This window comes from Cornus florida, unplaced genomic scaffold (assembly GCF_030987335.1).
Source record: "Cornus florida cultivar Cherokee Brave unplaced genomic scaffold, ASM3098733v1 CherokeeBrave_3.0.0_Hap2_Chr05, whole genome shotgun sequence".
NCBI classification, from domain to species: Eukaryota; Viridiplantae; Streptophyta; class Magnoliopsida; order Cornales; family Cornaceae; genus Cornus; species Cornus florida.
In genome coordinates this window covers 96114686-96186774 of record NW_026775575.1, presented here as the reverse complement: position 1 = coordinate 96186774, position 72089 = coordinate 96114686, and the positions used below count along the sequence as shown (strand labels likewise).

Genomic DNA, 72089 nt, shown 5'->3' with positions numbered 1-72089 from the left:
CAAGGGAAGAAAGAAAAAAAAAAGGGGAAATGGAGCTCTCAAAATGATAATTTTCAGGGTGTGTTAGAAGAGGGACAAGCAATAGCTGTGAAGACGCTTTCAAAGAATTCAAGACAAGGACTCGATGAGTTCAAGAATGAAGTTCTATGCATTTCCAAACTTCAGCACCGAAACCTCGAGAAGCTTCTAGGCTGTTGCATTCAAAATGACGAAAGAATGATGATCTATGAATTCTTGCCCAACAAAAGCATGGATTGCTTCATTTTCAGTTTGTGTCACTCAGCCTTGACTTATTTAGCCTTTTGTAATTTTTGATAGTCTTAATGTTTTAAACTTAGTCCTCTCAAGTTACTTTGATTATGCATGCTCCAAATTCCCCACTTCCAGAGAGAGATGTTTAGGAGGATGCTTTTATCAAAAACCGTGGGAGAAAGGTCAAGTGCCACATCCATCCCAGTTGAAGATGGGAAATTGGATATTCTTGACTTCATTGTAACAAGTGCACCTGCTTGATCTTGCTCCCAAGGATTATACATGGTTGTGAATTTATAAAAGTAGTTTTCGTTTAGCTTCATGAATCCAACTAAACAGCAATATGGATTAAATGGATTGAAAAACTGGGCAGATAAAAAAAACAAAGCATGTTACTGGATTGGCCTAAGTGCTAGAAGATGTTTCATGTCAATATTTTGGTCCTCAACACCTGGGGAAAAAAAATAAAAAATTGTGCAAGGCTCATTTTCAACAAAGGAAAATGCAATTATTGCTGATGCAGAATAATTGGCTGAGGCATATTTTGAGAAAATTGATTGTCTGTCGTCCAAGGAGAAGCCTCCAGTAACTTGCAGCATTGCGAGAAAGATGAGTCATGTAATATTTGATAATCTGGTGGCCAGTTCCATTATTTGTTGTCTTTATTTGAATTGTTTTTATTTTATTTCATTTGTAATCGATAAGTTTACTAGAAACCTAATAACTTGGTAATGTAATACCCTATGGCCTCATAAGTTACTTCTTTAAATTTTTTTAATTATTTTTTGAGTATTTTATTATTTTTTACTTGGCAAAAAAAGACATTTACACATTCACGTCACCTTTATAAAGACTTGCACCCTTTACTAAATAAATTAGAAAGTGAGAAAATACCACTATATTATGGCCCAATTTTTATTTCCATGCTATTCTAAAATATAAGAAACCCCCATCCGCAGAAGACTGAAAAATTGGCCTCATACTTTAACATAATAAAATAAAGGAGATGGAATAGGACATATTGTGGGACTAATTCACTTATTAGATAATCAAGTAATGTGAGTCAACGATTCTCAAAATAGGACCAATTTACTTATTAGATAATTAAGTAATGTGAGTCACGATTCTCAAAACAGGATGTAAACTTATTTTAGAACATATTTTAGAATAGAAGGAATAACAAGTTAAATAAAGCTTACAAATTTTTCACACTAAAAAAATAAAATAAAATAAAATTAGGCAGGTAAGCTGGGTGTTTTGCAATTTTACTTTATCTGACCTATTTTTCCTTCACACGAACGGAACTTGCAATCAATTTGTTGCGATTGGGTCACGACCCAGACACCTCTCGACCGAGTGTTTGGTGAGCCAGGCCCCTTATTACGGGCCATTTACTCTCCTCCTTGCGCGATAGGTGGTGGTTGTTACTCTCGTGGCTTGTGCTTTGGTCCAACATTGTTTCCGGTGATCTTCCTTTCAGGACACTTGACGGTAAATGTCTCTGTTATTGACTTTGCCATCTATCTATTGTGCAAAGCATACTCAAGTAATTCAACAGCTGCTTCTTCAGAGCCGAAGATCAAATCCCCTACTGCCTCCTCCATCCAAGCGATCCAAAACCCTAAACCCATTGCCTCTTCCAACCCAACCTCCGATTCCCACTGAGGAGGCCCCGGATGACATGGGCCAGGTCCGACTCGCAAAACACAACATTCAGTCCGAACAGCTGGGTCAGCCCATAGAAAGACACTGCCATATGGGCCGAACGGGAGTAAGCCCATCAAAGGTGACCAGGGCTTACAGAGGAATAGGCCCAGATCCAGCAATCAGTAAATATCTTGTAAATATCTTGTAAATATCTATAAATAGAAGTTGGAATGAAGAGGAGAGGGATCTTTTTGGATTGAGGTGTAAGAATTCTAGAGAGAGAAAAAATAGAAGGAGTTTCTTGCATCTTCAATTGGCGCCGTCTGTGGGAAACGCATGGAAGTTTGGTTGATCAATGAGGAATATCGAATGGATTCAAACCAATTCGGTTGATCGAGACTCGATCTTTGGGATTTGAATCCAGATCTGAGCGATTGTGACCTACTCTGGAGGAATTACAATTCTTGAAGCTTTGGCAGGAGTGACTTCAGATCTACGCAACCACGAGTTGTTCGATTGTGGCAGGATCTGACGGATTTAGAGTTCAGACAATTCAGATCTCGTAAACATTGAGCATAATTCGGAGAATTAGAAGCCAGATCTAAAAATTCCTACTCACGAAGCTCGGATCTACTCGCGAACTTGAGATTAATGCCTTTACTCCGCTCGGGAATAATGATAGGTGAAAGCTCCAATCCGATGGAGGCTGTCCAGCAAACAAAGCTTGAGGAGTTGATGAACTTGATCGAAGCTCTCCAAAAAGAGAATGCCGAATTGAAAGCTGGACTGCAACATCGGCAAATACCTGCGGTTTCGCATCCACTTCCAGTCGGAGAAGGAGGTGTTCAATCTAATATCGCGCATCAAGGCGAACAGGACGAGAACAATCAGTCTGCTCACCACCGTGATGAAAGGATGATGGACAATTTGCCGCCAAATGTTCGTCGAGTTGAGGATCACGAAGGATCGACTCACGTTGATCCGCAGCGGGAAAGGTTCGACCGAGAGGAAGTGTTGGAGGCTGATCGCCGTCGAATAGCGTCGCCTTGGCAAAGAGAGTTCATAGAGGAACGGTCGTTCGATCCGTCTTACCGGCCCTCCATGGTTACTATCACTCATCACGGTTCGGAGGGCAGAACCGTAACTCACAGAGCTACTGCTGGAATCCAGAGAGAGAATGAAGCTCTTCGATCCGCAGCTCGGACGGTGGATTCACCATTCACCGACGAGATCTTGAATGCCCCGCATCCAAGGAAGTTTGCTATGCCAGTCTTTATTCTGTTCGACGGAACGACCGACCCGATCGATCATGTGTATCATATCCAGTTGAAAATGGCCCTAAATACGGAAAACGACTCTTTAATGTGCAAATGTTTCCCTACAAGCCTGGCCGGACCGGCGCTCAGCTGGTTCAAAAACTTGCCTAGGAGCTCCATTGGTAGTTTCAGAGACCTGTGCGATCGATTCATAAGCCAGTACTATGGGAACAAACGCCCGCCGAAGGACATCTCGAGCCTATTCACGATGAAGCAGCACAAGGATGAACGTCTCCAGGCCTTTCTTACCAGGTTCAATCTCACTAAGAGCATGGTGATCGAATGCCACCCTTCTACGGCAGTTCAAGCCTTCAAGTTAGCCATGACACGAGGAACTCCGTTTCACACCAGTCTGGTAGTGAACACGCCGACTACTATGGATGAACTCAATGAGAGAGCCGATGGCTTTGTGCGCCTAGAAGAAGAGGAGGCAGCTAATGCTCGGACAACGTCGCTTGTGTCGACCGAGGAAAAGTCCAAGGCAAAGATCAGGCAGAAGCAAGCTCAGCCGCAACGTCAGACCTCTTGGAAGGCAGAAAAAAGGTCAAGGGAGGAAGAGTTGATTACTCCGCTGAAGGTCACTCTGGCGAGGCTGTATCAGGAGAACAAAGACAAGTTTCATCCACCACTGCCAATTAGGCAACCCCTCGAACAGAGGGATCAAACTAAACATTGTGCTTTTCATTCTGATTTCGGTCATCAGACTAACGAATGCAGGAACCTGAGGAGGCAAGTGGAGATGTTGATAGCTAGAGGGGAGTTCGCGAGTTATGTTCAAGGCTCGGCGATGGAGCAGAATCGACCGGTGGAACAAATAAAAAGGAGTCATAAACAAAGCTCCCACAATTCGCAACCAGTTCGTATAATCAATGCTATCCATGGTCGACCCGAGCCTAGTGAAGAGTCAGATGAGCTGCTCCGGGTGCGCCTGCGGCAGGCGCAGATGAAGAAAAGGGTCGGCAATGTGACTACTCTACACCAGCAGAGCCCGTCAATGCAGATAAAGTTCGACTGGACAGACCTGCAGCGTGTTCAACTGCCTCATGACGACCCGTTGGTAGTCAGTTCGACAGTGGCAGATTGCCTGGTGCGCAGAGTTCTGATCGACCCTGGGAGTAGTGCGAACGTCATGCCGAGGGACACATTTGACAGGCTCGACATTAAACCAGAGAGGCTCAAGCCCACCGGAAATCCCTTATTAGGGTTCGATGGGAAGAGGGTGGAACCCGTCGGGATGGTGGAAGTGGAGGTTCAAGCTGCAGAACGAGCTCTTATGGAAACTTTTGTGGTTGTGGAAATTCACCCCTCGTATAATCTCCTGATGGGAAGAGGATGGATTCACAGAGTCCAAGGTGTACCCTCAACTCTGCATCAGGTCATGAGGTGCCTCGGGCCCGATGGAGATAAAGTAATAGACATTCGGGGGGATCAGGTCGCAGCCAAAGAGTGTTATTCCGTCACACTAAAGCATGCTGGGAAAGGAAAGGCGCCCGTCCGTTCGGCAAGCCCCAGATAGCAATTACAGGAACCCCCGCTCGAGCAGAATAGGGTGGAGGAGTCAGTTGACTTGACCGAGGAGCCCCTTCTGGATGTGCAGATCGATCAGTCCAGGCCAGAACGAACTACCAGAGTAGGTATAAGACTGACCAGAGAAGAGCAGCAAGAGCTAGTGGATTTCTTGTCCCACAATGCCGACGTATTTGCATGGAGTCACCTAGACATGCCTGGAATTAGTCCCTCCGTATCCTGTCATTCCCTGAATGTCAATCCCAATTTCAAACCAGTGAAACAGAAGCAGCGAAGATTTGCTCTAGAGCGTAATCAGATCATAGCGGAAGAAGTCGATAGGCTGCTTGACGCGGGATTTATCAGAGAGGTGCACTACCCTGAGTGGTTGTCCAACGTCGTTGTGGTGCAGAAGAAAAATGGGAAATGGCGAGTATGCATTGATTTCACCAATTTGAACAAAGCCTGTCCAAAGGACAGCTTCCCGTTGCCTAAGATTGATCAAATGGTGGATGCCACCACTGGGTATGAGCGTTTAACCTTTCTGGACGCATATTCAGGTTATAATCAGATTCCTATGGACCCCGCATATGAAGAAAAAACTTCTTTTGTCACCGAGCGAGGAACATACTGCTACAAAGTTATGCCTTTCGGGCTAAAGAATGCGGGAGCAACTTATCAACAACTTGTTAGCAAAGTTTTTAAGAATCAAATGGGTAAGACTGTCGAAGCCTATATTGATGATATGGTGGTAAAGAGTAGGAAAAAGGATGATCATCTGAAGCATCTGCAAGAGGTATTTGATGTACTAAAGCGATATGGGATGAGGCTCAATCCGACCAAGTGCTCGTTCGGTGTGAGTTCCGGACAGTTTCTGGGACACGTGGTCAACCGCAGGGGCATCGAAGTTAGCCCCGCTCAAGCAGAGGCTTTGATTAAGAATGCCGAGCCAAAGACGATCAGAGAGGTGCAAGCCCTAACAGGACAAATAGCTGCATTAAGTCGATTTATTTCAAAATTGTCAGATCACTGCAAACCATTCTTTGACACGATTCGGAGCCATGGAAGGCAGGTCTGGGGGGATGAGCAACGACAAGCATTGACTCATTTGAAGCAATATATGCAGAATCCACCAGTCCTGTCAGCCCCAGAACCGGAAGAAAAGTTATTTCTATATCTTGGAGTATCTGGTGTCGCGACAAGTGCCGTTCTGATTCGTTGCAAGGAAGGGGTGCAATACCCGGTATTTTATGTAAGCAAAACGCTGATGGAGGCAGAAAAAAGATACTCAAAGGCCGAACGGGTGGTACTTGCACTTGTAAATGCAAAAAGAAAGTTGAGGCATTATTTCGAATCCCACCCCATAGCTGTTCTAACAACTTTCCCAATCAGAACGCTTATGCACAAGCCAGAGCTCTCGGGCAGAATGACAAAGTGGGCCATAGAGTTGAGTTCATTTGACATAACGTATGAGCCGAGAACAGCTGTTAAAGGGCAAGCGGTAGCCGATTTCCTACTAGAATGTGACGCCGAAGATACGGAAGAGGACCTTAGAAGCAGCTCTTGGAAACTTTTTGTGGATGGCTCCTCTAACCAGATGGGGGCTGGGATTGGGATCAAACTGCAAACCCCAGAGGGTACTTCCTTGTGCCAAGCACTCAGACTTGAGTTCCGAGCCACCAATAATGAAGCGGAATACGAGGCGTTGCTAAATGGGTTAAAGTTGGCCAGAGAGCTACAGATTAAAAGTTTGACAGTGTATAGTGACTCGCAGCTGATTGTTCGGCAGGTAAATGGTGAGTACGCGACCAAGGATGACACGATGGAGGCATATCGTTCTGCCGTTCTGCATAGAGCCAAGGACTTTGCAAAGATTGAATTCATACAGCTGCCAAGGGAACAGAATGCAGATGCAGATCGTTTAGCATGCACTGCTTCGAGTTGCGGTGAAACATTGGCGAGGGTGATTCCAGTAGGGATAGTGACCCAGCCATCTATTTTCGAAGAACCGTTGGACTCTGACCCTTGGCAAGTCAACGTCATACCGTATGAACCGAGTTGGATTGACCCAATCATTGCCTATATTCGAGATGGCGTTTTGCCTATGCAAAGGGATGAAGCTAGGAGACTCAAAAAGAATGCTGCCAAGTACGCCATCGTGCGGAACCAGCTGTACAGAAGGTCCTATTCTGGCCCATACTTGAAATGTGTCACCCCCGCGGAGTCGCAGCAGGTATTGCGTGCTATTCATGAGGGAGTGTGTGGCAATCACTCTGGCGGGCGATCGTTAGCGCATAAAGCAATGACACAAGGGTATTTCTGGCCAAACATGTCAAGAGATGCGGAGGAGTTCTCTCGAAGGTACGATAAATGCCAACGATATGGACCATTGATCCACCAACCACCTGAGGAATTACACGTAATGGCCTCGCCGTGGCCTTTCGCGCAATGGGGGATGGATGTGGTCGGTCCTCTGCCAACTGCAAGAGCTCAGAACAAGTATGTGTTACTGGCCACGGATTACTTCACTAAATGGGTGGAGGCAGAACCGTATCCTAGCGTGACTCAGACTCAGGTGAGACGATTTATTTGGAACAACATTATCTGCCGTTTCGGTGTTCCCAGATCGATAGTCATGGACAATGGCACAAACCTCGACAGCAGGCAAGTAAGAAAGCTGCTGGAGGAGTATGGAATCAACCAGAAGTTGGCTGCAGTAAGTCATCCTCAGGCCAACGGACAAGCAGAAATCACAAACAGAACCATTTTCGCCTGCATTAAGAAGAAGCTGGAAGATCATAAGGGGAAGTGGTTGGATGAACTCCCGAACGTTCTATGGGCTTACAGAACCACCCCAAGGCGGCCGACTGGGGAGAGCCCGTTCGCAATGGCGTATGGTACCGAAGCAGTTATACCGGTTGAGCATTTAGTCCCCACTATCAGAAGCTTAGCATGGAGTCGAGATCAGAACGACAAGATGTTAAGATTGAACCTCGACATGATAGACGAAAGGAGGGACGCAGCGGCTATAAGGCTAGCATCGTATCAGCAAGTGCTGGCGAATAGTCACAACAAGAGAGTAAAACACAGGGATTTTGCCCCTGGCGATCTGGTTCTGAAAAGAAAGGTAGGGATGGTCAAAAAAATGATGCCACCCTGGGAAGGCCCATACAGAATTGCAGAAATCATTGGCAAGGGGGCATATATGTTGGAAACCATGGCGGGAAGGTTGGTCAGCAAGCCCTGGAACGCCACGTCTCTGAAGAGGTACTACCAATAAAAGCTAAGTTCTGGCTTTAATTGGATGTTGTTTGTTGTCAATCAAATACGTATGAATGAGCAAGTTACTGAAATTTACAAAAAAGAATTTTCTTTTCCAACGGTCTACTAATAAAACTTAAAGCCAAGTGGCAAGTGGCATTCTAGCCGAGCGCCAGGCACTTAAGCAAGATAAGTGGCAGCTGGCACTATAAGCCGAACGCCAGACACTTGCTAAAAACTTAAAGCCAAGTGGCAAGTGGCATTCTAGCCGAGCGCCAGGCACTTAAGCAAGATAAGTGGCAGCTGGCACTATAAGCCGAACGCCAGACACTTGCTAAAAACTTAAAGCCAAGTGGCAAGTGGCATTCTAGCCGAGCGCCAGGCACTTAAGCAAGATAAGTGGCAGCTGGCACTATAAGCCGAACGCCAGACACTTGCTAAAAACTTAAAGCCAAGTGGCAAGTGGCATTCTAGCCGAGCGCCAGGCACTTAAGCAAGATAAGTGGCAGCTGGCACTATAAGCCGAACGCCAGACACTTGCTAAAAACTTAAAGCCAAGTGGCAAGTGGCATTCTAGCCGAGCGCCAGGCACTTAAGCAAGATAAGTGGCAGCTGGCACTATAAGCCGAACGCCAGACACTTGCTAAAAACTTAAAGACAAGTGGCAAGTGGCATCCTAGCCGAGCGCCAGGCACTTGCCGTAAATAAACACACGGCAAAGCTAATATAAAAGAAAAAGAGAGAAAAGATATGTATGTACTGAAGATGAGTTGAATAGAGCACAACATATAGGGAAAAAGAGTTCTGTCGTTTCATTAATATTGAACATTGAGTTTACAAAAGAGAGATGTCCATCATTACAAGAAGATATGAAATGGAAGAATTCGAAGGAGCCCTAGCCAGACGCCTCAGTGCCAACAGCATCCTGGTCGTGCCGACTCGCCTCCTCGGCCCCATCAGCCGCCTCACCTTCATGAGGTGGGGAATCAAGGTGAATGACTGAATCGTTCGGCTGGGGTTCAGCGTCAGCAGTGGCTATGGAAGGAACCACGGTTGACGATTGAGGAGCGGTCAGTGGCAAAGCGGTAGGAGGAGCTGTGATGATCCTAGAGGATGCGATGTCCTGGCACTCATCAAATATACGCTCCGCTTCGGTGGGTTCTGGGTCGACATAGACCCCCAGAGGTTCGATCCCCAGATCCTTGTCTACCTCATCCGGAGTGGAGCTGGTCTGTCCCTCATCCGGAACCCGGTCGGCGAAACCTTCCCGGAATCCTTGAGCATACCTAAGAGCACCGACCCTTGAGAACCGAGCGTGAAGGGCCAGCATCCCACCACCCACTCTGCTGATCGCGTCGATCAGAGCGGTACGCTCGTCCAGAGTTCTTTTTTCAAAGGCCATCCGAGCAGACTGTTCATCAGCTAGAAGGCGCTGGAGTTCTGCCTTCTCTTCTCGAATTGATTCCCGCTCGGTCTGCCAGACGCTCTTCTCAAGCTGGAGGGCGTCCTTCTCATCCTGAAGGGAATCATTCTCCTTCTTCAGGACATCTCTCTCTTGCTCGATTTTGTCAAGCCGAACCAGCACCTCGGTATTCTTCATGGCAAGGAGGTCGTTTTCTTTATTAGCCACCTCCAGGCTGTCAGAATACTTACGGGCCCTGGCGTTCCCCATCTCCACCTGCTTCTGCATGGCCATCATCCCGAACAATGTCTGCATAGGTGCACATTAAAAACGGTTAAACCAATAGTCAGGACGGGCGAAGGCAAGACCAAATAATATGAGAGAATTCATGAGTTAGAAAATAAAAGTCACCTCCATAGCAGATTGGGGAAAGCGGCTGAACACATCCTTCTGGGAAAGGCCCTTTGCCGCCTCAAGGTCCTTCGGAGTCCACATGCTCCTGTAGTAGGCCATAGCGGTCTGGCCATCCTTCAGCATGGTCTCGTTCGGTTTCACGAACGTCCCATCCGTTCGGGTGTACCGAGGGGCCCATGGCGGTAAGGTGGGGATAGAAGGGGGGCCTGAAGCAGAAGCAGAGCCACCAGCTGCAGCAGGCCCAGAGGCAGCAGGAGGTCTGATCGCTCGGTGCAAGAGAGTACCCGGCCCAGAGACCCGGGTCCTTCTAATGAGAGGCTCCTCCTCAGGATCGATTTCACTGTCAGGATGAGGCCTTTTGCCTCGTTCTTTGTCCCGATCGCCCCCCGCAGCAGCAGGAGCTATGGTAGCTGGGGGGGGACGCGTTCTGGTTGGCAGCAGGGGCGCTGGCAACAGGATTAATAGCCACTGCGCTCGGGACAGTGTCCGATATGGTGGCTGAGGAGGAAGCTGACGCCGGAGAGGAGGTCACCCTAGCAGCAGGAGTGGCTGGGGGAGTATTCTTCTTCCTGCCAAAAGAAGGAATCTGAAGTCTGCTCATGTTGTAGCCGAGTGATGAGAGCGCTAAGAGGTTGTCTGAAGTGAGGAGGTCTGAGCAGGAAGGAATATCGTTCAGAACGTATCTCTTCAAGTAGTTACTCCTATCCCTGCAAACACTATAGCTCAAGTCATCACAAGGTATTCCCAAGGAACGGCATAAGAAAGTGCAAAAACGAGGAACGCATGTTTCGCAGGGGCAGTCATGCTTATGGGATTTGAATTTTTTATAGGAGGAGACAGAGCAGACACCAAAGGCGCTCGGGATTGGGTAATCCTCTGCAACCGGCGAAGACCAAGCCCCACTAATGCCCACTATGCTATCCCTCCAACCCTTTTCAGATTTTATTGTGTCAGTACATATGGACATCTTCTCGAACGGGTAGAGGTGGTAGAAGGGCTCGTTAGTACGGATCTTACTGACCTTATAGCACAGAAGGAGGTCTATGAGGTCGAGGTCCAGATTTCTGTCACGCATCAACAAGAGCATAACAGATATGATTCTAAAGAAGTTGGGGTTGACCTGCAGAGGGGATATCCCCAATCTATTGAAGACATAACTAAAGAAAGGGTGCAGAGGGAACCTAACAACATTCAATTGAAGGTTCGTGAATAAGACTTCACCGGGCAGGAGGCCGGCGCCGGTCGTAATATTAACATCTTGGGGGCAAACCCTAACTTCGATGTTGTCAGGAAGTCTAAGTCTCATACGAAGAACATCCAGATCTACAACCATGGTGGAAGTGCTAGAAGAATCTAAAAGAGGGTAAATGGAAGCCTGCCGAAAGTAAAAAGAACGAAACTAACCTCGGAGGACTGCAAGATCGCTGGAAGAATGACTCTTGAAGGATTTCACCAGAAAAAGCTTAGCACTGTTCTAGAAAGAGAGAGACTTGGCTGATGATGGAGACGGTAAAGGGAAGTGAAGTGGAATTCTAGAGCATTATAAAGGCGAGGGGGCCCGAGGGCCGAAGCGTCGGGAAGGCGAGAAATCCCTCGAGCCCCGGAACATTGATTCTGGATCTGACCGTCCGCTCCCCCACGTGGTTATCTCGAGCCGTCAACATCATGATGAGACGCCATCAATAATTACCCCTTATTAAATAAGGGGCAATTATGGGGGCAGTTGAGGAGGCCCCGGATGACATGGGCCAGGTCCGACTCGCAAAACACAACATTCAGTCCGAACAGCTGGGTCAGCCCATAGAAAGACACTGCCATATGGGCCGAACGGGAGTAAGCCCATCAAAGGTGACCAGGGCTTACAGAGGAATAGGCCCAGATCCAGCAATCAGTAAATATCTTGTAAATATCTTATAAATATCTATAAATAGAAGTTGGAATGAAGAGGAGAGGGATCTTTTTGGGTTGAGGTGTAAGAATTCTAGAGAGAGAAAGAATAGAAGGAGTTTCTTGCATCTTCACCCACCCTAAGAGAGAGCGAGCTGTAACTTCTCGCTGCAACACTTCCTCACCCCAACCCACCACCTTCTTCTACTGCCAATCATGCATCATCGCCTGCTTCTTTTCCTTCTCTCATTTTTCAATTGATTGATGCCATTTTATTTTAGGATGCTATAAAATTAAATTAAATTTTGGAATTATATGTTTATGGTTAATGAGATTGAGTTGATTTATTAATAAAGTAGGTAACAAATTAAACGTGGGTTTGGAGATTTTTTCTTTTTCTTCGTGCTCAGAAATATATATATATATATATGTGTGTGTGTGTGTGAATGTGCTATGTAAACTACAATTGGAAATGTTAGCGAATGCAATTTCTTACTTTTTTTTTTTTTTATTTTAATTAATCCGGTGTGTACGGATGGCATGAACGCTTTTAGGGTCCCTCAACAACCCGATTAATTTTCGAGAACTCAGAAGGACGCCTTTTCATCCAGGTCGAATAAGTCACGGGACAGCAAAAACTAGCCACAAAGAACACTTAGCGGGAAACGAACTCCACACCTTGGACTTGTTAAACTCCAAAATTTAGCAAATAAATCGCTGAGCCATATCCGAAGTTACAATTTCTTACATTTTGTTTCTATAAAATATTTCAAAACAAAATGATACAGGACATTGACGACAGTGCTCTCAAGCGTTCATATTTGAGTATCTTTTTCTTAGTTTGTTACAACAGCCCAACTTGGGTTGGGCAACCCAAACCCAACCCAAGTTTGCTCAATTTTTCGTGGGTTTGGATAATTACTTTTACAAATAAGATTGGATCTGGGTTGAAAATTTTCAATTCGAATTTAATTAAGGTTGAACTTGGGTTGAGGTATTAGCAACTCGAGCAGATCCAAACCCAAACCCGAATTCTAATATTATTTATATTTATATTTTTAATTTTAAATACATTATATATAATATTTAAACTACCATTAACTTTTTTTTCTTTTCACCTTCATTTTTTTAATCTTTTCTTTTCAACTTCATTTTTTAAATTTCAACTTATTATATGATAACATTTAAGATAATTAATTTTATAAGAATATGTTTGTAATTTATTCAAAAATTATAAAATGTCTTTAAATATTTTCTTTTATTTAAAAAAAGTAATTTAATCTAAAATTAATTTGAGATCATATTAAATTTTTGATGTGAAGATTAACCATATGAGTAATTCGAATTCACTCTAATTTTTAACATTGAATCTAAGCCCGAGTTGAAAATCCGAATTTAAAAATAGAATGATAGACTAAACTCAAATTGAGTAATTAGGGTTGAAAATAAGTTTAAGTTGGATTTGGGTTTATCATTTCATATGATTGGTTGGACTCAAATTATATCTCACACTTATCTGTCCGAATTGTAATCATGATAAAATAAAAAATAATAATAATAATTTTAAAAGGAAAAAAGAAAAAAGAAAAAAGACAAAAGATAATGTCACCAGCCTTATAGTAGTTAGTGAGTCATATACGCCTTCTAAATGCAGCTCTCCATTGTTGACTATGTCAAAGAATGCGTGCATTGAACAAGTTTTTTTTTTTTTTTTTTTTTTTTTTTTTTTTTAACAACAATGAACAATTTGATAGATGGTTTATGTGGACACCCTTGGCCTTTCAACTGCGTGCGAAACACTCCTTTTCCACTGCTGTGGAAAGGATTAGCCACAGAGTATGCATATCCGTACGTAGTGGATGCTTTTAATTTGTGACTTATGCCATCTGAATAAGCTTTCACGCTCATAAATTTTGGAAAAATCCTCCAATTCGTCAATTTGGTGAGGCACCACGGTGCCACTGATACCTTTATGTTTGTGTATACATATATATATATATACAAACTCTCTTGTCTTATAAAAAAAAAATGTTATGTAAAAAATGTTATGTTTGAAAAATTGTGACCCAGATAGAGAGAGTATTTTTTTTGTAGACAATAAATCCATAATTCCATTTGTCCCAGTGGGAACTTAAACTCTCACAGTGCATATTGATTGGATTGGATTGGACCTAAAATCAAAACCAATCCAATTCTAAAGGACCTGCAATCCGTTCAACTCGTGTATATATTGTCCGTTTTGTACACCCTCATGATGTTCATGATTTTGCTCAAAATTATTCTATGTGTTTACATGATGTCCACACATATAAATGCCCAAACTTTTTCCCCATGTGATGTGAGACGTCACAATCATCTCTTCTGGGGACAAGTGTACTTTGGTCAACCCTAATGGACATGGGGCGTATGCAAATTATGCTGTGAGCAGTTGGTCGACGGGTTAGACTAATCGTGACAAATAGTATCAGAACTAATCCCACCAGAAAATGGGAAAACGTGCATCAGCTCGCAAAGGTCATGCCAATGAGAACACTGGTCCCAAGAGGGGGGTGATTATGACCTCTCACATTGCTTGGGGGGGAGAATTCCTAACATTTTATATTTGTGGACACTTATTAATCATGTAAATGCATTTTGAACAAATGTGCAAAATCATTAACATCGAGAGGAAAGTGTGCAAAATGAACAATATTTATACAGGTTGGGGTGGGTAGTGACAAATGGTATAAGAGTCAATCTTCAGTCAAAAATGTGGGGAGTGTACACAAGCCCAGGAGGGTCACGCCAGCGAGGACGCTGGGTCCCAAGAGGGGATGCTTGTGACATCCCACATCTTTTGGACGAAGAAGTTTGATGATACTTATATGTGTTGACATCACTTAACTGTATAGACGCGTTTTGAACAAAATCGTAAGCATTGAGATTTGAGATGAGAGAATGCAAAAAAAACGCCTTGTCAAGTCACGCTGACATACAAAGTTGTGGGATGTCCACGTATATAAGTATTATCAAACATTTCACTGCAGTACATGTGAGACGTCATAATCACCTCCTCTTGGAATCTAATGTCCTCGTTGACCTAACTCACATAAATTAAGTTTAGGACTCTACTAGCACTTCTTAATCTTTCAAAATAGAAAGGTTAAGGGCATAAGTTCTCACCTCACGTGGGATGTTTTATATCTACTAATAAAGAATGGTAGAAAGTGGGAACGAAGACTTTGAGGACTTTCTTATTTCGCTTTTAGGTTTTTTTTTTCCTCGTTTGCCGTCTGCCAACCCAAAAACTGTCCTATGGGAGCATGAGCAAATCACCAACGAATTATGGCTTTACCATACTTCTTTTCTTGTATTCTATTTTTTTTCATGTTAACAATAACCTCGGATGCTGTAGAATTAGACACCATAACTACAACTCAATCCCTTCCAGATGGGCAAACCATGGTCTCTTCAGACAGAACATTCGAACTGGGATTTTTCACCCCCTCAGCCTCAGGTAGTAGTCCTCGGAGGAATCGATACTTGGGAATATGGTACAAGAAAATATCTAATAGGACTGTGGTATGGGTTGCCAACAGAGATACTCCACTTACTGATACCTCGGGAGGAGGTGTCTTAAAGCTCACTGATGGAGGAATTCTCATGCTTGTCAATAGTACAAGCAGCATCTTCTGGTCTTCTTCAAATTCATCATCAAATAACAACACAGTGAACCCAATTGCACAGCTTTTGGATTCGGGTAATCTTGTTGTCAAAGATGCAAATGATGAGAATTTCCTATGGCAGAGTTTTGATTATCCGAGTGACACTCTGTTGCCGGGCATGAAGCTTGGAAAGAACCTAGTAACTGGAATTGATAGGCGTCTATGGTCATGGAAGTCCAGTGATGACCCTTCTAAAGGTGACTATTCATTTGGAATTGATCTTCATGGATTCCAACAATTTTTCCTCTTGAAAGGTTCAGTTGAGCAATACCGTTCTGGACCATGGAATGGTCTCCACTTTAGTGGCGCGGTTGCTTTAACACAAAACAGCATCTTCACATACTATTTTGTTTTTGATCAGCAGGAGGTGTATTATGGATTTGAGCTTCTTAATGGCTCAGTTTTCTCACAGCGGGTTTTGAGCCAGAACGGAATTGTACAGCGCTTGACGTGGAATTATAAAACACAGGATTGGATAGTTTCTGTTAATACTCCTGTGGATCGCTGTGATTTTTATGGGCTCTGTCATGCCTATGGTAGCTGCAATATTGATAACTCCTCAATCTGTGGGTGTCTCGATAAATTTTTGCCAAGATACCCAAAAGATTGGAACACGGCGGATTGGTCAGGTGGGTGTGTTCGAAGAACGCCCTTGGATTGCCACAGTGGATCAGATGGATTTCTCAAGTATTCCCGTCTTAAATTGCCTGACGCGCGGTATTCCTGATTTAATAGGAGCATGTCCTTCAAGGAATGTGAGACGGTATGCTTAAAAAACTGTTCTTGCATGGCTTTTGCAAATATAGACATAAGAGGAGGAGGAAGTGGCTGCCTGCTCTGGTTTGATGATCTGATTGATATTAGGGAACTCCCTGAAAGCGGGCAAGATATTTACATAAGAATGGCCTCCTCTGAGTTGAGTATGTGTGATATATATCCCCTAACATGTAGATGAGTGAGTAGCTTTTACATTCTGGTGTGGAAATAAAAAAGAAGTTGCCATCCTTTCAACAACTTTGCAAGCAGAGTTGTAGACAGGAGGCATAAATCGAGAGGCATAGAAAAGCTCTCACAAATTTTTCTTACACTTCATACAGTACTTAGGTATGGATTATCTTATTAGATCTGTATCTGATAATTGCAGCCTCAAAATTAGGTATGAACGTGCTCCTTAGCAAACTAGATTATTGAAATACATGAGTAATGGATTTAGTTTTTATGTTTATACCTTTTCTTCAGATTTGCCTTCAGTTATTTCAGTTAACAATAGAAAAGTGCTTTCTTTTACTGCTGTGTTAGTGCATAGTTTTCCTGCCTTAAATTGTAGTTACTTTAAACTAATGGTAAATTTTGACTGTGCAGAGACACATGTCTTGTCAGCATCAAATGTCAAGATTTTCAAACTTATTTCATTTGCCACTTTATCTTGGTCTCATTCTGTACCTCTTCAGTTTAATTGAGCCACTTTTGCTTTACAAAAAGGGCAGGTTGCTATAATCTGATGACTCATGTAAAGTGAGTGTACCAAAATCAAACTTTCTGAATGCTATTAACTATTTGATAAAATCATCCAACCAATTTTTTTTTTTTTTTTTTTCTACTAAAATGGACCTATCAGATTTTGGGTCTTAATCATAATCCTTTCTCTTAGCTTTCATCACTTTTTTCAGGATGAGGATAGAGATAAGCATTGTGTGTCATGAAGGTTGTGTAGTTGTCTGCCTTGAGAATATGTGTTGATCACCATCTACTCTGAATTAAAGCTTGAGCTTTTAGAGAGAGTATAACTTGAATATTTAAATATTTAACACAATTGCTCACGTATTTGAACACATGACTTTGCCTGCTTTGATACCATGTAAGAGAAATTTGGAGAAGAAAAATAATCTTCACTCATTGAAACAATCCTTTGTACAAGACGTGCATATATACAATTGCTCTCCAAATAGAAAAGGAAATTAAATCTCCTACAATCTGTTATAGTAATATATGCAGCAATACCGCTATAGATGATATTTTTATTGAAGCAGGCAAATGATTAAAGAAACAAATAAATGCTGCTAAAACTGCATCTAGGGTGTCATTACTTAAGTTTGAGATTATTTCACTTTCTTTTCTGTTGATATAGCAAAGGAAAACAGCTGGACATCTCAATTCTTGTTCTACCCACTGATGTTGCTTACCAGTTTCTTTTTTTCTTCTTAAACAAATGATTATCATGATGCCACAAGAGTATCATGCCATACCATTTTAGAAAAAGAGTCGGGGTGGATTCGTTAGTAGAAATAATTTTATGTTGCGCTTGGGAGTATTGAATTAGTGCCTTGGATTTGGAATTGAAGCAAATTTAATTTAAAGTTTAGACTGGATTTCCTCAAATTCCAAATCTAAAGCATAGATTCAGTGCTCCCAAACATAGCATTAGTGACTTTAATTTGAGATCTTATTGAATAATTTATCTAACTTCTGGATCCATGCCGTATTGCCATACATGTTAATTCAAGGAATTTGTACAACTTGTTTTATTCATATGAAGTTTATTTTTGCTCTACAGAAATAGTTAAACTCAATCAAGGTTTAGAGTTGCCATTATTCGACTTTGAGACAATAGCTAACGCCACAAATAACTTTTCGATCGACAATAAGCTTAGAGAGGGCGGCTTTGGACCTGTCTACAAGGTAATGATCATATTTATATAAAGCTATGCAGCATCTAGGCAAAAATAGTTTTCTATACACCAAACCAGTAATTCCATAAACGCTTTCAGTCACTAGTTTTCCAAGAAAATTTCTCAACTTTAAACTCTTCATTCTAAATGCTTAGCAATGTTAGTCAGTGCTATTCTTTTCAAAGGAATTCAATCTTAATCTATGTAAGCCTCTTTGAATGGTAATGATTCAAAAAAGATGCTTTCTTGAGCATTTAGCATATAACTAAAAAAATGTGCCAAGTTCCACAAATGATATGTCTTTCTGGTTATACACAAAATAGTACTGCAAAGGCACCACTTTGATCACATGGTTATACACCTTTAACTCTGCTGTTATGATATGAAGTATGAAGTAATTGTCTTAATATACCTATTGGAGACGATCTCCACATAGGATAGCACACTGAAATTTGAGGGAACGAAAAAGGGGAAATGGAACTCTCAGAATGATAATTTTCAAGGTGTGTTAGACAAGGGACAAGAAATAGCTGTGAAGAGGCTTTCAAAGAATTCAAGACAAGGACTCGATGAGTTCAAGAATGAAGTTGTATGTATTTCCAAACTTCAGCACCGAAACCTCGTGAAGCTTCTAGGTGGTTGCATTCAAGATGATGAAAGGATGTTGATCTATGAATACTTGCCCAACAAAAGCATGGATTGCTTCATTTTTGGTTTGTGGCACTCGAAACCTTGATTTTATTTAGCCTTTTGTAATTTTTGATAGTCTTTATAAACTAAACTTAGTCCTGTCTAGTTATTTTGATTATGCATGTTCCAAATTCCCCACTTCATGTGGAGTGATGTTTAGTAGGATTTCCTTTATAAAAAGCCTTGGGAGAAGGGTCGAGCCCCATATTCATCCTAGTTGAAGATGGGAGGCAGGATACTCTTACTTCTTTGTAACAAGTGCAGCTGCTTGAACTTGCTCCCAAGGATTATCCATGGTTGTGAATTTATAAAAGTAGTTCTCATTTAGACTCATGAATCCAACTAATTGGATGGAAAGAATGGGCAGATAAAAAACAAAGCATGTTACTGGATTGGCCTAAGCGCTACAACATTATCAATGGGATTGCTCGGGGACTTCTCTACCTTCATCAAGATTCCAGATTGAGAATTATCCATAGAGATCTCAAGGCTGGTAATATTTTACTTGATAACAACATGAACCCCAAAATTTCAGACTTCGGCATAGCTAAAAGTTTTGGCGGTGATGAAATGGAAGCAAATACAAAGACAATTGTTAGAACATAGTAAGAACTTTAAATATGTTGAGTGTGCCACTTTTATTGCTCATAAATTGATTTCTTTTTTTGTTGACTTCCTGCAGCGGTTACATGTCCCCCGAGTATGTAATGAAAGGATTCTTCTCAGTAAAATCTGATGTCTATAGCTTTGGTGTATTGGTGCTTGAGATAGTTAGTGGGAGCAAAATCAGAGAATTTTCTCATCCAGACCACAGCCTCAACCTCCTAGGACATGTAAGTGTCAAGAGCTACTGTGTAGTAGATATTTCAGTGCATTGATTCAAGAATTACTGACGAAAATAAGTTACACTTGTCTAGGCATGGGCACTTTATAAAGAAGGCAAGCCTTTGGAACTGATTGATGAATCGGTAGTGCACTCGCGTAATCTTAATGAAGCATTTAGATCAATCCATATCGGTCTATTATGCGTGCAACAAAGTGAAGAGGACAGGCCAAACATGTCATCTGTGGTTATGATGTTGGGCAGTGAGATTGCATTGCCTGAACCAAACAAGCCCGGGTTTTACACTGAAAGAAAGTTTCCTGAAGTAGATTCATCATCGTGTTCAGTCAATCAATTAACTGTAACAAGTTTGGCCCCTCGTTAGAAGATGTTTCATGTCAATATTTTGGTCCTCCAAACCTGGAAAACAAATTCTGTGCAAGGCTCTTTTTCAAAAAAAAAAAAAAAAAAAAAAATGAAAATGAAGTTGTTTATGATGTAGAATAATTTGGCTGAGGCATATTTTGAAAGAAAAAGAGAACATCTTTAGTCCAAGAAGGTCTATAGTAACTCGCGGTTTCGCTGGAAGGATGAGTCATGTAATATTTATTATTTTTGGTGGCCTTCCCCATATTGTCTCAAGAAATCAAGAAACAAAAAATTGTTATCAGAGAACAATCTTTTATAATTGTCTAAAAATATACGGCTTTGTTGATCACTTTGAATTTGTAACCTAGTCATATAATGTTATCCTACATTATTTATAAGTTATTTCAGTAAATTTTATTCAAAGGATTGCTTTTCTAAAATCATCTTGAAGATAATAGGCATCTGCAAGTAGAAAAAAAGTTACTTGAATAAGCTGCATGCATAAATTGATATACAATGAACTTGATGACACTTCTACAATGAGCCCAAATAATTCAATTACTGAAATCAATTTGTCAACGAATTCCCAATGCCTAAAGTTAATTCTATTATAAAGGTCGGTTGGACTTGAAACAAAGCGGACTTTATTATTACTATTTTTTTGTCTTGAAACAAATAATAAATTCCTCCAGTTGAATAGTCAATTTAATGTGGAATGGCAAAAGAAGTTTTCAAATAAATTTAGGTAAATTAGATAGAACCGTGAGGTTGGGTCATATTTCACGTATATAAATATTTTAATTTTAATTTTAATTTGTATTCATATTTAAAACAGTAATTTAGTATTTTACTTACACCTTAAATATTAAAAAATATCAATTTTTAGTAGGATTACAGTATTTTTTGAAGTGTTAAATGATTATATTATCCATTTGACTCGTTGTTGACTTGAAAAAGGTTATTTGAATATTTTTTTTTTTTTTTTGACAAAACTACCCCCAACATACAGCTCTATCACCATTACACATCGCCACTGCCAATCCTACACCTCCATCGCCGCCGCCACCCAAAACCTCCATCACCACTACCCCACCCAAACCAAAACCCAACTAAAAGCCAATCCATCTCACTGTACATTCCTAAACCAAGCCTATAGCTCGTCACCGCCAACAACCAACGCCGTAACCGTCGTCAACAGGGAGCCCATCTCTTTCCGTCATCATCCGTTTACTAGAAGCAATCGTCCGAAGCGAAGCTCAGACACCGATCAATAAACTGATCAGGAAACAGAGGAAAACGACGACAATAGCGATACGGATGAAGATAACCAGACGGCAAAAAATGAATTCCCGCCACCGCCACTGTCGTCGACCATGGATTTCGGAGATTGCAGCGCCACCACCGGCGACCGCAGCACCACCACCCCTATCTCCGGTACTTTTTGATCGCCAGAAATATCTCGTCGATTTCAAATCTCCAAAGAATCATGATCGTTGATCCCGACGCCAATACTACCGTCATGAACGCAGCTAAGCCGTAGATGTGGAACAGAGCATTGGAAACCATACGCTGCTGTCGCCGATCATGGTCATAGCCGCCGTGTGGCAGATCGTCGTCGTTGACAAAAGTCGTCGCCGCTGCCGCAGATCGTCGTCGTTGACACAAATCATTGTTGCAGATTGTTGTCACTGCCGACGCCGCCACCGCCGGAAATTGCGTCGATGATCGTCAAATCGTTCTGTGGTGTGGTGTGGTAATTGTTTTGGAAGCTGCTTTTTTTTTTTTTTTTTTTTTTTAAGATAGATAAAGTGGACGAATGACCGGAAATTGCGTCGATGATCGTCAAATCGTTCGGTGGTGTGGTGTGGTGTGGTAATTGTTTTGGAAGCTTTGCGCTTTTTTTTGTTTTTTTTTTTTTGTAAGATAGATAAAGTGGACTAGTGATTTGGAATATTAGTATTATATAGGGGTATTTTTGCCACTTTAGTTTGTGAAAATTTTGTATTAAATTATCTTTTTTTTGATCCAAATAAACCCTTAAAACATTAAAAAATACGTAATTGCCCTTTAATGTTTAATTTATTTTTTATGATAAAATATCATAATTAATGAAAAGTCAAATTTGCTAAAAAAATTGATACACTATTACATCAACACCATCATATATAAAATAATATTATATATATAACCAAGTCCAACAAGAAAGCATCGTTGGGAAATAACAGCACCATCGCCACCCACTTACGGTCCTACACCACCGCAACTTCCACCCTCTTTCCACTGCAACGTCCACCTCCTCTTTCTATTTCCACAATCTCATCGCCACCTTCCTCCACCTCTGCCACCACCCCTTCCACATCCACTGACGCTATTTTGATCCGTCGTCGCCGCCTCTCCCCAACCACACCCGCCTCTGCCATCTCCCCAACCACAGTCGTTGTCATCATTTCTCCTCAACCACAATCACCGCCATCATCTTCCTCCTTATACCGACGTCACTTCTCAACCACAACCGCCGTCATCAATTCTCCTTAACCATAGCCGCCGCTACCATCTCTCTCCACTCATTGGTGATTACACAATATCACATCTCTTATCACCTGTAATGACTCGGTCATTTTTCTTTTTTTTCCATTCCCTCAAATTTTACAGATAAATTTTTTCCGTCGATTTCTTTTTTCGAGTTTTCTTTTTCCGTCACTTTTTCACTATCTTTTCATTTTGCGTAACCTATAGAGTTGTGCTCGGATTTGATTCCGACCTTGCATGCATTCATTTTACTTAATTTCTATATGATCACATTTTTACTTTTATAGAAAAGTATGTTAGATGTTTACTTTTGCCCGTAGGGGTATAAATGTAAAGATTCTTGAAAATTATTTTCTTTACTTAGGGTGTTTTTCATAATTATCTTTTGATGAAATTTTGTATTTAAGGTTCTTTTAAATGTACCTTTTGAATGGCACTTCATTTTGAGCTTTCTAAGAAATCACTTTTTGAGTTATTCAGTGGGGGGCATTTGTGTAATTATAAAAAGTTTTCAAAAAATTTCTCGTTTTGGGTTCAAACTTTCATGAAGAGTTTATTTCCACTTTTTATAGACTCTAGCACTTCCGAAATATTTTTCGAATTTTTATTTTATTTATTTTGAATTTTCGAACCCCGTCAGTCGTCAATCTTGTCCGGGACATATCTCCTCGCTCGGGACTCGGTTTTTGACCCTGTTTCTTCCGTTGACCTTAGAATTCCATTTCAAAACTTTTTCATTAACGGACCATCGGTATTTGATCACGTCTTCACTAATTTTACTTTTTGGACCCAGACAAGGCCCCGTTCGAACTGTTCGAGATACTTTTTTGACCTATTTAGAGTTAGTGGATGAGAGAGAAAATATCTCTAACTTTTTATTTCCTAAAGTAGCAGCCACTAGCCTCCATTGAAGAACCTTAGAGCTGCCCTTCCTCTCTCCTCTTTTCATTTATTTTCTCTTTGAATTTCATCTTCGCGGTTTATACTTTTTTTATATCCTCGATGACGCAGTCATTTCTATTCGATCGGTTTTCGATTTGCAGCACTTTAATTTTTGGGCTGAGAATTCAAGCTTGGATTTAGGCCTTCTCACTTAAGGATTCTTGCTTTTCTTGTTGTCCTCGCCAAAACTCCGAAGTTTCATGTCATTTTGTGGAGTTTGATTTTGGTGGGATTTGAGATTTTCATCTCTAGTGAGGTTGGAGTGTTTCATGTTTATAATCTTAGTATTTTACATATTTTTGAAATTTATATAACTTATATGCATGTTTAAAGTTTAGATCTAGAAATAGTTTTTATTTTAATTAAATGATGATTTAATTTCATAGTTGAAGCATGCTTAGATTTAATTAATAATATGATATTTGGAGAGCCCATGACTTGTTGTTTATCATATATTATTTTTAAAATTTTTGAATGACTTTTGAAATCTAGAGATTTTTAATTTATTAAGTTAATTAAAAATTAACTAAGTGTTTTAATGACTTAATTAGACTTTTGACTTGATATTTGAGTTATTCGTGATATGTTACTCATTGTGTGTTAATTTCATGTCATTTGGTGATTGCAATATAGAAGAATTAATTAATTTTTATTTAATTAGCTTTCATTTAATGAAATTATGATTTATTTGCATCTTTGATGTTTTCAAAGCCTATTATGTTTCATGCCATGGTAGTTGAGGACCTAGGACATGTCTTATGTGTTTCCACAATTTGATTGTGTATGATATTTGGTTAAGTGCATTTAGTATATGTGTATATACTTGTGCACAAATTATTGATTTTGGAAGGCTTGTAGGGACGTTAGTTTATTTGATGGCTAGGGTTCAGCTCTAGTACGAGGACACGGTCTCTCTTAGTCACAAGTGCACACTAAGTAGTTCATTGAGGGTTATAATTACCCAAAACAACTTGCTCGATCTTGTGACCACATGTCCTAGTCTTTTCACTTGTTTGATTTCGCATTTTAAATTCAAGTTGCTTACCTTGAGAGTTTATATTTTGTTTTCTTTGCATTTAATGTTTCAATGTTGTTTAATTACTTTTTATTGTGGTTTATAATGTGGATGTTATAATGTAGTTTAGGATGATCTCTTAGTCTCACATTGGACATAGACGTTAGGTGACATCAACCACATGGATTAATTTATATCAACTTGTAAAGACTTGCAAAACTTTAGGTTATACGCATGTTCATTTCCTACGAGTAGCTTTATGTTACTCACTCACGTAGTTGGGACATTTTTCAGGTACAGGAATCAAGATTCAGGATTTGCATTATATGCCTTGGATGATTTGTAGATTTGAAGTATTTGATTCATGCAAATATTAACATGAATGTTAATTTTAGTTTAAAATGTCAAAACTTGAATATTTGGTTCTAAATATGTAATGTGTATGTAAGTACACCTTTTGTGATGTATTTAACATGTATGTGATGAAGCCAAGGGTCAATGACCTTATGCTTCACCTTTATGCTATTTGATATTATGCTTAAAAATGAAAAAAATTGAAAAATGCGAAACTTTAGCATGACAATTTCAGCTTGGATGGTGGGAATTGTGTTTTATTATTTTTCATAGTGTTTCTTATATCATATATGACGTGTGGCCATGGGCCAAACAATTTTTTGAATGCATCAATGATGTTGACTTCAAATTTTGTTTTAAAAGGCCATTTTTTATGATTTTGGGGCTTGAACATGTCATATTTTGCATATGGTGTATTTTGAGGCCATGGGCTATTGGGACGCATTTTATTATGTATATTACACTTGCTAGAATGTTCATATTGCATAAATTATCATGGCTGTATTGTAATACCCCATATTTAATTAAAAAGCTTAGTTTATTTTCATTTATGTGTAGATTCCTTTACCTATTATTGTGCATGCTACATTGTTATATTAAGTTCATTTAATGGTGCATGTAAATTAATTGTGTATGTTAAAATAGTAAATTTATTCATTTAATTGTGCATATATTATTATAATTAATTTTATTTGTTGATTATGTTTAATTAAGCAATATTAGTTAATTAAAGTATTATATTTGTGTTATAAAGTATTATGATGATATAATGTATTATTATGTAATAATAATAATAATAATTATAATAGTTTAATAATAATAATAATATAATAATAATAATATAATAATAATAATTATAAAAGTTTATTAATAATAATATTAGTAATAATAATAATAATAGTTATAATAATAATAATAGTATTAAATCACAATGTCATGATAAAATTAGAGATTAGGATAGGATTTCATTAATGTGTATGGGTAGACTTAAAGCCTTATGGTTGGGAATGTGGTTAATTAAATACAAAAATAGATATTTGTAATATTTATATTATATAATTTGTATATAAATTAGCTAGCCTACCTTAGAAGGAAAGAAAGGGAGTTAGAAACAAATTATAAATTCTAGTGAGCCATTGTAAAAGTGTGGAAAGGAAGAGAAAGAAAGAAAGGAGCTTGGACCGGTGTAGGAAAAATTTACCCGACTACGCGCAACCGGCGGATTTATTTTAAATCCAAAAAGGCAAGTTCTTATCTATTTTTCCCCTTTGAATCCATAAATTAATTGTTTAAATTATTTAAATTATTATGGAGCCTTGAGAGCATGTTAGGAGTTAATAAATTATTATTTTTAGTTTATTTAATTAATAAAAATTTTAATTATTTAGGATGGTAGATATTTAATTATTATCCTATACAATCAAATCTAGCTAAAAATAATTATTTAAGGTTTTAGGGATTTTTCTAGAATTTTCTAGATTTTTCCGGGGCTTTTCTGCAATTTCCGGCGAGCCTCCGGCGATGTTTCCGGCCACCGGCAGTGAAGAAGATGACCGGAGTGATCCGGTGTGATGCGGCGCATTGTAGGTTAGTGCGCGCGTGCATCCTGGCCATTGGTAGAGTCTGATTGATCCGGTGCATCGCAGTCCATGTTATTGCAGTACACCCGGATCAAGAACCTTTGGATTAGGTAGATTTATCCAGTGTAGCGCGCCCATAGCAAGACCATGCAACCAACGAATCAGCAAGTGCCGCGTCATCAGGATGCATTAGTGCGCGCGTGGCAGCGCGCGCGCGCGCGTGGGAGGTTCTAGACGCGCGTGAAGTGTGGGAAGCACTAGGAGGCGCGTGAGGGGGCGTGTGGGGTCTCTACAGCTACTGGAAAAGTCCAGAATACCCCTAGGGACTGTTTTGTAAATTCCAGAACCTTAAACTTGGATTTTTAGGTACTAGGTTGGTATTTACGGGTTTAACGGGCCACGAAATTATTATTTTAATACCCGTTAATTATTCTTATGGCCGATTAGTCTTTTCTAAGCATTTATTTGCTCGTTTACAGTACGGATATTAATGTGATTTATTTAACGACATTGTTAAATATAGATGGTGTTAATCAATGGTATTAATCATTGCTTTGAAATTAAATAATGCCATGGTTTTCGTCATATAAATTATCCATGTTATATTATGGGATGTTTATACTGTTAATCATATATAAACCATGATTATTAGGCTGTGTGCATTTCAGAGAATAAATGGACTGTTTAATTATGTCACATTTATATTATATGGATGTGTTGCCATATAGAACCATGTGAGCTGGCTAATAAGTTTAGACTCATTTATACCTTATGCATTCGTTGCTATAGACAGATGTGTGGCTGTCGGGGTATGTGGTTTAATATTATTGGCATGTGTTGCCTAATTGACATACTCGGTATATTTATTAATATTGCTGGCATGTGTTGCCTAATTTATATGCTCAGTATATTCATCAGTACTTTGCGCGTTGTTATCATTGTGTAGTTCGTTATAGTCTGTGTTGTCAGTACCGTGCACCATGTATAATAGCTGATTTCCCGGGTAGGGAAAGGCGACACTTAACCACCTAGTGTGAGTCTAAGTGATCACCGTCTATTCTGGTTGAGGTCATGTTATACATTGGATAGTTCCCTTAGGATGTATACAGATATAGTACTCATCCAGATATAAATGATTAATTTATTTGATTCTCTGATTTGGGTCATAGTAGAGAGGACTTGCTCGTGGGGTTGACCCACCATTGTTGTTATTTCAGGATACGGTCAGTACCCGTTCCAAGGTTGAGGTTAGCAGTGTGGGACCACCATCCGAACTCATCTACTCTTACGATCCAGTTCAGGGTAGAAGTTTTATGTATTACTTCAGTTTCAGTTTTTATTTACTTTTGACATTGAACTCTCAGGGTTATATTTAGGGATCCTTGACATAGGATTTCCAAGTTGTAATGAAGTACGGTATTAAATAAAGGATGGATGGATGTTGTATTATTTAGTATTCCTTTCCTGTCTAAATTCTTTTATTATCATCATTTTGTATTCCATGCTTGTATATTGCCAATTGTTTTTGATATCCCTCGTTTTTCGTGTATAAGCCTGATCAACTTATGCGTGAAAAATGTTGGGGGTGTCACAGTTGGTATAAGAGCATTCCAGGTTCGAGTGTCTTAGGGATCTGTGATTACTATACTTCCGCGTTGTGTATTATGATAATTAGAGCCTAAGTATTAGGGTTCTTTGTATTCTTTTAGTCGGTCCATTATAATGTACTGACGTTAGATTTTTCTGAATTTAAAAGAAGGATGTCTCGGCGTGGGACAAGGAATGCGAACCGTCATCGCAGTATTTCCCCAACTCAAAATGAGAATCAGGAATTTTCCCCTCAAGTTGCTGATATTATTGCACGAGCTGTAGCAGCAGGAGTAGCATCTGCTCTACGAAACCAGCAACCTCCTCCGATAGTACCTGTTCCTGAACCAGTGGCACAGCCAATGTCATGGAACAAAACTCGTCACTCGTTTATCAGAGGGAATCCACCGACATTTGCGGGGTCCACAGATGTCTTGTTAGCATATCAGTGGAAACAGGAGAGCGAGCGTCATCTTCGGATGGTAATCTGTACCGAAGTGCAGAAACAGATGCTAGCTACGTTTATGCTGATAGGCAATGCATTGCAGTGGTGGGAGTCTATTACTACTGTCGAAGAGAGGACCAGATTGACTTATGCTGAATTTCAGACTCGCTTTGACGACAAGTATTTTCCTATGTCAATAAGATCAGCGATGAAGACTGAATTTCTTGATCTGCAACAGGAGGATATGACTGTGGCTGAGTATGAACAGAAGTTCATTAATTTGTCATTATTTGCACCAGATGAGGTCAATACGGAAGAAAAGAAGCGAGACCGCTTTGTGAAGGGGTTGATATGGCCGATTAAAGTGGTGATCATAGGGAGTCCTGCATATACTACTTATATCCAGGTGGTTAATGCCGCTTTACAGCACTGCCAGATGAGGAGTGATTACCGGAAGTCCAAGGGAGATAAGCGGACTAACCGAGACTACCAGACAGTGGAGAAAGGAAGCAGCAGTGGTACCAAGTCCAATGATCGGGGCAGATTTCAAGGACATCAACCTTGGAAGAAAAACAAAGGAAACCCAGATGTGCAGAGGGATGGAGTCCCTAATCAGGGTAGACAAGGTGGGATACCTCAGACCGGACAGGAACAGTGGTCGGGAAATCAACAGAGAAGGCATGCAGGTCCTTTTACGGGACGTTGTTATCACTGTAGAGAAATTGGGCATCCGGCCAAGATGTGTCCCAAAGCTAAGCAGGGACAGTATGGGCAGCCGAGACCTAATCAGTCGTTACCTCTACCGGCCCCACCGATGCCACGTGAGCAAGTTCAGAATTTTCCGGCACTTCCAACACCACCATTTCCTCCGGGACAACCTCCACAGCAGTTGCATCATGGCAGAGTTTATAACTTCATGCCACATAATGCGCAGGCTCCTCAGGCTATTGAGGGTATGTTTTCTCTACATGGTAGAATTGCTCGTATACTGTTTGACACTGGTGCATCACATTCTTTTGTGTCTAGATCTTTTGTTATCTTATCTGGTATGACGACTCAGTTATGTGACCAACCTCTTAATATTTATCCACCATTGGGAGTTGGCGCAACTTTACGAGAGTGTAGCGGTGATATCCTTATAGATATGGGCCGGCTTCGATTTCTTGCAAATTTGTTAGTGTTAGATATGCATTCGTATGATGTTATACTCGGGATGGACTGGTTATCTCAGTATCATACTCAGGTTAACTGTTACGAAAAGTTTATTGTATTTGCTATACCAGGACAGGAGATGTATCTTCTGGTTGTACCACAACCTGATAGAGGGCCTAGCACTTATTTATTCGTTCTTGAGGAGGACTCACAGGAAGCGACTGCGGTATCTCTTGACAGCATCCCGGTAGTACAGGAATTCCAGGATGTATTCCAGGAAATTCCAGGCTTGCCACCGAGTCGAGAGATAGACTTCGTTATTGATTTAGCTCCAGGCACTACGCCTATTGCTAAGGCGCCGTACCGAATGGCACCAGTGGAGATGCGAGAGTTGAAAGATCAAATTTAGCAGTTGCTCAGCCAGAGATTTATTCGCAGGAGTACTTCACCATGGGGAGCAACAGTACTGTTTGTAAAGAAGAAGGATGGATCTCTTCGTCTTTGTATTGATTACAGAGAACTGAACAAGGTCACTATTCGCAACAAGTACCCGTTGCCCAGAATTGATGACCTGTTTGATCAGTTGAAGGGAGCTACTTACTTCTCAAAGATCGATTTGAGGTCTGGTTATCATCAGCTACGAGTCAGAGAACAAGATGTTCCAAAGACAGCATTTCTCACAAGGTACGGATCTTATGAGTTTCGTGTTATGCCCTTCGGTTTAACGAATGCTCCAGCTGTCTTTATGGACTTGATGAATAGAGTATTCAGAGAATACTTAGATCAGTTTGTCATTGTTTTCATTGATGATATTCTGGTTTACTCTAAGTCAGAGAAGGACCATGCCAGACATTTACGCACAGTACTGCAGACACTTCGAGAACATCAGTTGTTTGCGAAGTTTGAGAAGTGTGAATTTTGGCAGAAAGAGGTCAAATTTCTGGGACATGTAGTGTCAGAAGAAGGGTTAGCAGTAGATCCAGCCAAGGTTGCGGCCGTTACGGAGTGGGGACAGCCTACCTCACCGACAGAGATTCGCAGTTTTCTGGGATTGGCGGGGTATTATCGCAGGTTCATCCAGGGATTTTCCAAAATTGCGGGTCCACTTACTCATCTGACTAAGAAGAATGTACCATTTGTATGGGATGATTCTTGTCAGACTGCTTTTGCTGAATTGAAGAGTAAGTTAACTTCTGCACCTGTCTTAGCCACACCTCAGAGTGGAATCGAGTATTTAGTATTTACCGACGCTTCTTTGAAGGGTTTGGGTTGTGTGTTGATGCAAGAAGAGCGACCAGTTTCTTATGGGTCTAGGAAGCTTAAGCCTCATGAGCTTAATTACCCGACTCACGATCTAGAGCTCGCAGCAGTGGTTTTTGCCTTGCGTATTTGGAGACATTATCTTTTGGGGGAGACTTTTCGATTGTTTAGCGATCATAAAAGTCTACAGTATTTGTTCACACAGAGGGAACTGAATATGAGACAGCGCAGATGGTTGGAGTTCGTGAAAGACTATCATTTCTCTATTCAGTATCATCTAGGGAAAGCGAATGTTGTAGCAGACGCACTCAGCCGCCGACCCTATGTCAGCCTTTCAGCTTTGTTTGCAACAGAGTGGGATGCTTTGAAGACTGTTGATGAGTTAGCAGACGTTTTTATAGCATGTGTGGTAGTAACTCCTTCTATCATTCATCAGGTCATTCAAGCGCAACTCTCAGATCAACAGTGTATTGATCGGGTTTCGGAGTTAGCCTCCGGAGATCTTCCTTTTTATTCTATAGGGACTGATGGAGGATTGAGGTACAAGGGACGTTTAATTGTGCCTTCAGCTGACAATTTGAGAAATGTTGTGATGAGAGAGACACACACTTATCAGTTCTCTGTACATCCAGGGGGAGACAAGATGTATCAGGACATGAAACGCCAGTTTTGGTGGGCCGGCATGAAAAGAGATATAGCTATCTTTGTCTCTAAATGTAGCACCTGTCAGATGATTAAGATTGATCATCAGAGACCGCCAGGATCGTTACAGCCACTTCCCATACCAGAGTGGAAATGGGAGAGTATTTCCATGGACTTCATAGAGGGATTACCTACTTCACAGCATAATCACAACTCTATTTGGGTCATTGTTGATAGATTGACCAAGTCCGCTCATTTTCTGCCTGTTCGGTCAAACTTTACGTCAGAACAGTATGCTAAGCTGTATGTTGCAGAAATGGTGAAACTTCATGGCGTACCATTATCCATCGTATCAGATAGAGATCCGAAGTTTGTATCAGGATTTTGGAGGAGCTTTCAACAGGCTTTGGGTACAGAACTTTATCTTAGCACTGCTTATCATCCTCAAATAGATGGACAGACTGAGCGAGTTAATCAGATTTTAGAAGACATGTTGCGGGCATGTGTTCTTGATTTTAAGGGCAATTGGGAGGAATATTTGCCGCTTTCAGAGTTTGCTTATAACAATAGTTATCAGAAAACTATTGGTATGGCACCATTTGAGGCTTTGTACGGCAGACCGTGTCGGTCTCCTGTCTGTTGGCTTGGAGTTGGTGAGAACAGCTTTTTGGGTCCTGAACTTATTAAGGACACGTCAGAAAAGATCGCTATCATTAGGGATCGGATGCGTACAGCCCAAAGCAGACAGAAAAGTTATGCTGACCGTCGAACTCGTGCTTTGGAGTTTAAGGTTGGTGGTCAGGTTTTGCTTAAGGTTTCTCCTATGAAGGGAGTAATGCGGTTTGGGTCAAAGGGTAAGTTATCGCCTCGTTTTGTGGGTCCTTTTATGATTACAGATCGGATTGGGATAGTAGCTTATCGTCTGGCTCTACCAGATAATCTTCATAGGGTACATAATGTTTTTCATGTATCTATGCTGCGAAAATTTCTACGGGACGAAGATCGATATCAACACATTGATGTGGGTGAAATTGAGTTGCAACCCGATGCAACCTATTTGGAACAACCTTACTGTATTCTCGATCGTAGGAATCAGATACTGCGCACGAAGACTATTCCATTAGTACGTGTACAGTGGAGTCATCATAATGCTACAGAGTCTACTTGGGAACGGGAAGATATTATCCGTGCCAAGTATCCAGAGCTCTTTAATACAGGTATGTAGTGAATTTCGGGGACGAAATTCCGTTATTAGGGGGGAGAATGTAATACCCCATATTTAATTAAATAGTTTAGTTTATTTTCATTTATGTGTAGATTCCTTTACCTATTATTGTGCATGCTACATTGTTATATTAAGTTCATTTAATGGTGCATGTAAATTAATTGTGTATGTTAAAATAGTAAATTTATTCATTTAATTGTGCATGTATTATTATAATTAATTTTATTTGTTGATTATGTTTAATTAAGCAATATTAGTTAATTAAAGTATTATAATTGTGTTATAAAGTATTATGATGATATAATGTATTATTATGTAATAATAATAATAATAATAATAATAGTTTAATAATAATAATAATAATAATAATAATAATAATAATAATTATTATAAAAGTTTATTAATAATAATATTAGTAATAATAATAATAATAGTTATAATAATAATAATAGTATTAAATCACAATGTCATGATGAAATTAGAGATTAGGATAGGATTTCATTAATGTGTATGGGTAGACTTAAAGCCTTATGGTTGGGAATGTGGTTAATTAAATACAAAAATAGATATTTGTAATATTTATATTATATAATTTGTATATAAATTAGCTAGCCTACCTTAGAAGGAAAGAAAGGGAGTTAGAAACAAATTATAAATTCTAGTGAGACATTGTAAAAGTGTGGAAAGGAAGAGAAAGAAAGAAAGGAGCTTGGACCGGTGTAGGAAAAATTTACCCGACTACGCGCAACCGGCGGATTTATTTTAAATCCAAAAAGGCAAGTTCTTATCTATTTTTCCCCTTTGAATCCATAAATTAATTGTTTAAATTATTTAAATTATTATGGAGCCTTGAGAGCATGTTAGGAGTTAATAAATTATTATTTTTAGTTTATCTAATTAATAAAAATTTTAATTATTTAGGATGGTAGATATTTAATTATTATCCTATACAATCAAATCTAGCTAAAAATAATTATTTAAGGTTTTAGGGATTTTTCTAGAATTTTCTAGATTTTTTCGGGGCTTTTCTGCAATTTCCGGCGAGCCTCCGGCGAGGTTTCCGGCCACTGGCAGTGAAGAAGATGATCGGAGTGATCCGGTGTGATGCGGCGCATTGTAGGTTAGTGCGCGCGTGCATCCTGGCCATTGGTAGAGTCTGATTGATCCGGTGCATCGCAGTCCATGTTACTGCAGTACACCCGGATCAAGAACCTTTGGATTAGGTAGATTTATCCAGTGTAGCGCGCCCATAGCAAGACCATGCAACCAACGAATCAGCAAGTGCCGCGTCATCAGGATGCATTAGTGCGCGCGTGGCAGCGCGCGCGCGCGTGGGAGGTTCTAGACGCGCGTGAAGTGTGGGAAGCACTGGGAGGCGCGTGAGGGCGCGTGTGGGGTCTCTACAGCTACTGGAAAAGTCCAGAATACCCCTAGGGACTGTTTTGTAAATTCCAGAACCTTAAACTTGGATTTTTAGGTACTAGGTTGGTATTTACGGGTTTAACGGGCCACGAAATTATTATTTTAATACCCGTTAATTATTCTTATGGCCGATTAGTCTTTTCTAAGCATTTATTTGCTCGTTTACAGTACGGATATTAATGTGATTTATTTAACGACATTGTTAAATATAGATGGTGTTAATCAATGGTATTAATCATTGCTTTGAAATTAAATAATGCCATGGTTTTCGTCATATAAATTATCCATGTTATATTATGGGATGTTTATACTGTTAATCATATATAAACCATGATTATTAGGCTGTGTGCATTTCAGAGAATAAATGGACTGTTTAATTATGTCACATTTATATTATATGGATGTGTTGCCATATAGAACCATGTGAGCTGGCTAATAAGTTTAGACTCATTTATACCTTATGCATTCGTTGCTATAGACAGATGTGTGGCTGTCGGGGTATGTGGTTTAATATTATTGGCATGTGTTGCCTAATTGGCATACTCGGTATATTTATTAATATTGCTGGCATGTGTTGCCTAATTTATATGCTCAGTATATTCATCAGTACTTTGCGCGTTGTTATCACTGTGTAGTTCGTTATAGTCTGTGTTGTCAGTACCGTGCACCATGTATAATAGCTGATTTCCCGGGTAGGGAAAGGCGACACTTAACCACCTAGTGTGAGTCTAAGTGATCACCGTCTATTCTGGTTGAGGTCATGTTATACATTGGATAGTTCCCTTAGGATGTATACAGATATAGTACTCATCCAGATATAAATGATTAATTTATTTGATTATCTGATTTGGGTCATAGTAGAGAGGACTTGCTCGTGGGGTTGACCCACCATTGTTGTTATTTCAGGATACGGTCAGTACCCGTTCCAAGGTTGAGGTTAGCAGTGTGGGACCACCATCCGAACTCATCTACTCTTACGATCCAGTTCAGGGTAGAAGTTTTATGTATTACTTCAGTTTCAGTTTTTATTTACTTTTGACGTTGAACTCTCAGGGTTATATTTAGGGATCCTTGACATAGGATTTCCAAGTTGTAATGAAGTACGGTATTAAATAAAGGATGGATGGATGTTGTATTATTTAGTGTTCCTTTCCTGTCTAAATTCTTTTATTATCATCATTTTGTATTCCATGCTTGTATATTGCCAATTATTTTTGATATCCCTCGTTTTTCGTGTATAAGCCTGATCAACTTATGCGTGAAAAATGTTGGAGGTGTCACATGTATGTTACGGTTGATGGTAGGCTTCAATATTTCCATTTTAAGGTATTTTTGAGGTTTAATGGGTCGGATTTTGTATTAGGCAAAATTGGGGGTCATAGACCATTCCCATATATTTCAAAACACTTATTACGTTTACGTACACAATCGGTTTAGCCCACAACTTCATATTTAGTCATTTAAACACTTGGTTGCTCTCATTTTTACATTTTTTGCAAAATATGGTTTAAGGGCATTTTGGGGTTTTTTCTTTGAAAATAAATTCCATTCTTGACATGGTCACTTAGAAAATGTGATTTTAAGGGGGGTTTATTCATAACTTTTTTTCCAAAAAATGTCGTCTCGGCCTCCAAAACCTCATGTCAAATCTGATTTCGTGGTGTGCACTTCATCAAGAAAAAAAAGTGTGATTTTAAGGGTATTTTGGGAATTTCACGTCAAAAATAAAATTTTCTTTCAATATGGTCAGTTTGGAAAATTTATTTTAAGAAGGATTTCTTCTTCGCGTTTTTCCAAAAAACGTCGTTTTGTGCCTCAAAACGGCACAATGTTTCAGCATTTTTTTTTTTGCCCAGCACTATTCATGCTGTCAAAACATTATTCACGGCCGCGACGACATCCAAACTTCGTTTCTACTTTTCTCCTCCGTCCGGATTCTGAATCAAGTGATTCTTGAGTTTAGCATCCATAACTTTTTAAAAATTATAATTTTGCCCCTAGGGCTAAACTTGTCGTTTTTTTTATTTATTTTTTATTTTTCAAATTTCACTTCCGCATTTTGTTTTCTTTTAAGTTCCGTGGCTTTATGGGAAGTTATGTTTGTGTCTTAGGGATGACGTACATCTTTTGAGACTTTGTTCGCATATAAAATGACCATTTTGCCCTTGGGGGCATACTTGGTCTATTTACAACTTTTTGCTTTCGCATTTATTTTCTTTTAATTCCGTGGGTTCATGAGAAGTCTTGTTTGTGTCTTAGGGATACCGAATATCTCCATAGACTTTGTTTTTATTTTCGCTTCTGCATTCCGGATCCGTTATCGGGTCAACTTTCGGGTTATATTGACTATCCGGGTTTGTGAAGATTCGGATCGTCACATCACCACCACCATGCTTGATTTGTGCCTCATGTTCTTAATGTTTCTACAAATTACAAGCCCCAATTTCACACCTTAACATATATATACATCTGTACATACATATATATACATATATCCAGACTTAAGCACCACTATCATCGCACCGACACTAACCCACCACCAAACCAAAGCTTGTGATCCAACCGCGATTCCCAACGACGACGACGACCAGTGGAAGCTTCAACGAAGGCGACCATCATACCAAACAACGGTGACGGTTAGAGAAGTTCCCGACAACGACTCGATGTTGAGGCTCCGGTAAGAAGAACGATGATATGATTTGTCTTACAACGAAAACAATGGTGGCGGTAGTGGTTTGATTAATCACAATCTATATATTCATACACACATATATAGGAAGAAGATAGATTACAGGAATTTGGGGGAAGTGGATTTAGGGAAGAAGATGGATTACAAGTTATAAATACACATATATGTGTATGTATTATACAGAGAGAGACTAGGAGTTTATCTTTTGCACTTTTTATTTTGTATTTTGCGATATTTCATAGCTCTATTTCGAGCAGCATGGTGGTGGAGGTAGTGGCGGCTATGGTAGGGATGTGAAATAGTGGTGGTGGGTGTGAACTGGTCGTGGTGGGTGTGGTGGCTATTGGTTTGGTTTATTAATATGAGTTGGGTTACTAGGGTATTTTGGTCAATAAAAAAGATTGTATTGAATAAATTGGTAATTAAATATGTCAAAAGACAATAATGTCAATTCACCATATGTAAGGACCATTGGGGTGCATTTGTTAACTTTATCAAACCTAAAGGGTGTCATTGTTAAAAAATGGCCCAACTTATATATAACTGTCATTATAGCAAACCTCAGGGGTATCATTGTAATTAATCCTTAAAATAAACACTTAAGATGAGAGAGAGCTTGTTTTTATTCATAAAGAATCTGAACACTATTTATTAGAATCGCAACAAAAACGAATTGAATTTGTATCATTGCTATTTTTAGTATGACATTTCACGGCAATGCCACTCTCTTATTACCCGATATGTAATCATTTTAAATTGTAAATACAATAATTACCATGTTAAAATTTTAATTAGAGCATCTACGGCGCTGTACCATTTGGATCTCTCTGCAAAATGTGGAGAGTAAAATGCAATAGTGTGGGCAATGGTGGAGTCCACACCATTATCTTCACTCTTATCTCAAAAATTAAAGAACCTTGGTGGGCCCTTGGCTCTATTCATTTAAAAAAAAAAAAAAAAAATTACATTTAGATAGAGTAACTAGTCCTAAATAACAAAGTAGTCTATTTTAATACTTGGGTCAAAAAGAACATTGCTAAACCTCAAAATTTACATGGGGTAGTTCATATAATGATTCAATATGAAAATATTCCATTCTACGGGCAACTCCCTGAATAATCTTTAATCGATAGTTATTAATCTAATACACAGATTTTGTATCAAAAAATGTGTGATACTAATCATTAAACTAAATAATTGGACATTATCATAAATGTTAGAATATAGATGGAGGAAGCAAAAAAAAATGAAGATTTTCTTTTATGAGTGAAGGAAAAGAAAATGCAATTTCATTCCACTCTTGCTTTTAATTAGAATTGTATCCTTAATTAATGAGAAAATGATAAAGTGCATTTCACCCCTCCCAACATTCTTTTATATCATACAATGGTTTCGAATAGTTGTACTAGTTTGGTTGCTTTTGTTTGTTGGACTATTTGGAAATGCCGCAATGATTTGGTGTTTTAGCGTAAAAGATGGGATCCATTTGAGGCTGCTCAAAAAGCCTTCACTGATTTTCAGGAATCTAAGGAAATCTCTAGGCAAGACTTGATGCTCTCCCTCCCCCCCCTTCTCCTCTTCCTCATGTTGTTTATTGCGATAAGTGGTCTGTTCCGGTTCCGGGTTTCCTCAAACTCAATTTTGATACGGCGTTTAATTCTTCTTTACTGACTTGTGGAGGAGGTATGATCCTTCGCAATCATTTAGGCCATCCTATTAAAGTCGCCTCGGTTTTTCTTGATCACGTTTCTAGCCCTCAGCTGGCCAAAGGTTTTGTTCTTCGTGAATCACTCATTTTTCTCAATCGCTGGGGCTATCATAACGTGGTCGTGGAAGGGGATTGCATGCCTGTGATGAAATTGAAAGATTCGGTTGATGATTTGATGGTGGTCTTCAATGACATCCTTTCTATCCTCAAGGATTGTGCGGGTTCCTCCCTTGTATGGGTTCCTCGTCGAGGGAATGTTGTTGCTCGTGTTGAGTAAAAAGGCTCTTGTAGCCGAATATGGTGATTTTGAGTGGAGCATATGGCCCTCGTAGTTGTTAAATGCTTTTCTTCCAGATTATTCGTGTCCTTTTCGTTGTTAAATATATTGTTGTTAAAAAAAAAAATTTAAACCTTTGTCTCTTTTATTTGTTTTTTTTAGTGTCCTTTGTTTGGATGTAAAATGCTAAGAATTTTTTAAAGAATATTTTATTTCATTGAGACGACTTCTCACTCTCGAAGGTGGACGTTGCCCTAATCTCACTCGGAACCATCCAATCCACAAATGATTTCGAAGCCAAAATCCCACCAACGACTTGGGAGGACAAATGATGCATCATCGCCTGGTTCTTTCCTTCTCTCATTCTTCCTTTCCTTTCCTTCTCTCATTCTTCCTTTCCTTTCCTTGTGCTTGTCTTTTTCAATGGATTGATGTCATTTTATTATATTTTAGGCTGCAGAAGAAGGACAATTTAAAGTATAATAAAATTTTGGAACTCCGTGTTTATTTTTCTTAACTTCAATCACATCATCATCAATTTTTTGTTTATTTTATTTTTTGAATTGTGCTATGTGCACCATATATTTTACTGATTTGATATTGACATTGTGTTTTAAAGTATAATAATTGATGGCTAAAAAAGTTGCAAAAAGTAATTTTCTTTCATATAATGATTCAATATGAAAAATTATAGTCAGTAGTGGTCCTAAATAAAAAAAAGTGTCTATTTTAAGACTGGACCAAGAAGAACATTGCCAAATTTTACACGGGCAGCTCATAAAATATGAAAATAACTCATTCCAGGGGCAATTTCCTGAATAATCTTTAAAAAGAATTTATTAAGCTAATACGAACAGATTTTGTATCCAAAAATGTGTGATACTAATAGTTAAACTAAATAATTGGGCATTAACGTAAATGTTAAAATATAGACGGAGAAAGTTAAAAAAAAAAAAAAAAAATGAAGGTTTTCCTTGTGTGACTGAAGGAAAAGAAAATTCAATTTCATTATACTCTTGCTTTTTAATAGAATTGTACTCTTGCTTTTTAATAGAATTGTATTATTAAAATGATAAGATCAACTAATGTTAAAGGTTAAAGGTTATGTTTACATTTAGTCCACTGCTTCCAAGTTTCCAACATCATTAATACATTCCTAATTAACGAGGGAATGATAAAGTGCAATTCACCTGATCTAATAATATAAAAAAATAATAATAAAATAATAAAGTCAATAAAGTTGTAAAACAAAAAACATGATCTATGTATGTTTAAATGTAAAATGTTTTTTATTTTTGGTATTTGATTGTAGTAAAATACTAACAAAAAGAAAAAAAAAAAAAAAAAATTTACAAAAGAAATAACTTACCTAACCAACAATGTTCCTATTTTTCAAAGGAAGGTCAGAGTTCGAACCTCAGTGGAGGCAGTGTGTGTGAGTCCTAACTAAAAAAAAGAATAAAATAAAATAAAACTTACCTATTAATTTTCTACAAATTATTTTAAAAACAACTCGACTTGACCTCCTTCTCATCCCTTGCCAAATACCAAAAAAAAATAAAAAATAAATAATGAAAATAATTGTAAAAAAAAAAAACCCAAAAAAGAAAAATATGTTACGTCCCACAAGCCGAGCCCTATTGCATTTTGTGAAGTAATTATATTTCATAGTGATGACTCCTCACTCTTGGAGATCAACGTTGCCCTAACCTCAGAAGAAGAACAAGGTCAATTACTTATATTCCATTGTGATGTTCTCGCTGCAAGACTTCCTCACCACAACCCACCCTCTTCTTCTACTGCCAATGATACATCATCGCCCGGTTCTTCCCTTCTCTCATTCTTCATTTCCCTGTGCTTCTCTTTTTCAATTGATTGATGCCATTGATTTTATTTTAGGCTGCTGAAGAAGGATTATTTAAAATAAAATAAAATAAAATTTTGGAATTCCATGTTTATTTTTCATAACTTTGAATCACATCATCATCAATATTTTGTTTTTTGAATTGTGCTATGTACGTGATACATTTTACTGATTTGATATTGACATTGTGTTTTAAAGTATAGAATTGATGGCTTAAAAACTTGCATAAAGTAATTTTCTTTGGACTCTAGTTTCAATTATAAATCACCAACTACATGTTACCAAATATAATTTGAGAATTAACGACCTTTGCAAATTTTTGTGTGTCGTGGATTTGATCTTTGCTTTATATTTTGTGTACCTCCAATGGAACATTCATTCCCCTCGATTTTGAGATGGTACTGTTTTTTCTACAAGCTTAGTATGTGATGATTATTTGAAAGCTATGTAAACGACAATTGGAAATGATAAAGAAAGTAATTTCTTACATTTTGTTTCCATAAATATTCACAGAAAATAAAAGATAATATTAGCATTGAGAGGTGAATGTCACAAATCCTAGTCATATATGCCTTCTAGATGCATCTTTCCCTTGCTTACTATTTCAAAGAACTAGGTCGCCGACGGCCAAGATATCACCACCCCGAGTCAAGGGTAATGATGAAGTTGATATATAAATGACCTTTGTGTAACTATCCAAGGTCAAGGATGTCATAATGGCACAATACCCCCAAGTCAAGGGTAACGAAGAAGTTGATTTGTGTATAGTTTTTGTGGACATCCTTGGCCTTGGTGTTGTGGACATCCTTGACCTTGGTGTAACAATCCAAGGTCAGGGATGTCAAATTGGCATACCACCTGCTCAATTAATTGATCATTTATGGTCTGCAGATTCCCATGCAAGCAGACCACCTGCCCTAAGACTCTGAGTGGGTAGAGGAGAAAGTATTACCACCACTCCAGTCCCAGTGTGAAAGTTAAGGGTACAATGGTTATTTATGGGGTTATATCACGTGTTAGTCATACTAGGTATAGGGTGAGCGGGGCCATCCCACGTCATTGATGTGATCAATGAAAATCTAGCAAATCAGTTTGTGGGGAGGAGTTTTTATCAGATGTTGAGACCAATTTCATTGTATCATAAATGGATGGTGGATTTTAATTGACGGGCATTATCAAAGACGTGACGTGCCTGGCTCACCCGTAATCTTCTTTGTTGGGGATGTATATTTAATATAGTGCTGTAAAGAGTGTGAAAGGAAGACTTCGAAGAAGACTTTCTGATTTGGTTTTCGTTTTACTTGTTTGTCATCTGCCATGAATTTATATTGAATAAAAAACCGAGAAACACACACAAACACCCTCTGAGTATATCATCAAAGAATTATGGTTTTTTCCATAGTTCTTTTATTTTATTTTATGTTTTCCACTTTTACAATAATCTCCAATGCGGTAGAATTACACACCATAACTACAACTCAATCTCTTACTGATGGACAAACCATGGTCTCTTCAGATGGAACATTTGAACTGGGATTTTTCAGCCCCTCAGGTAGTACTTCCAGGAATCGATACTTGGGAATATGGTACAAGAAAATATCTAATGGGACTGTGGTTTGGGTTGCCAACAGAGATACTCCACTTACTGATGCATCAGGAGGAGGTGTCTTGAAGCTAACTGATGGAGGAATTCTCGTGCTCGTCAATGTCAATAGTACAAACACCAGCTTCTGGTCTTCTTCAAATTCGTCATCAAATAACAACATAGTGAACCCAGTTGCACAGCTTTTGGATTCGGGTAATCTTGTTGTCAGAGATGCAAATGATGAGAATTTCTTGTGGCAGAGTTTTGATTATCCATGTGACACTTTGTTGCCGGGCATGAAGCTTGGAAAGAACTTAGTAACCGGAATTGATCGGCATCTATGGTCATGGAAGTCCAGTGATGACCCTTCTAAAGGTGAGTATTCTTATGGAATTGATCTTCGTGGATTCCCACAATTAGTCCTCCTAAAAGGTTCGGTTGAGAAATACCGTTCTGGACCATGGAATGGTCTCCGCTTTAGTGGCTCCGTGGGTTTACTACCAAACAGCATCTACACATACCGTTTTGTTTTTGACCAGCAGGAAGTGTATTATGAATATGAGCTTATTAATAGCTCAGTTTTCTCACGGCGGGTTTTGAATCAGAATGGAATACTACAGCGCTTGACATGGAATTATAAAACACAGGAATGGACAGTTTACGTGAATACACCATCAGATAACTGTGATTTTTATGGGCTGTGTCAGGCCTATGGTATCTGCAGCATTGCTAACTCCCCGGTGTGTGGGTGTCTTGATAAATTTGGTCCAAGGTACCCAAAAGATTGGGGCACAGCAGATTGGTCAAGTGGGTGTGTTCGAAAAACACCCTTGGATTGCCACAATGAATCATCAAATGGATTTATCAAGTATTCCAGTGTTAAATTGCCTGACACGCGGAATTCCTGGTTTAATAGGAGCATGACCCTCAAGGAATGCGAAACAGTATGCTTGAAAAATTGTTCTTGTATGGCTTATGCAAATATAGACATAAGAGAAGGAGGAAGTGGCTGCTTGCTCTGGTTTGAAGACCTGATTGATATTAGGGAGCTCACAGAAATTGGACAAGATATTTACATAAGAATGGCCTCCTCTGAGTTAGGTATGATATATATTCCCAAACATGTAGATGAGTAACTGTTAAATTCTGTTGTGGAAATAAAAAGAAAGTTGCCAATCTTTTCAACAGCTTTGCAAGCAGAGTTGTAGAAAGGAGGCATAAATCAAGAGGCATATGGAAGCTCTCACACACATTCTCTTGCACTTGGTTTTAATTGTATTTTATTGATTTTTTTTCTCAAAATTTGTATAGTGACTAAAATCATATAATGTTAGAAACTACCGGTCATAGTATCAAGCAAACAAATTCCTAAATATTCGTGAATATGTTTAAATTTCTGAATCTAATTACCATGTAAAAGAGGAGAATTTGAAGAGGCTTTGTCTTAGAAAATAGAAACTTTCATGGGTTGAAAACCTATACTATGGGGGAAAATCAATCTTAATTTTTTTAAAAAAATATATTTTTGGATTAATTGACGGCTTTATTTGGATGATAAACTTGACAGTCTCCGAAGTTGGCTCCAAATCCAATAGGAAGATGCGAAAGAAAGTCATAGTCATCTTGGCTTTACTAGCAGGAGTGTTAGTGCTGGGCCTAACCTTGGCCTTGTATGTTTGGATGAAGAAGCATCAAGAGCAAAAGTTAAATAGAGGAGGTAACTAAATTAGGCATTTTATGGTCAAGTAGTTTGTTTGGTTTACTGGTACTGTTCTATTTATGTGCTCTTTTCTCTTTGGAAGGAAATGTGTGCAATTGTTTTGAAAATTAAAGTTGGTTTCGTCTAATTTCACTTTTACCCCTATTTACAGAAAGTTTGGATCGTGGCTTGGAACAATGTCACACTAATGAAAGCCACAAGGAAGATCTAGAGTTGCCAATGTTTGACTTATCAACAATAGCTGATGCTACCAATAACTTCTCAATCAGCAATAAACTTGGAGAGGGTGGATTTGGACCTGTTTACAAGGTAATAATATGGATGCACTTACATGAATTCCTAAGACCGATATGGTTGATGCTCAATTGATACTGATACTAGGCAAATGCACTAAAATCATTGCATTTCTCTATTATTACTTATCTTAATGGTTTTCATCTCTCAGTGAAGAAAAACAAATTCTGAATTTAAAATTACAGTCAGCAAGCCTTCAAAAAGGTTAAGAGATGCTGTACTTTTCTGAAAGTAATAATATGGATACACTTGCATGAATTCCTAAGTCCGATATAGCTGATACTCAATTGATACTGATACTAGGCAAATGCACTAAAATCATTGCATGTCTCTATTATTCTGAATTTAAAATTACAATCAGCAAGCCTTTAAAAAGAGGATATTTGGATGGGGGTGGTAGAGATGCGATCGTGTTTGGTTGGGAAGTTTGATAAGGAAGTGGGTGATAGGGCTCAAATCGTGGCTTGGGCCTCTCGAGCTTGGAAGGTTTCCTCCGGAGTGGTTGTCTTGCCTCTGCCGGATTCTCTGCTGCTCTTTCGTTTTCCCTCTCCGGTAGAGGCTTCTCGCTTGCTCAAAGAGGGTCGCCGTGAATGGGGGACGGCCACTTTATGAGTGGATAAGTGAAGTTTCCGAGTGGGGTGTTCTGAAAGGTAAGTGGTTGAAGATGGTGACGCTGTATGGTCTCCCTCTTCACCTTTGAAGTCCTGCCTTGTTTGTGACGGTCGGTGATTTGTGTGGTGGGTTTATTTGGGTGGATGCCGACGAAGCCATTGATACTGAAAGGGTCTGTATCACAGTGTCAGACGGTAAAGTTTGTCCTCCTTTTGTCTTCATTCATGATGATCGGCTCTGTTTTAAAGTGGCGGTGTGGGAGGAGAAGGCTCCTGATCTTGTTCCGACGACGGATAGTTTGGAAGGAGGGGATGATTCACACTTGCTTAAGGAAACTGATTGGCTGAGGTGGGAATTGATGGGGAAGAAGGGCTTGGCAGAGTTTCAGAGATGGAAGGAGTGGAGGGATGCGCTTTGGGTCCGTAATTCGTAGTGCTTTCGTCGGCTTTTTACTTTGAAAAGAAAGAAAGGTTGCTGTGGTTGATCGTCGTCGGCAAGCTGGTGTTCGGGAGAATCAGAGAGGTGGAGGTCTCACCGGGCTTGGCTGTCAGTCGTTCTTGCAGAGGTGGGATCGGGGACGCAATCGTGGTGGTCTTCACGTGAATCAAGTGCGTGGGTGGGGGAGAATTGCTGACCAGACACGTGGTTGGCGCTCAGGAGTCGGACATTCTAAGTGGATTACAGCTGGATCCAACTCGTTTTCAAAATCTTGGGCTCCAAAGGCTGGGTTTCCTTCTTATGATGATGGGCATGTTATTGGTCCTAATGGTGGGCCGGTGAGAAGGGCTTCTGGAGTTTGTGCTTGCGGGTAGGTGGATGGGCCTCCTCATGGTTCTACTGACTCTGGGCTATTGCCATTGGGTTCGGGTAGTTTTAACCCATTTTCACATGGATCGGTTGAAGGAGCGACGGTCCATCAGAATTTTGTCAATTGTTCTGCTAGTGGGTTTTTGGGTCTGGGCTGTGGGCTGCAGGGTAGACTGGGACAAGAAGGAGCTTGGGGGTGGAAAATGGTGTGTTGTCTACTGTTTATAAACTTTTGTCCCCGGCCTTTGAGGAGAATCCTTAACCGGATTGTGTGGAGCGGCATGGTGGAGGTAGTGCTAAAGGGTTGGGTTCCTCTCGATTGTGTGACATTTGTTGTGAGCGAGTTACTGTCTGTGTGGGGCGAGATGTGAATATTAAGCTTGATGATGCTACAGCCAATGTTCTGTTGAAGGAGTTGCGGGATCATTTGGCCTCGAAGGGTTTGTAGTGTGATGCTAGAGATTCTAATTCTGATGAGGAGGTTGCGACTCCGTTGGCTTGCTGTTCCCCTTCCTTTTCTGATGTTTGGGAGGGAGATGCAGCTTCCTCCTTTGTTGGGGAGTTGGGTTTGGTCCAGTGGGAGGGGGATGAGGCAGATGTTGATATGTTTGTCCCTTTGGCTGTTGTTCGACCAGAGGTTGAGAATGGGAGGGATTCTATTGCAGTTGAGGGAAAGGAGTGTTTGGAGGAGTGGTTGAGAGAGAAGGGTGGAGAGGTGGGTTCTCTTTTGGGTGTTTCTTTTGAAGGTATGATGGATGAGGCGATGAGGCTATTCCATGACATCCTTGGTGCTTAGCTTTTGGATAGGGTGGGAAGAAAGGGTAGTTCTCAGGCTGGGATGGGGGAGAGGGAGATGGGAGCCCCTCTAATTTTGTAACTTATGAGAGGAGGAATATGGGTCTAGGGAAAGGGACAGTGGAAAGAGGAGTGGGATTGCTATTTCATCTGTTTCCTTATGAAGTTATGAATTCTTTCATGGAATGTCAAGGGTCTCAATGACTAGGTTAGAAGAAGAGTTGTGAAATCGGTGATTCGTAAAGAGGGAGGTCATGTGGTTTGCCTTCAAGAAACCAAAATTGCTTTTGGGTGGGGGGTTGGATTGCTTTGGATGTGGTTGGTACTTCGGGTGGCATTCTGATTATGTGGGACAATCGTTGGGTCTTTTGGGGGACTCTTAGGTGGGGCTTTTCTCTGCCTCCTGCGTCCTTTCTTTGTTGGAGGATGGTTTTCGCTGGGTTTTTTCTAGGATTTATGGTCCTACATAGGATAGTGTGCGACATTTGTTTTGGGAGGAGTTGGGAGATGTTTGAAGGAGATGGTCGTTGCCTTGGTGTATTGGAGGGGATTTCAATGTTGTTCGTTCTCCTTTTGAGAGGTCGACGGGGGGTAGATGGACGTTTGACATGGAGTCTTTCTCGCAGTTCATTGATGGGCCTAGGTTGTTTGATTTGCCTTTGGTGTGTGGTCCCTTTACTTGGTCTAGTGGTTGCTCTTCTCCTACCCTCTCTCGTCTTGACAGGTTCCTTGTGTCAAGTGATTGGGAGGAGAAGTTCTCCGATGTTGTTCAGGCCACTTTGGCTTGCCCTATTTTTGATCATGTCCCGTTGATGTTGGATTGTGATGGTTTGCGTAGTAGAAGATCCCCTTTCTGTATTAAGAATATGTGGCTTCGGGTCGAGGGTTTTCTAGAGCGTGTTCGATCTTGGTGGGCGGGGTATGGAGTGGTTGGCGCCCCAAGTCATTCTCTTGCAAGTAAGCTGTGTCTTTTGAAGAATGATGTCAAAGTTTGAAACAAAGAGGTCTTCGGTAATCTGGTTTGGAGGAAGAATTGGGTTTTTTCAGAGATTGTTGAGATTGATCGGATGGAGGGTCAGGGCATTTTAGCGGAATCCCTGAGACTTAGGAGGGTGGAGTGTCAGGCGGAGTTTGCTGAGATTGCTGTCATGGAGGAGATTTCGTGGAGGGAAAAGTCTAGAGCCTTGTGGCTTAAGGAAGGCAACAATAACACTAAGTTTTTTCATAGACTTGCCAATGCTCATAGAAGGGGCAATCACATTGGGTGGATCCGGGTGGACGGGGAGATGTTTTGTAAGGAGGAGGAGATTTGTTAAGGTATTGTTGATTACTGTTTGATGTTGTTTACAGAATCTGCTGGTTGGAGACCCTTGCTTGTAGGGCTTTATTTTGACTCTATTTTGAGTGAGGAGTGCTATGTTCTAGAAGAACCTTTTTCTAAAGAGGAAGTTTTGTCTGCGTTGAAGAGCTGTAACGGGGATAAAGCCCCAGGTCCAGATGGTTTTTCCATGCGTTTCCTTTTGGAGTGTTGGGAGGTGGTTTATGAGGAGGTGATAGGTATTTTTCATGCTTTCCATGCTTAGGGCTCTTTTGAGAAGATCTTGAATGCCACTTTTATTGCTCTCATTCCGAAAAAGGGAGGGGCGCTGGATGTTAGGGATTTTCGCCCTATTAGCTTGGTCGGGTGTCTTTACAAGTTAATTGCTAAAGTCCTGGCTTCTAGGTTGAGGAAGGTCTTGGATGGTGTCATTTCTAATTCTCAAAATGCCTTTGTGGGTGGACGTCAAATTTTGGATTCAGTTCTTATTGCTAGTGAATGTGTGGACTCCAGGTTGAGTATTAGGGTTTCGGGTGTTTTGTGTAAGCTGGACATTGAGAAGGCGTACGATCATGTGAGCTGGAGTTTCCTTCTTTACTTGATGGAGAGGATGGGGTTTGGTGTGCGATGGAATAAATGGATCCTTTTTTGTATTTCTAGTGCTCGCTTCTCTGTCCTTGTGAATGGAGCTCTGACGGGTTTTTTCTCTAGTTTGAGGGGATTGAGACAAGGGGATCCGCTTTCTCCGTTCTTGTTTCTTTTTGTGATGGAGGCTCTTAGTAGATTGATTAAGAGGGCGGTCGAGTTAGGCTTTTTGAGAGGCTTTCGGGTGGGCATGGATGTTGCTAGTCAGTTGGAGATCTCTTACTTCATGTTTGCTGATGATACTTTAGTGCTTTGTGATGCGAATGCGTCCTAGTTGAGATATCTGAGATGCGTGTTGGTCTGGTTCCAAGTGGTCTCTGGGCTTAAGGTTAATGTCGGAAAGAGCGTTCTTGTGCCGGTTGGGGAGGTCCCTGAGATCGAGATGTTTGCTCAGATTCTTGGATGTTGCACTGGCTCTTTTCCCATTTCTTACTTGGGGTTGCCCTTGGGAGTTCCTTCGAGGTGTGTGGGAAGCTGGGATCCGGTTATGGATAGATTCGAGAAGAGACTGGCGGGATGGAAGAAGCAGTACCTCTCCAAGGGGGGCCGGGTCACTCTGATCAAGAGCACCCTTTCATACCTCCCCACGTATTTCATCTCTCTTTTTCAGATTCCTTCTTCTATGGCTGAGAGAATTGAGAGATTGCAGTGCAATTTTCTCGCGCGTGCGCGGCCCCCCGGGGGGGGGGGGTGGTGTGAGGAGAGGAGTTCAAGTATCATCTGATTCGTTTGGAGCAAGTGTGTTATCCAATTCGGAGTGGAGGATTAGGGATTAGGAGGTTGTTGCCTTTCAACAAGACTCTCCTTGGGAAATGGCTTTAGAGGTTTGGGGTAGAGAGGTGTTGGCTTTGGAGGAGGGTTATCGCGATCAAATTTGGGGAAAGCAGTGGAGGGTGGAGTTCTCTTGAGGTGCGTGGTCCTAGAGGGGTGGGGGTTTGGACTCTCATCTGGAAGGGGTGGGATGATTTCAGCAAACATGTTCGTTTTTAGATCCGGGATGGTAGGAGGATCAGATTTTGGGAGGATCTTTGGTGTGGAGAGCGTCCTCTTGCTCTTGCTTTCCCACGGCTCTACAGGATTGCTTCCCATAGGCAAGCCATAGTGGTTGACCGTTATCATCTTGATAATGGGAGACTAACTTGGGATGTTCGGTTTAGGAGGCATTTTCAGTACTTGGAAATTGAGGAGGTCACTCGCTTGTTGGAATTATTGTATCGCCAGGTGATTACAACTGAGGATTCTGATTGTTAGCTTTGGGATCCTAACTCGCAGGGTCGTTTCGAGGTTCGGTCCTTTTTCAGGTGTCTTACGGTTGGCTCTAGAGGTCCTTTCCCTTGGAAGTCTATTTGGCAATCTAAGACTCCTCTCAAGGTGGCCTTCTTTGCTTGGACCTTTGTCTTGGGTAGGATTTTAACCCAGAATAATTTGAGGAGAAGGAATCAGGTGGTGGTTAATCGTTGTTATTTGTGTCGGCGCGATGAGGAGACTATTGATTACCTTCTGTTACATTGTAGCATGGCTAGGGATTGTTGGGATTTAATGCTTGGTTTGTTTGGGATCCCTTGGGTCATGCCTTGTTCCTCTAGAGGGTTGATTGAGGCTTGCAGAGGTTTTTCAGTGGGGGCTCTCATTCAGGACGCTTGGAGGGCTACGCCTTTTTGTATTTGGTGGTGTATTTGGCTCGAGAGAAATCGGAGATATTTCGATGGAAAGGAGAAGCCTATTTCTTTGCTTAAGTTCTCTATTATTTCCACTCTTTTTTGTTGGGTTTCAGGGAGAGATTTTAGATTTGTAGAGGAGATTGTTGTTTTTTTGGCCTCTTTGAAGGCTTGAGACGCTTTTTGGCCTTCTGTTTGTCTTTGGGTTTCGCTCCACTTTTGAGTGCTTTCTTTATAAAATTTTACTCATCAAAAAAAAAAAAAAAAGTGTATAGCCAACAAGCTAAGGCTATAATATGTCAGAGTGAACAAAAGTTTATTTTTATTGTTTATTTTATTTTGGGTTCCTAAGAAGTAGTAGATTTGTACAACCCCCCCTCCTAAACACACACACGCGCGCGCGCTCAAAATAAAACTTGGTTGGCTTTTTGTGTAAAGGTTCACGTGCAATGCACGTGAAGGAAAATCATAGTTTAAATATATATATATATATATATATATATATATATATATATATTAATCAAGATGTGTTTTACTAATATAATGATGCACAACAAATATGCTAATGTTGTTTTTTCACGTTTTTCCTAAGCTATTTTAATGATATTCTGTTACGCTAGACTTGAAATTTCTCCATCTAAAAATTAATCTTTTGATTTGTTTGCTTGATCATCATTTTGTTAAAATTTTTGAACCTTTTGTTGCATTTAGAATTTTGAAAGTCAAACTAAATTTGTTGTTATAATGTCTACCTGTACAAAACAATACCGTTGGATAACTTAATTATGTGTTGTACATGATTTTTTTTGTGTATAATTTTTTATATGTTTTAAACAACATAGTGAAATGCCTCCACCACAACTAAACGATTGTATTCTCAAATAGCAACTGTTTTAGTAACCAAATGATTGTAAATATAGGATTGGCATACATTTCTCCAAACAATATTTCTACCACCATGCATCTCATATTATTTTTAATATTTTTTCCTTGACACACACACGAGCTCTTTCTTCCACACTGGGTGTGTTTTTATCATCACATTAAAAAGACTTTGAAGTTGTTGTCAACTACTGCATGGCAACCTGTAAAGTGCTTCACATCAGTATCTCACAAATATGTTATTATAGCTGATGAACTATCAAAGTTTCAGAAGAATGGAATGAAATGCTATAAAGGCTTTGGAAAAAAAAAACCTATAATGTAGAGTTGAAATGTTATATAATGAAGAAATTGCAATATTCAGGATTGGAACTTAAAAATCATTTTAGAAAATTTTAGCACTGAATGGTTTTCTCCAAGTATTTTATAAAATTTTAATAATGCTATGCAGGATTGCCAGTGATATGCAGGCTAAAGCAAATCATCACATAAGTGTATTTTCCCAAGGTCGTGTCACAAGTTAAAATCAGAAGTTTGACTGGTTTGAAATTTTCAAATTGAAAATTTTCACATTTACACCTCCTTAAAGCTCAAACAACTAAAAGTTAAGATTATATGAAGAACAATGCATCAGAAACTAATAAAGCTTTACCTCCAAATATAGAATTGAACTGCAATTAGCAAACTATCAAAATACTATTGAAGATGCAAGGAATTCATTTCCATTTTCTCTCTCTAGAATTCTTACACTTCAACAGAATGAATCTCTCTCCCCATTACTTCTCATATTTATAGGTATTTACAAACATTAATGGGTTGCTAGATCTGGGCCCGTTCCTCTGTGGGCTTTGGTCATCTTCGATGGGCTATTCGCGTTCGGCCCATATGGCAGTATTTCTTTATGGGCTGGACCCAGCTGCTCGGACCGGATGCCATGTTCGCGGGTCATATCCGGCCCATATCACTTCTGGCCTCCTCAACTGCCCCCATAATTACTCCCTATTTAATAAGGGGGTAATTATCAAAGGCGTCTCATCATGACGTTGACGGCTCAAGACACTCTTATGGGGGAATGGACGGTCGGATCCGGAATCAATGTTCCGAGATTCGATAAACTTCTCGCCTCCCTAACGCTTCGGCCCTCGGGTCCACTTCGTCTTTACAAGGCTCTAGAATGTCACTTCATGCCTTTTTACCGTCTCCATCTCTCTCCATCATCAGTCAAATCTCTTGCTTGTCTTTTTAGAACCGTGCTAAGTTTCATCCGGTGAAATTCTTCAAGAGTCACTCTTCCAGCGATCTTGCAGCGTTCTTTGCTGCTTTCTACCCCAGAGGTTAGTCTTGTTCCTTTTTACTTTCGGTAGACTTCTTTTACACTTTTGGATCCTTCATTCGCTTTCACCATGGTTGTAGATCTAGATGTTCTTCGTATGAGACTTAGACTTCCTAACGACATCCAAGTTAGGGTTTGCCCTAGGGATGTTAATATTATGACCGGTGCCGGCCTTCTTCCCGGCGAGGTTTTATTTACTAACCTTCAACTAAATGTCGTTAGGTTCCCTCTGCATCCCTTTTTTAACTATGTTTTCAATAGACTGGGGATATCCTCTCTGCAGGTAAACCCAAATTTCCTTAGAATCATATCCGTTATGTTACTACTGATTCGTGACAGAGGTCTGGATCTTGACCTCATAGATCTTCTTCTTTGCTATAAGGTCAGTAAGATCCGAACTGAAGAGCCATTCTACCACCTCTACCCGATCGACAAGATGTCCATATGTACGGATACAATCAAATCTGAAAAGGGTTGGAGGGATAACATTGTGGGTGTTAGTGGGTCCTGGTCTTCGCCGGCTGCAGAGGATTACCCAATCCCGAGCGCCTTTGGCGTCTGTTCTGTCTCCTCGTATAAGAAATTCAAATCTCATAAAAACGATTGTCCCTGCGAAACATGTGTTCCTCGCTTTTGTACTTTCTTATGTCGCTCCTTAGGCATACCTTGTGATGACTTGAGCTACAGTGTTTGCAGGGATAGGAGTAATTACTTGAAGAAATACGTTCTGAACGATATTCCTTCTTGCTCAGACCTCCTCACTTCAGACAACCTTCTAGCGCTCTCATCCCTCGGCTATACAATGAGCAGGCTTCAGATTCCTTCCTTTGGTAGGAGGAAAAATCCTCCCCCAGCCACTACTGCTGCTGGAGCAACCTCCTCTCCCGCATCAGCCTCTTCTTCAGCCACCATCTCTGACACTATCCCGAGTGTGGTGGCTATTGATCCTGTTGTTAGCACACCTGCTACCAACCCGAGCACATCTCCACAGATCACTACTACCCCTGCTGCTGCTGGGGGTGTTCGGGACAAAGAGCGAGGCAAAAGACCTCATCCTGACGGTGGAGTCAACCTCGAGGAGGAATCTCTTACAAGGAGGAACCGAGTTTCTGGGCCGAGCGCTCTCTTGCATCGCCCAGTCAGAGCTCCTGCCCCCTCCGGGCCTGTTGCAGCTGCTGCCTCTGCTTCAGCTTCAGCTTCTACTCCTGTTTTACCACCATGGGCTCCTCGATACACCCGAACGGATGGGACGTTCGTGAAGCCGAACGAGACCATGATTAAGGATGGCCAGACCGCCATGGCGTACTATAGGAGCATGTGGACTTCAAAAGACCTTGAGGCAGCGAAGGGTCTGTCACAAAAGGATGTGTTCAGCCGCTTTCCCCAATCTGCCATGGAGGTGACTTTTATTTTCTAACTCATGAATCTTCTCATAATATTTGCTCTTGCCTTCGTCCGACCAGGCGATCGGTTTAACCAGTATTCATGCATATCTATGCAGACTTTGTTCGGTATGATGGCTATGCAGAAACAGGTGGAAATGGGGAACGCCAGGGCCCGTAAATTCTCTGATAGCCTGGATGTGGCTAATAAGGAAAACAATATTCTTGCCAACAAGAACACCGAGATATTGGCTCGGCTTGAAAAAGCTGAAAAAGAGAGAGATGCTCTGAAGAAGGAAACCGACTCTCTTCAAGATGAAAAAGATGCCCTTCAGCTTGAGAAGAGTGTCTGGCAGACTGAGCGCAATTCAGTCAGAGATGAAAAGGCAGAGCTCCAGCTCCTTCTGGCTGACGAGCAGTCTGCTCGGATGGCATTTGAGAAAAGAGCTCTGGACGAGCGCAACGCTCTGATTGACACCATTAGCAGAGTGAATGGTGGCATGTTGGCTCTTTATGCTCGGTTTTCAAGAGTTGGAGCTCTTAGATATGCTCAGGGATTTCGAGATAGTTTTTCCGACTGAGTTCCGGCTGAGGGCCAGACCAGTTCAACTCCGGATGAAATTGATAAGGATCTAGGGATTGACCCTCTGGGGGTCTATGTTGACCCAGAATCCACCGCAGCCGAGCACATATTTGATGAGTGTCAGGAGATTGCTTCCTCCAGGATCACTACAGCTCCTTTTACCGTTCAGCCTCTAATCGCTCTTCCTTCGTCAACTATGGTATCTCCCATAGTCACTGCTAATGTTGGGCCCCAGCAGAACGACTCTGTTATTTATCTCGATTCCCCACCTTGTGAGGGTGAGATGGCTAATGGGAACGAGGAGGCGAGTCAGCACAACCAGGAAGCTGACGGTACTGAGGCAGCTAGCTAGGGCTCTTCAGATCCCTCAATTTCATACTCTTTTGTAGTCATGTGATTTGAATGCTTCACTTTTTGTAACCTCGAAGCTTATTATGAATGAGACGATAAAACTTTTTGTACTATGCTCTGTTCAAACCCACTTTCAATACTTTTTCATATTGACTTTGTCGTGTGAGTGAGTGCCTGGCGCTCGGCCTGAATGCCACACGCCACTTGGCTTTTTTATTTTTAGCAAGTGTTTGGCGTTCGGCTCATGGTGCCAGCTGCCACTTATCTTGCTTAAGTGCCTGACGCTCGGCTAGAATGCCACTTGCCACTTGGTTTTTTTATTTTTAGCAAATGTTTGGCGTTCGGCTCATGGTGCCAGTTGCCACTTGTCTTGCTTAAGTGCCTGGCGCTCGGCTAGAATGCCACTTGCCTCTTGGCTTTTTTATTTTTAGCAAGTGTTTGGCGTTCGGCTTATGGTGCCAGCTGCCGCTTGTCTTGCTTAAGTGCCTGGCGCTCGGCTAGAATGCCACTTGCCACTTGGCTTTTTTATTTTTAGCAAGTGTTTGGCGTTCGGCTCATTGTGCCAGCTGCCACTTATCTTGCTTAAGTGCCTGGTGCTCGGCTAGAATGCCACTTGCCACTTGGCTTTTTTATTTTTAGCAAGTGTTTGGCGTTCGGCTCATTGTGCCAGCTGCCACTTATCTTGCTTAAGTGCCTGGCGCTTGGCTAGAATGCCACTTGCCACTTGGCTTTTTTATTTTTTCATTTTTTCATCCATTTTTTTTTTTTTTTTAATTTTTTTTTTTAACCCCTTGAAAAGGAAAGCTATTTTTATAAATCTCAAGAATTTGCACGTTCATACGTACTTGATTGAAAACAAACAACATCCGATAAAACTGAAACTTAGCTTTTATTGATAGTACCTCTTCAGAGACGTAGCATTCCAGGGCTTGTTGACCAACCTTCCTGCCATGGTTTCTAATGTATATGCCCCCTTCCCTATGACTTCTGCAATTCTATATGGGCCTTCCCAGGGTGGCATCATTTTTTTGACTATTCCCACCTTTCTTTTCAAAACCAGATCGCTAGGGGCAAAATCTCTGTGTTTCACTCTTTTGTTGTGACTATTCGCCAATACTTGCTGGTATGATGCAAGCCTTATTGCTGCAGCGTCCCTCTTTTCGTCTATCATATCGAGGTTCAATCTTAACATTCTGTCGTTCTGACTTTGACTCCATGTTAAGCTTCTGATAGTTGGGACCAAGTGCTCAACCGGTATAACTGCCTCGGTACCATACGCCATTGCAAACGGGCTCTCCCCAGTCGGGCGCCTTGAGGTGGTTCTGTAAGCCCATAGGACGTTCGGGAGTTCATCCAACCACTTCCCTTTATGGTCCTCTAGCTTCTTCTTAATGCAGGCGAAAATTGTTCTGTTTGTAATTTCTGCTTGTCCATTGGCCTGGGGATGACTTACTGCAGCCAACTTTTGATTAATTCCATACTCCTCCAGCAGCTCTCTTACTTGCTTGCTGTCGAGGTTTGTGCCATTATCCATGACTATTGACCTTGGAACGCCGAAACGGCAGATAATATGGCTCCAGATAAATCGTCTCACATGAGTCTGAGTCACGCTCGGATATGGTTCTGCTTCCACCCACTTAGTAAAGTAATCCGTGGCCAATAGCACATACTTATTTTGAGCTCTCGCAGTTGATAGAGGACCGACCACATCCATCCCCCATTGCGCGAAAGGCCATGGTGAGGCCATTACGTGCAATTCCTCAGGTGGTTGGTGGATCAATGGTCCATACCGTTGGCATTTATCGCACCTTCGAGAGAACTCCTCCGCATCTCTTGACATGTTCGGCCAGAAATACCCTTGTGTCATTGTTTTGTGCGCTAACGATCTTCCCCCAGAATGATTTCCACATACGCCTTCATGAATAGCTCGCAACACCTGCCGAGCCTCTGTGGGGGTGACACACTTCAAGTATGGGCCAGAGTAGGATCTTCTGTATAGCTGGTTATGCACTATGGCGTACTTTGCAGCATTCTTTTTTATTTTCCTAGCTTCATCCCTTTGCATAGGCAGAACGCCATCTCGAATATAAATGATGATGGGGTCAATCCAACTCGGTTCATATGGTATGACATTGACTTGCCAAGGTTCAGAGTCTAAAGGTTCTTCAAAAATAGATGGCTGGGTCAGTATTCCTATTGGAATCACCCTCGCCAATGTCTCGCCAGAGCTCGAAGCACTACATGCTAACCGATCTGCATCTGCGTTATGTTCTCTCGGTAACTGTTTGAATTCAATCTTTGCAAAGTCCTTGGCTTTATGCAGAACGGCAGAACGATATGCCTCCATCGTGTCATCCTTGGTCGCGTACTCACCATTTACCTGCCGAACAATCAACTGTGAGTCACTATAAACAGTCAAACTTCTGACCTGTAGCTCTCTGGCCAACTTTAACCCATTCAGCAACGCCTCGTATTCCGCTTCATTATTGGTGGCTCGGAACTTAAGTCTGAGTGCTTGACTCAAAGAAGTACCCTCTGGGGTTTGCAATTTAACCCCAATTCCTGCCCCCATCTGATTAGAGGAGCCATCCACATAAAGTTTCCAAGAGCCGCATCTAAGGTCTTCTTCCGTATCCTCAGAGTCACATTCTAGCAGGAAATCGGTTACCGCTTGTCCTTTGACAGTCGTTCTCGGCTCATACGTTATGTCAAATGAGCTTAACTCTATGGCCCATTTTGTCATTCTGCCCGAGAGTTCTGGCTTGTGCATAAGCACTCTGATTGGAAAAGTTGTTAGGACAGCTATAGGGTGGGATTCGAAATAATGCGTCAACTTTCTTTTTGCGTTTACGAGTGAAAGTATCACCCGTTCGGCCTTCGAGTACCTTCGTTCTGCCTCGGTCATTGTCTTACTGACATAAAACACCGGGTGTTGCACCCCTTCCTTGCAACGAATCAGAACGGCACTTGTCGCAACACTAGATACTCCGAGATATAGATATAATTTCTCTTCTGGATCCGGGGCTGACAGGACTGGTGGATTCTGCATATATTCCTTCAAATGGGTTAATGCTTGTCGTTGTTCATCCCCCCAGACCTGTCTTCCATGACTCCGGATCGTGTCAAAGAACGGCTTGCAGCGGTCTGACAACTTAGAAATGAATCGACTTAATGCAGTTATTCGTTCTGTGAGGGCTTGCACTTCTTTGATCGTCTTTGGCTCGGCATTCTTAATCAAAGCCTCTGCTTGAGCAGGGCTAGCTTTGATGCCTCTGCGATTGACCACGTGTCCCAAAAATTGACCGGAACTCGCACCGAACGAGCACTTGGTTGGATTGAGCCTCATCCCATATCGCCTCAGCACATCAAATACATCTTGCAGATGTTTCAGATGATCATCCTTCTTCCTACTCTTTACCACCATATCATCAATATAGGCTTCCACAATTTTTCCCTATTTGATCTTTGAAAATTTTGCTAACAAGCCTTTAATAAGTTGCTCCCGCGTTTTTCAGTCCGAAAGGCATAACTTTGTACCAGTATGTCCCTCGCTCGGTAACAAAAGAAGTTTTTTCTTCATCTGCCGGGTCCATAGGGATCTGATTATAACCTGAATAAGTGTCCAGAAAGGTTAAACGCTCATACCCGGTGGTGGCATCCACCATTTGATCAATCTTAGGCAGCGGGAAGCTATCCTTCGGACAGGCTTTGTTCAAATTGGTGAAATCAATGCATACTCGCCATTTCCCATTCTTCTTCTGCACGACAACGACGTTGGACAACCAATCAGGATAGTGCACTTCTCTGATGAATCCCGCATCGAGCAGCCTATCAACCTCCTCGGCTATGATCTGGTTACGTTTTGGAGCAAACCTTCGTTGCTTCTGCTTTACTGGTTTGAAATTGGGATTGACATTCAAGGAATGACAGGATACGGAGGGATTAATTCCAGGCATGTCTAGGTGACTCCATGCAAATACATCGGCATTATGAGACAAGAAGTCAATTAGCTCCTGCTGCTCTTTCCTGGTCAGTCTTACTCTTACTCTGGTAGTTTGCTCTGGCTTGGACTGATCGATCTGCACATCCAGAAGGGGCTCTTCGGTCAAGTCAACTGGCTCCTCCACCCTATTCTGCTTGGGTGGAGGTTCCTGTAATTGCTATCTTGGGCTCGCCCCACGGTGGGCGCCAATTGAAGATGCAAGGAATTCATTTCCATTTTCTCTCTCTAGAATTCTTACACTTCAACAGAATGAATCTCTCTCTCCATTACTTCTCATATTTATAGGTATTTACAAACATTAATGGGTTGCTAGATTTGGGCCCGTTCCTCTGTGGGCTTTGGTCATCTTCGATGGGCTAATCGCGTTCGGCCCATATGGCAGTATTTCTTTATGGGCTGGACCCAGCTGCTCGGACCGGATGCCATGTTCGTGGGTCATATCCGGCCCATATCACTTCTGGCCTCCTCAACTATCAAGACAAAGTTGAACTGGGATATCATTCAAGTGTAATCAAAGATATATAAAATCAGTGGAAATGAACACCACTATCAAAAACCAAATAAAAAAATATAATAAATGAAAACCATATCATGATCAAAACCAAATCAATCGATAAAATGAAAAATTGGACCATGATGAAAGCTAAACAATAATACACCATTGAAGGCAAAATTAAACAATACAATAGGAAAGCATTAGAAGAAGTTTAAATCTTAAAAATTATATTGGATAGCACATGCCTTGATAGAAAGGTTGAGAAAGACCTCAGGAACTAATTCAAAAACAAAATATAAGAAACAGATTCTTTCTCAACCCATAAGCAATCCCAATCTCTTCTAGTGGAAAGATCAGTCAGACCACAAGCAAAACTCAACGACAAATGTGCAAAATTTTTGGCCATAAATGGAGCATGCACAAAAACTTCCATCTAGATTAAAGAGTTGTAACTATCGAGAATTTCAAGAGGTCATCATGACATAATTTTCAAACTGTAACTCTTAACGGTTGACAATTCAAAGAGGCCCAAGAGTATATTATTTAGCTCACTTATATATTAATAATTACAAATAAAATTATGTATACACTTTTATACGAAAAATGTTCATCTTCTGATTTATGCCTTTTTGTATTAATGCAAACACAATTAATGGAACATTTTTGTATTTTAAAAAATTGAAAAATATTAAGAAATTAGGAAAATGGCTTGCACTTTTATAATAGTATAGATTTTTTTTTTTGATAAGTAATAATAGTATAGATATAGATATTAGATGGATATAGATGTGTACCTGATAAAGGGCTAGTTAGCAATGGGGCAAAATGTTGTTTGTTCTGTTTTTGCAAAAGAACAAATTCCATCTTTTGCAGAAGTAACTCTTTATGCAAGTGTGCATCTGTCCTCATGCATATATATTTGTAAATTTGTTCTATTAGTTCTCAATTTCTTGATATTATGTTATGTCAGAATTAATAGAATGATCAGAATGTTCAGTGATGAATCATATACTATTATACAAGTTTCGACCTTTGAATTTTTATTAAATTTTCCCATCCATTCAAAATCTGTTTCTTTCTCTTCTTTTGAAAAAGAAAAGAGATTTTTTTTTTTGGCTAAATTAGAATCACTTTGATTTGTAGTAGTCCTGCTATCCTTTTACATGTTGGGATGTTGTGTAAAAAATTAAAGGAAATAAGATTTATTGAAGCAATTTTTAGTAGAGTGAGGCAAACTCTTTTGGGTATATATATCCGTTATGAAACAAATCAATAATCAAACCAGTGAAAATACAACACAAGGCAGTAAGTAAATGATAAAAAGAAGCAATATAAACATGAGTTTTTTTTTTTTTTTTTTTTTTGTCTTTTTAAAATAATATTCTTATACCTATCACAACTGTTAAGTGTTTCAGGGTATTCTGGAAGAGGGAAAGGAAATAGCAGTGAAGCGTCTGTCAAAATATTCCACACAAGGAATTGATGAGTTCAAGAATGAAGTTATCTGTATAGCAAAGCTCCAGCATCGAAATCTCGTGAAGCTTCTAGGATGCTGCTTTCAAGGAGAAGAAAAGATGTTGATCTATGAATACATGCCTAACAAAAGTTTGGATTTATTTATTTTTGGTTTGGCTCTTTACCATGATAAATTTAACTCAGTTAAAGCATCTGACTATGTTAATTATACTTGATCCAGCATTGGTTTTTGACATGGTGTTGCGATAAATTGTTCCAACCAAGGTCCCCCTCCACCGGGTGGTGGGGGTGAGAGGGGATGGCAAAGTTTTCTGGTTGCTTGTTACACATTTTCTAGTTATACGAGCATTTAATTAGCAGCAGTATAGACTAATATGAAAAGTTTTGACAGATCAAACCCAAAGCAAATTACTGGATTGGCCTAGGCGCTTTGACATTATCAATGGGATTGCTCGGGGACTTCTTTATCTTCATCAAGATTCCCGACTGAGAATCATCCATAGAGATCTCAAAGCTAGCAATATTTTGCTAGATGTTAACTTGATCCCTAAAATATCAGACTTTGGCATGGCTAGAAGTTTTGGAGAAAATGAGACTGGAGCAACTACGAAAAGAGTGGTTGGAACACAGTATGAATCTTTAAACATTGTTTATACAATCCATCCCTATTTTTGCTACATCTGTTTCTTAGTTCATTATTCCTTGCAGCGGCTACATGTCCCCAGAGTATGCTGTAGATGGGATTTTCTCTGTAAAATCAGATGTATTTAGCTTTGGAGTTTTGGTATTGGAGATGGTGAGTGGAAAGAGGAACAGAGGTTTTTTTCATCCTGAACACCACCTTAACCTTCTTGGCCATGTAAGTCTCCTGTTTAGAATCTTATCTACATGTTAAAACTTACTCATGATATGTGAATCACTTATAATCTATATGTTAAAACTAACAGTCTTACTAATGATTTGTGAATTACTTATGGGAGCAGATATTTGCAGTCCACATTTGACCTCATCAATCACTCCAACTTTTAAATTTAGTAACTGAAATGACTGTTTTGCCCCTCTTTCTCTAGTGTCTTTTCGAATAAATCTTATAGGCTTCATTTAGGAGATCAAGGGTAAACTTGTCGTTTTCATTATAAAAAATAAAAGGTGGAATGCCTGAGGTCAAATATGGAGTGCCAGTATCGCCTCCCTTATATGTTAAAGCTAAGACTCTTACTAATAATTTCTGAATCACTTATAATCTATATTGCCAAAACTCAGACTCTTACTAATGATTTGTGAATTACTTAAAAGTCTTGGAGACTTTTCAAGGAAGGCAGGTCCTTGGAACTGGTAGATGCACCTCTCGGAGAAGACTCGTGCTGTTTGTCCCAAGTTCTACGATCAATCCATATTGCTCTATTATGTGTGCAACAATTTCCAGAAGATAGGCCGAACATGTCATCTGTGGTTCTGATGCTTGGTAGTGGGAGTGCATTGCTTCAGCCTAAACAGCCTGGTTTTTACACTGAAAGAACTTTTCCAGAAATTGATTATTATACGTCAAGCAAGCAGACAACAAGTTCAGTTAATGAAATCACCATGACAGTATTAGAGGCTCGATAAAAAATAATAAAAAAAAACACACAATGTATTTGTGTTTTGTATGTTCTTTAATTTGTGAACAAACCATTTTTGATCCATAAGGCCATTTGTCTTAGTTAAATTGGGATAATACATCATAAAATTTATAAAATATTTCTGTTTCTGCAAGACCATTTCTATTATTCTGCCAATATGCTTTACATATATATTAAATATATTGGAGTGTGGGTTTATTGTGAATAATTTACCTACTTGGTGGAAGCTTTGAATATTGGTCATGTTAGCCACTGAACTTTTTATTTCTTGTAGGTTCTTGTCAGTTAACTTACGCAAGATCTTGTCAAAACCATGGCACATTCTGCAGAAAAAATATTTTACATCTTGGTGATTGATTAATTTTAATTAAGAGTGTATTGTAATGTTGGAAAACTCTAGGGAGGTTCCTAAGTCAAATAGCATGGGCGCCCAAGGGCATAGCAGGGTTGACAGAGATTCAAGAGGTAAGTCTTGAGGTTTTGCTTTTGAACCGCATTTCTAACTTGAATGATGTGTGTAAAAAAAAAAAAAAAAAAAAAAAAACAGTCAAATAGCATGGCACTGTACAACCTTTCCTTCACTTTTACATGTTACTTGACAAGTTAAGACACAAAATAGAAGGTATCAATGCCACAAAATCAAGTTTTATTATTCCTCTATAAAAATCCAAATTTTGATGCCTAATACCGCATGGATAGTTACGACGGTACAAGAATAATATTAATTTTGGGTTGAATAGTTTGTAGCTGAACCTTATCTTCTTTGACCCGATATGTTCAATTTATTATTCATTTATGGTTGAATTAAATTCACATGTCTTGTTGGGAGAGTTTTCTTCGCAACTCAAAGAAAAGATGTGTATTCTAATGCTGTCTTAAGTATGCAGAATGAAATGAAATAGCAAAATTCCTTATAAAGAATAAAAATCAATTTTACAACTAAATCTATAAAATGGTCATTTTATTTTAAAGTAATTTTTTTTTTTTTTAAATAAAATTTAAATTTCCAAAAAAACTCTTGTATTCTAAGTCTAAAAATTATCAGTGTACCACCACCACATATTTTGTTGCTGTCACCACTGATGTCTCCTCCACGACCTTCCGCTACCATTTCTTTAAAAATAATATAAAAAAAAGGTGTTTTGAAATTTTAAATTCCCTCACCATTTCTTTAAAAATACTATAAAAAAGGTGTTTTGAAATATTAAATTTAAAATTCCTACATCATTTTATATTTATCAAAAAAAAAAAAAAAAAAAAAAAAAAAACTCATTCTTTAAAAATAATATAAAAAAAAGGTGTTTTGAAATTTTAAATTCCCCCACCATTTCTTCAACAATAATATAAAAAAGGTGTTTTGAAATAATAAATATAAAATTCCTACGTCATTTTATTTTACAGTCGCAAAAGTAAAAAAATAAAAAAATAAAAATTTGCATTAAGCCCGTTTTAACGGATTGACCGGATAAACCTAGATGCCCTCTTTAAGCTCTGCATCCTTCAACCGCTGCACCCAACCACCTCCGGCTCCGGCCATGGCCCCGGCCCCGGCCCCGGCCCCGGCCCTAATTGCTTGATGATTCGCGACGTCGCCGGTGGCCACTGCGAAAGATTTCTTCTCTGAAAGGAAGAAGAAATCTAGGGTTGTCATTAGGGTTTGAGGGGCTGAGGGAATAAGGATTGGAGAGGAAGAGGGAGGAGAGTGACGCCATTGGAGAAGAAGAGGGGGTTTGCTTCGTCTCCTTGGGTTTTTCAGATTCTTATTGAGAGAGAGAGAAATCGTGTTTTTGATTCTTTTCAAACATACACTCAACTGATTTTCCTCTCCAATTTCAAGGATACAAAATGCTAACCCCTGAAATCTCCGCCAGGAAAGCTGCCAAAAAATACAGGTTTCTCTCTCTCTCATCTCTATATATATTATGTAGCAATAATGTCCACAAAAAGTGTGGTATAGGTCTTTTGGATGGTCTAACAACACGATAATTTGATATATGGGATTGGCGGCGAATTTATACGCCGGTGATGATAAATAAGTATAGGTAATTATCATTAATGTCTGTATTGACCCCATTTTTTCAAGTATTCGCATGCAATTTCAATAAGCAAAGCAGAAAACCATATGGAAGCAACGAAGAAAACCATATGGAAGTTTTAGAGCTAAATCAAAAGAGTTGTCATGGTTATGAGATTTGAAATAGGGTTGAGAAGTGTAAAACAATGAGGAAGAATAAAATTTATAATATTTCAATAATCAAAACTGAATATTTTGATTACATAGTACTCCCGTATCTTTCAAGCTGGTAGGTGGAAAAGAAAAGAAATAATATCATTAGTTAAGTGTTTGGTTGATTAATGAAAGAAAAGAAAGAAATTAGGAATCTTCTTTGTGTTGCTAGAGAAACCCCATAAGAAGTCTGTCATCTTCTTTTCAGTAAGCATAATAACAGATGAAGGAATTTTAAAGACTGAGCACCAAAAATAGGTGAAAGAAGTTAGGACAGTCCTCACCAAGAATTCCAAGAATTCAATTACAAAGAATAGTAATCTTGTTTGAGAAAAATAATAGAAAAGAAACTATTCTAATTAATTTACAATAATACTCTTTTTCATAGTTTTGTTTTTTTATAAAAAAATAGGGTAAATTTGGTGTTAATAAAGTTATATTAAAAATTGCTAGTCAATCCTTCTATTTTCTCTCAAAATTCTTCCATTCCTTATCTTTTTTCCTTTGAAAATTTTATACCAAACACAAAAAAATCACATTTCTTTACTTTCTAGTGTCACATTTTGTTTCTATAAAATATTCACAGAAAAGAAATGATAATGTACTCCAATAATATTGGCATTGAGAGGTGAATGTCACCAGTCTTAGTCATATATACCATCTAGATGCATCTTTCCATTGCTGACTATTTCAAAGAATTAGTTGCAGAAGGCCAATATATCCCCACCCCAACGTATTGAAGAAGTTGATATATAGATTGTTTATGTGGACATCCTTGACTTTGGATTTGTTACACCAAAGTTTCAACTGCATGTGAAGCACTTCTTTTCCACTACTGTGGAAAGGATTACCCATAGCGTATGTATATAGATGCTCAATTTGTGGCTGATGCCATCTGAATAGGATCAATTGAATGGTCAATTATGAGTCACAATTAGCTTTTAGTCAAGGAAAATGATATTCAGGTTGAAGACATTAGTTGAGTGTTCTGCCGAACACTTTGCATCCATGGCCCTTGGAATGCAAAGTGATGGGACCCACTCTATGGATGCCTGCCAAAGACTTCTGGCTCTAATAGCATGGTCCTTTAATTTATACTCGTGGCACAACTGTAAAGACCAAAAGGAAAGGGACGTCTAGGTCTGGCTGGTTGGCCTTTCTCGTTATTCAACATGTCACACATTGCAAATTCTTCATAACAGAGGAGCCATCACTGTCACAAATCTGTTTCAAGTGGGTCAAAGGAGGAAAAATTGTGAATGGTTTCAGAAGCCTTTGATGACCATAAAAAAGATGCCCATCATTATTCATTTATATACAAAGCTCAATTCAAGTAGCAATACGAAAACAGAGTCCACTCCAAAATCCATTTTTATGATTAAATATGTTGTAAAATCAAAACCAATTCATTTGGGTTTCAGAGATTTGGATGATTAACTTCGCTTCAAAGAGTGAAAGGTAGACAACACCATTATGGGAAGCATAAGTAAATCATCAAAGAATTTTGGCTTTACCATAATTCTTTACTTGTATTCTATTTCTTCCATGTTAACAATAACCTCCTATGCAGTAGAATTGAACACCATAACCACAACTCATTCTCTTACAGATGGGCAAACTATGGTCTCTTCAGACAGAACATTCGAACTGGGATTTTTCAACCCCTCAGGTGGTATTTCCAGGAATCGATACTTGGGAATATGGTACAAAAAAATATCTGATAGGACTGTGGTATGGGTTGCCAACAGAGATACTCCACTTACTGATACCTCAGGAGGAGGTGTCTTAAAGCTCACAGACGGAGGAATTCTCGTGCTTGTCAATAGTACAAACAGCATCTTCTGGTCTTCTTCAAATTCATCCTCAAATAACAACACAGTGAATTCAGCTCCAGTTGCACAGCTTTTGGATTCGGGTAATCTTGTTGTCAAAGATGTAAATGATGAGAATTTCCTCTGGCAGAGTTTTGATTATCCTGGAGACACTTTGTTGCCGGGCATGAAGCTTGGAAAGAACCTAGTTACTGGAATTGATAGGCGTCTATGGTCATGGAAGTCCAGTGATGACCCTTCTAAAGGTGAGTATTCTTATGGATTTGATCTTCGTGGATTCCCACAAATGTTCCTCCTGAAAGGTTCAGTTGAGCAATACCGTACTGGACCATGGAATGGTATCAGCTTTAGTGGCACGGTGGGTTTAAAACCAAACAGCATCTACACATACCGTTTTGTTTTTAATCAGCAGGAGGTGTATTATGATTTTGAGCTTATTAATAGCTCAGTTTTCTCACGGCGGGTTATGAATCGAAATGGAATTGTACAGCGCTTGACATGGAATTATAAAATACAGGATTGGACAGTCTACCTGAATACACCATCAGATAACTGTGATTTTTATGGGCTGTGTCATGCCTATGGTAGCTGCAGCGTTGATAACTCCCCCGCATGTGGGTGTCTTGATAAATTTATGCCAAGGTACCCAAAAGATTGGGACACAGCAGATTGGTCAGGTGGGTGTGTTCGAAGAACGGCCTTGGATTGCCACAATGGATCATCAAATGGATTTCTCAAGTATTCCGGTGTTAAATTGCCTGACACACGGTATTCTTGGTTTAATAGGAGCATGAACCTCAAGGAATGCGAGACAGTATGCTTGAAAAACTGTTCTTGTATGGCTTATGCAAATATAGACATAACAGCAGGAGGAAGTGGCTGCTTGCTCTGGTTTGATGACCTGATTGATATTAGGAATGTTGCTGAATTTGGACAAGATATTTACATAAGAATGGCTTCCTCTGAGTTAGGTATGTGTGATATATATATATATATCCCCAAACATGAGTAGCTTTTACATTCTTTTGTGGAAATAAAAAGAAAGTTGCCATCCTTTCAATAACTTTGCAAGCAGAGTTCTAGAAAGGAGGCATAAATAAAGAGGCATTGAGAAGCGCTCACAAATTTTTCTTGCACTTCTTACGTACTTAGGTATGGATTATCTTATTAGATCCGTATCTGAGAATGGCAGCCTCAGAATTAGGTATTAACTTACTCCTCAGCGAACTAGATTATTGAAAACTGTGAGTAATGGATTTAGTTTTTATTTTTACACCTTTTCTTCTCTTCCAATTCGGTTATGGTGATGGCATTAAGCCTCTCTACCACCATTAAGTCTGCAAAAGCACCTAGTTGCTTCCCTCATCAATCAGTGCCATAAAAATTGCTCAGTTTTGGTTCAAGGAGATGGGAATTTTCCATAATGTATTCAGGGGAAAAAAGAAAAAGAAAAAAGATTTCCATATTGCTGAAACTTGAAGGAAATTGAAATTGACATTTTTTATGTTGGTGAGTCCTAAACCAAAAAAAGAAAAGAAAATAATATTAAGTTATTTAAGATTAGTGTTCCTAAACCAGGAAAATGATATCAAGTAATTTAAAATTAGTCCAATTGCAGCAAATTTGCTGTAATTACTCTTCCTAAAATGCGTGCTTCATGATCGTGCCTTAATGGTGAATTACACCGGTGAAAGAAAGTCTCCTAAAGACGATCATTTACAGAAAAAGTGCCTTCTTTTACTGCTGCTTTAGTTCATTGTTTTCCTGCCTTAACTTGTAGCTCATTTAAACTATGGTAAATTTTGACTGTGCAGAGACACATGGCAGCTCCAATGTAAAGCGACGAGCAAGGATTATAGTCATTCCTATATTACTTATGGTAGTGGTACTCCTAGGTCTATTGCTGCTCTTGCATTTCTTGAGGAGGAGGAAGCTGAAGAGAGGAGGTAACATATCTTAAAGACTCACAATACTTTTCTTTCGTAATTAGCAAATAAATCTTCGAATTATTACCAAGGCGAATCCAACCCCATTTTTTAGTTAGATTCGAAGTTTCTATTTTATGCCTTTCTCATGTCTTGCTTGAAGGCCAAGATTTTTTATTTTTATTTCCTTTGCCACTTTATCTTGGTCTTATTCTGTATCTCCTCATGTTAATTGAGCCACTTTAGCTTTTACAAAAAGGGCAGGTTGTTAAAACCTGATGGCTCATGTACAGTGAAGTGTACCAAAATCAGGCTTTCTGAATGGTATTAATTTCTTATTTTCATTTTCCTTATTCTTAGTGAAACAAATTGATAAAGTCATTCAACCAAAGTGATTTTTTTTTTTTTTATTTTTGCAAATAATCCACTAAAATGGACCTATCAGATTTTGGGTCTTAATCATAATCCTGTCTTAGGCTTACATGACTTTTTCAGGATGATGATAGCGAGAGAAGTTGTTTGTCATGAAGGGTGTGTATTTGCCTTCCCTGAGAACATCAATTGTCACCATAAGGGTCTTATAACAAATAAACAAGTAGTTAACCTGGCTGCCTAGAAATTTACCATTAGGAACTGATATGGTTTTTGCACTAGGAGTGACAGCAATACCGCTATAGATGACATTTACTGAAGTAGACAAATGATTAAAGAGACAAATAAATACTGCTAAAAATACATTTAGGGTGTCATTACTAAAGTTTAAGACTATTTCACTTTCTTTTCTGTTGATGAAACAACTGACACCAGCTGGACATCTCAACTCTTATTCTACCCACTGATGTTGCTTACCAATTTCTTTTTCTTTCTTGTTAAACAAATAATTATCATGATGCCACTGTACTTAAGAGTGCCATGCCATACCAATCTGGAAAGAGAGTAAGCAGGATCCACTAGGAAGCATAATTTTAGAGATTTTAATTTGGGGTCTTATTGAATGGTTTATCCTACTTCTGGATCCATGCCATATTGCCATACATGTTAGTTCAAGGAATATGTACAACTTGTTTTTATTCTTATGAAGGTCATTTTCTACTCTGCAGGACCAATTAGACTCAATCAAGATAGAGATTACGCCGACGAAAACGAGAGGAGAGATATAGAGTTGCCGTTACTTGACTTTGAGACGATAGTAAATGCCACAAATAACTTTTCAATTTACAATAAGCTTGGAGAGGGTGGCTTTGGACCTGTCTACAAGGTAATGATCAATATTTATATAAAACTATGCAGCATCTAGGAAAAATAATTCTGCTACCAACTCTGTTATGGTGCCATCTCTACGCACCAAACCAGTATTTGCATACATAGTTTTCAGTCACTAATATTCTCTGAAATATTCTCAGCTTTAAAATCTTCATTCTGAATGCTTGCCAATATTAATCAGTGCTATTCTTTTCAAAGATAATCAATCTAATCTTTTTCCCAGTCAAGGACTGTGTTTGCCTCTTTGAATGGTAATGATTCAAAAAAGATGCTTTCTTGGGCTATAGCATATTCAAAAAAGGTTTGCCGAATTGCACAAATTATTTTCCTTCTGGTTATACACAAATAGTACTGCAAAGACACTACTTTGGTCATCAACGGGCCTGTGGCCTAGTGGTACGAGGTCCTTACTTCCCAACGGGAGGTCAGAGGTTCGAGTCTCATTGGAGGCATGGGTGCGTGAATATACCAACTAAGAAAAAAAAGAAGAAAAAGACACTTTTTTGGTCACATGGTTTGGAGTGTTCCTTGCATGTGAGTCTGCTGTTATGATATGAACTAATTGTGTTAATATACCTAATGGAGACAATCTCCATATAGACTAGCACAATGAATGTCAAGGGAAGAAAAAAAGGGAAAACAAACTTGCTTCTTTTGGAAGCAGATAATGGAACTCGCAGAATGATAATTTTCAGGGTGTGTTAGAAGAGGGACAAGAAATAGCTGTGAAGAGGCTTTCAAAGAATTCAAGACAAGGACTTGATGAGTTCAAGAATGAAGTTCTATGTATTTCCAAACTTCAGCACCGAAACCTCGTGAAGCTTCTAGGTTGTTGCATTCAAGATGATGAAAGGATGTTGATCTATGAATACTTGCCCAACAAAAGCATGGATTGCTTCATCTTCGGTTTGTGTCACTCGAATCCTTGATCTATTTAACCTTTTGTAATTTTTTGTTTGTCTTAATATTCCAAACTTAGTCCTGTCAAGTTAATTTTATTGTGCGTGCTCCAAATTTCCCAATTCCTGAGTGATGTTTAGGAGGATGCTTTTATCAAAAGCCTTGGGAGAAAGGTCAAGTGCCACATCCCTCCTAGTTGAAGATGGGAAACAGGATACTCTAACTTCATCCTAACAAGTGCTGCTGCTTGAACTTGCTCCCAAGGATTATCCATGGTTGTGAATTTATAAAAGTGGTTAACATTTAGCCCCATGAATCCAACTAAACAGTAGCATGAATTAATTGGATTGAAAAATTGGGCAGATAAAAAACAAAGTGTGTTACTAGATTGGCCTAAGCGCTACAACATTATCAACGGGATTGCTCGGGGACTTAACTATCTTCATCAAGATTCTAGACTGAGAATTATCCACAGAGATCTCAAGGCCAGCAATATTTTACTAGATAACGATATGAACCCCAAAATTTCAGACTTCGGCATGGCTAGATGTTTTGGCAGTGATGAAATGGAAGCAAATACAAATAGAGTGGTTGGAACACAGTAAGAACTTTAAATATGTTGGATGTGCTACTTCTATTGCTCAGAAATTGATTTCTTTTTTGTTGACTTCTTGCAGCGGTTACATGTCCCCTGAGTATGTAATGAATGGATTCTTCTCGGTAAAATCTGATGTGTATAGCTTTGGTGTATTGGTGCTTGAGATAGTTAGTGGGAGCAAAAACAGAGGATTTTCTCATCCAGACCACAACCTCAACCTCCTAGGACATGTACGTGTCAATAGCTACCTTATTGTATTTCATGCATTGATTCAAGAATTACTGACAAAAATAAGTCGCAATTAGGCATGGACGCTTTATAAAGAAGGCAAACCTTTGGAACTGATTGATGCATCGCTAGTGCACTCATGTAATCTTACTCAAGCATTCAGATCAATTCATATTGGTCTATTGTGCGTGCAACAAAGTCCAGAGGACAGACCAAACATGTCATCTGTGGTTATGATGTTGGGTAGTGAGATTGCATTGCCTCAACCGAAAGAGCCCGGGTTTTACACTGGAAGAAAGTTTGTTGAAGTAGATTCATCATCAAGCAAGCCTGAATCGTGTTCAGCCAATCAATTAACTGTAACGATTTTTGCCCCTCGCTAGAAGATGTTTCATGTCAATATTTTGGTCCTCCACGGCTCCACACCTGGCAAAAATTTCTGTATAAGCCTCTTTTTCAGAAGAAAAGAAGAAAGTTATTTCTGATGTGTAATAATTGGGTGAGGCATATTTTGAGGAATAAAAATTCTTGTCTTAGAAGAAGGCCTCCAGTAATTTGCAGTATTGATGGAAGTGTGAGTCATGTAATATTTGTCAATTTTGGTGGCCAGCTCCATTATGTGTTGTCTTTCTTTTATTTCATTTGTAATTGCCAAGTTTACTAGAAACTAAACTAGTTGGTATTTTGATCTCTTTGAATTTGTAAGCTGTGTTAAAATCACCGTGTAGATAACAATTAGTAGAAAGAAAGCTACGTGAACTAGCTGCATGCATAAATTCATATATAGGGAACACGATGCCGCTTCTACAATGAGCCCAAAGAATTTAATTACTGAAGTCAATTTGTCAATCAGTTCTCAATGCCTAAAGTTAATTATATTACTGTATTTATACGTAAGCTGGACTTGAAACAAAATGGACTTG

General features: G+C 39.7%; 2 protein-coding genes and 1 pseudogene across 4 annotated transcripts; all 3 read left to right on the top strand.

The window, feature by feature from the left end:
• The first annotated feature begins 14852 nt into the window (after nucleotides 1–14852).
• LOC132309784 (G-type lectin S-receptor-like serine/threonine-protein kinase At4g27290) lies at nucleotides 14853–20053 on the top strand (annotated as a pseudogene).
• A 21807-nt stretch (nucleotides 20054–41860) lies between these two features.
• Nucleotides 41861–62326, top strand: LOC132307761 (G-type lectin S-receptor-like serine/threonine-protein kinase At4g27290). Of its 2 annotated transcripts, none has more exons than XM_059805611.1 (7): nucleotides 41861–43317; nucleotides 43784–43933; nucleotides 44088–44245; nucleotides 60511–60700; nucleotides 60963–61200; nucleotides 61280–61430; nucleotides 61868–62326. In XM_059805611.1, the coding sequence occupies exons 1-7, from the start codon at nucleotides 42018–42020 to the stop codon at nucleotides 62177–62179; spliced, it is 2499 nt and encodes an 832-aa protein (XP_059661594.1). In that variant the 5' UTR covers nucleotides 41861–42017; the 3' UTR covers nucleotides 62180–62326. The 2 variants fall into 2 exon arrangements, with proteins under 2 accessions (XP_059661594.1, XP_059661593.1); XM_059805610.1 differs by having other exon boundaries at nucleotides 41862–43317; nucleotides 60511–60721.
• Nucleotides 62327–63479: 1153 nt separating this feature from the next.
• On the top strand, nucleotides 63480–71858 carry LOC132307759 (G-type lectin S-receptor-like serine/threonine-protein kinase At4g27290). 2 transcript variants are annotated; one of them, XM_059805609.1, is made up of 8 exons: nucleotides 63480–64085; nucleotides 66030–67223; nucleotides 68067–68198; nucleotides 69278–69435; nucleotides 70136–70346; nucleotides 70704–70941; nucleotides 71018–71168; nucleotides 71244–71858. In XM_059805609.1, exons 2-8 carry the CDS (start codon nucleotides 66041–66043, stop codon nucleotides 71547–71549), a joined length of 2379 nt encoding a protein of 792 aa, XP_059661592.1. In that variant the 5' UTR covers nucleotides 63480–64085; nucleotides 66030–66040; the 3' UTR covers nucleotides 71550–71858. The 2 variants fall into 2 exon arrangements, with proteins under 2 accessions (XP_059661592.1, XP_059661591.1); XM_059805608.1 differs by lacking the exon at nucleotides 63480–64085 and having other exon boundaries at nucleotides 65719–67223.
• The last annotated feature ends 231 nt before the right edge of the window (nucleotides 71859–72089 follow it).

Excerpts from the sequence above, each read along its gene's own strand:
- LOC132307761 (XM_059805610.1), top strand. The coding sequence starts at position 42,018 with ATGGTTTTTTCCATAGTTCTTTTATTTTATTTTATGTTTTCCACTTTT. Across the intron at positions 43,318-43,783 it reads AATGGCCTCCTCTGAGTTAG|TCTCCGAAGTTGGCTCCAAA; the intron begins GTATGATATATA and ends TAAACTTGACAG. Across the intron at positions 60,722-60,962 it reads TTTGGATTTATTTATTTTTG|ATCAAACCCAAAGCAAATTA; the intron begins GTTTGGCTCTTT and ends AAGTTTTGACAG.
- LOC132307759 (XM_059805608.1), top strand. The coding sequence starts at position 65,894 with ATGGGAAGCATAAGTAAATCATCAAAGAATTTTGGCTTTACCATAATT. Across the intron at positions 68,199-69,277 it reads GAGGAAGCTGAAGAGAGGAG|GACCAATTAGACTCAATCAA; the intron begins GTAACATATCTT and ends TCTACTCTGCAG. Across the intron at positions 71,169-71,243 it reads ACCTCAACCTCCTAGGACAT|GCATGGACGCTTTATAAAGA; the intron begins GTACGTGTCAAT and ends AGTCGCAATTAG.